The 60948-nt window shown below is 39.6% G+C and overlaps 1 protein-coding gene across 2 annotated transcripts; it reads right to left on the bottom strand.

Annotated features, from left to right (window-relative positions):
* Nucleotides 1-201: 201 nt before the first annotated feature.
* TAF1B (TATA-box binding protein associated factor, RNA polymerase I subunit B) lies at nt 202-59168 on the bottom strand. Of its 2 annotated transcripts, XM_054024437.1 has the most exons (15): nt 59068-59168; nt 56651-56749; nt 52596-52683; nt 49686-49783; nt 49259-49354; nt 47606-47744; nt 43138-43300; nt 38500-38599; nt 15741-15888; nt 12319-12496; nt 11873-11919; nt 10387-10477; nt 9835-9905; nt 8848-9073; nt 202-4200 (listed from the first exon to the last, which is right to left on the bottom strand). In XM_054024437.1, the coding sequence occupies exons 1-15, from the start codon at nt 59083-59085 to the stop codon at nt 4035-4037; spliced, it is 1728 nt and encodes a 575-aa protein (XP_053880412.1). In that variant the 5' UTR covers nt 59086-59168; the 3' UTR covers nt 202-4034. The 2 variants fall into 2 exon arrangements, with proteins under 2 accessions (XP_053880412.1, XP_053880414.1); XM_054024439.1 differs by lacking the exon at nt 49259-49354.
* Between the last annotated feature and the right edge of the window lie 1780 nt (nt 59169-60948).

Genomic DNA, 60948 nt, shown 5'->3' with positions numbered 1-60948 from the left:
GCAGTGTTGAGTGGACTCAAAGTAGTTGTGTCCCAAGAGAGCACAACTACACTTGAGTGAAGATTAAGTCACCCTGTGGTTCATCAGCTTGTTGATGAACTAAACTGGATGGTACCGACATCAAGCACATTAGAGGCACACCCTTTACTTTTAAATCTGACTCTTACCCTATGTGTCCAGGAGGCACAAACTGCTTGGTGATGAATTGCAAGCTTTATTCCTGTTTATTAAAGCACAACTTTAATTTATTCCAACATCTAAGGGCGCATTGTTACATTCGTAGATTGAGTATGCACATAGTATTTTTACCACTACAGTAGTTTTAAAAGAAAGTTGTGTCTGTAATTAAGCATATGTAGTCTTTCAAATGAAGTTAAATACAGCCTTTTGAATTACTTTAAAAACTATGACTGTATATAGTAAGGTGTCTTTTAGTAGTGAACTTGAAACAAAGGATAAATACTATAGATTTCCACTAATAAAAGGATAAGTAGTTTACAATTAAGGCAGTGTATAAAAGGAGAAGGTCTTTCAAACTTTTTTAAAAAGTGACAAGGACACTTACATTATTATTTAACAAGAATTTAACTGCTGATAAAAATAGCAACTGGGGCTGCTTATCGCATAACCACATCAGATATTTCTCCCAAAAGGCCTAAAAACTCTAGGAAGGGTCAACATAGATAACAAATCTTAAAATCTAAACAAAAAGTGGAGCACTAAAAACACATCCATGAAATTTATCTCTGAGTCAATTTACATATAAAATCATCAGGATTGGGTCTCTCTCTTCATACCTGTCTGACGTGCCCAGTACAATTTCTATTTAGATCTTAGATATGCCTAAGGCACCTAAGCACTGTACAAGCGCTATGAATCATTGAGTATGAATGAACACAAGTCACATCTCAATCTCCTCCCTCCCCCTCAACACACACTTGTTTTTGTTGTTGTTGGCATTAGATAATCTCCCTAGTATCAGAGCATGTCACAATCTCAAGCCCACTACTCTGACTCCCTGTTTGTTTTAAGACTACCCTAAGTTTCAGATTTTTGTTTCCAGGTAGCAGAATATCTCATTCACTGACCTTCTGCTCGGTTTTGAATGAATCTCCACTTGGTGTGTAAGACTTTCCAGGTGCTTTCTGTAACCTATCTCTGACTTCCTAACCATTTCTGGGCTCCTCTCCCTGTGATCTTGACAATTTGAGTGTTGCTTCTTCACTTGGTTCCAGATGGTTAGGGCAGTACATCTCCATTTCCAAAACCCATTCTCAGTCTTCAGATTTCAACTTTATAATTTTATTTAAACTATGACTGATCATAAAAACCCTTTCAGAAGGGACCTGATCATCATATCTAGAGAGGACCCACTGCACTGGCCACCTTTTGGGATTACCTCACCACTGCAACCTGGCTCCTTGCTCATGAGAGAAGTTGGAAGCTCTTTAAGATTATGTATATACAGTAACTAGATACCTGTGGCTGGCTCAGGCTGCAGGGCTGTTTCATTGCTGTGTAGACTTCTGGGCTCAGGTTGGCTCCCAGGCTGTAGGATCCTGTGGGGTGGGAGGATCCCAGAGCTCGGGGCTCCAGTCTACACAGCAATGAAAACAACACCGCAGCCCAAGCCCCACAAGCCCAAGTCAGCTGGCACAGGCCAGCTGCAGGTTTTTCTTTGCTGTGTAGACAAACCCTGAGAGCCCTCCCCCACCCCCAGATGGGACATGCTGTCCATGGTAATCATTTTAGATGTCAGCTAATTTTAATATAATTGAATTTGGTAACATTTGTGCTCCCTATTGGGGTTGGAGGTACTGGCTTTTATTAATTTTAGCTGAGAGACCAAAGAATGGTGTTAGGCAACCATTTATCTGACACAAAGATTCCAGCCTACATGGTATTTACTCCTTACTCCTGTTCAAATGTATGTAAGCCCATTAGAAGGCACAATGTGAAAACATGGGCTATGATAAGGGCCCTACCAAATTCATGACCATGAAAAACACATCACAGACTAGAAAAACTGGTCTCCCACCATGAAATCTGGTCTTGTGTGCTTTTACCCTATATCATACAGATTTCACAGAGGAGACAAGCATTTCTCAAATTGGGGGTCCTGACCCAAAAGGAAGCAGGGGGAACGCAGGGTTATTTTAGGGGGGTTACGGTATTACTACTAGCAATGTAAAAGTTTACCAGGTTAACCGATAAAATTGATGCTTATTGGTTTCTGTTAGTGATTAAACTCTGCTTGTGGTCCTGGCTGCCGGCCCCGAGTGCCCCCAGGGTCCTGGCTGCCAGCCCCCCACCCGGCATCCTGGTGTGCCCAGGGCTCTGCTGCTGCTCTGCGCAGAGCCCTGAGCATGGGGCCAGCAGTGGAAACCCACCTAAAATGTGGGGGTATTGCAGCACCCCCCGCATCTCTGTTTAAATGTTTAACTGTGTAACAGATAGAATTTTAATCAGTTACACGGTTATTGCTTTTACATCCCTAATTACCACCCTTATTTCTGCTCTGCCTTCAGAGCTGGGTGGCCAGATGCCCGGCTCTGAAGGCGGCACAAGCACAGAAGTAAGGCTGGCAGTACCATACCATGCCACCCTTACTTCTGCGCTGCTGCCTTAGGAGCTGGGAAGCTAGAATGGTGGTTGCTGACTAAGGGCCCAGCCCTGCAGACAGCAGCGAAGAAGGGTGTATATACCATATCATACCATCCTTACTTCTGCGCTGCTGCTGGCGGCAGTTCTGCCTTCAGAGTGGGGTTCCCAGCTTGCAGCCACCACTCTCCAGCTGCCCAGCTCTGAAGGCAGCGCCGCCGCCAGCAGCAGCGCAGAAGTAAAGGTAGCAGTACCGCAACACCTCCCCTTGCAACCCTCCCACAACTCCTGTTTGTGTCAGGACCCTTACAACACCATGACATTTACGATTTTTAAAATCCTATGATTGTGAAATTGACCAAAATGGACCATGAATTTGGTAGGGCCCTAGCTATGATGGTGTTGGCATCCACCTTTCTCTCCACCTTGTCTGTTCTGGCTGGTGTCGTTGAGCAACTTACTCAGTGCATGAAGAATAAAGCTAGGACTTGGACAGCTATCAGATGGCTGAGGCTTAACACATCATCAGGTGACAAGTGGAATAATTTAATTATGATCACGGTCAGTAAGCCTTGCAGAAGAAAGATGGAGAGAAACCCAGGAAAGGGAGGGAGGAGTTCCAGGTGTTAAAGGGGAAGCACAGAAGAAACCATGAGGCTGGAGTGGGAGAAGGATATAAAATAACAGCTAGGTAAGAAGCTTGGGCATAGCGAAGGGTGAGGAGGAGAATAGGAAGAGAAGAAATGTAAAGAGGCCAAGAAAGAATATTGCAAGGTTTCTTCCAATCAATCTGATGTTTCAGAATAGTGAGTTGCAACCCAAATGTAAGATCACTGCAATAAAATCCTCTGTTAAACACCTCTTTTCCCACAGTTGTTCTTTAGCAGTTTTTTTATTTCAAATGTAAAAAAATAGTTCTTTTGAGAAATAGGTAACGTTTGCTCTCATACAAGTTAAAAAACCCCAACAAGATACAGACTACTTTGAAATGCAAATCCTTCAGTAAAATGAACAATTAATATAATCTAGAGGACTACTTGCTGTACTTTGCACTCAAGACACATGCAAGTATGTATGTATGACAAAAAACTACTATAATAAACTTATAATAAACTTCCCATTACCTTTAATACAAGTGGATGTAAACTTTGGTAAGCAGTTGCTTCAGTAACTCTTCCCTCATGTAGTTCCCCATTGTTCTTTGTAATGTAGATACATTGAAACCATGAATTGGCAGTGAGCCCGGCAGTGGCAGATCCATCCATACAGCATCACGCTGAGATCAGTGGAGCTTTGTGCAGGTATAAGGGTCTGTATGTATGGATCCAATTGCAGGACTGGGGCCATAGTTCTTAACTTTTTCATTTACCATCTGGTAGTTCTGTGATCTTTAGGACTTTCCATTTTCTTGGACATGAATATTTTGTTTTGTGTTACTTTCTGTGGAGTTTTGTTTTAAACAGTTTGTGTTCTATTAAACACACCTCTTCATGGATGAGAGAGGCTGGTACCCTCAGGAGGAAGGAGAACAGGTTTAACACAAACTGGTAGCTCTGAGGAAAGTCTGATTCTTTATAGTGTGTCAGGTGCCCACATATCCTACAAAAAAAAAAAAAAAAACACAACAACACACACACACACACAAAAAATAGGTTAAGTATGTCCTGAATCACAAATTTATCTTGTTGACATTCAAACATACTCGAGTTTTCCTCTAATTTGAGTGTTTTTTATTATATCATAAGTACCATTATTGATCTATGGCTTCAATCTATGGACCCACTCAGAGTCTCAATGGAGTATTTCTTTGCAAGACTGGGGCCACAAACAGATTAGGCTAGGTCTTAGTTCTAGAGACAGGTAAGAATGGTGTGCTGTCCATGTTTCCCAAAACCAGGTACACATTGGTCTTAACTAAAACCCTATATTTTCCATGATTCCGCCCTGCAGATTGAGACAATTTGGCTGTCAAATCTAAGATGTCACTTAAGAAAATTATTCCTCTCCCTTCCCACCACCCCCGCTTAAGAGGAGCAAAACCTTTTAAATGTGAACAGAATGTATCAGGTGCGGTCATGTTTTCCAGAGTCTGCAGACTGCCTGGAACAATAGCTCCAAGGGGTGTGACTTGCTCTTATTCATCATAACTGATGTAATTCTGAGCCTACTGATGACAATTTAAATGTCAGCATTATTAACTATTTCACTACTATTCATTTTTAGCAGAAACATTCAGCTAGTGCACTTATTCCATTGGCCATAGCTGAGGTGGTTACTATAGAGGATACTGGACCAAGCTTTCTGCTGTCAAATGTTGCTGGAGTGGAGAACTGTGTTTCAGCCTCAAAAAAAGTCAAGCCATCTCTGTCCACACTGATTGGACCTTTACTGTACATTGCAGTTTACCTTTAAATAAATTTTCCTTAAAACACTTCTTCCTGGAATCAATATTTTATAATAGCTTACTACTATATGTATGGTTACTTAAAACAAATCTCCACTGATATTTTTAGCACTTCTTTTTGTTTTTAGGAAGTATTAGCCTCTTGTGTTTGAAATAGCAAGATTTTAAAATCAGGATTACATGGCATTTGAATTTTGGGAGGTTGGTACTTTATTCAAATTAATTTTACAGTGGTGCACAATTTTATTGTAATTCAGTGTTCAAGAATAAAAATATTTGAAAGGGAGAAACATACAAAGGACTAGAAAAGGTTGACAGTGATGATTAAAAAAAAATCCAAATTTGCATTTAGGAACTTGTAAGAGATCAAAACATCATGTTTATGCACATCAATGGAGCTGAAAGAAAGATACTCAGGCATTTTTTATGTGGCTAACTATTGGAAACACAATGGCCCATGAAGTAACACTTCTTTTCAAAGTGTTCTGCTCTCTCAAAATATATTTTGTCAACCAAAACTAATGATCTGATACAAACAGGTTAACGTGGCATTGCAGGGCTCCTATTTGATTTTAATGGGGGTGAGGGTTTTCATACAGACATCAAATACACAGAATTTGCATTTTCTTTCTCAAAGGCATTTTTTCTTACTATCTACTCCAAGAATAGCTTAAAGGAGCTAAGATGTCTGGACCCTGTGCTTTTTAAATTCCCAGACAAAAAATTACATTAAAATGAAGCGTACGTATAAAAGAAATTAGAGTAAAATTCATTAAAGGGATCTTATAATTATCTTTAAAACTACATGTTATAAACACAAGAAACTCACAGTTAAGGTAAGCTTTAAAAGTCCAAACATTTTAACATATGGAAATTCAAAGCAACCTTAACTATGCTCTGTAGTGAGGCCATGAAATAGCCATATGCATAAAGCACTTCAGTGGTCCCAGATAAACTGATTTTTAAAAAAACATTTTTGGGGTTTGTTTTTAGCTCTATGGCATCTCCATTGCACAAAATCTCATAGCTGAGGGAATGAATGCTCTTTTCGCATTTTCAAAAGATTAAACAAATGGTCATATTTGTAACTACATTAACTACTTGCACTATAGATGATACAATGGGAAATCTAAAGGATAAGAATTTAAACTTAATTCTTGATTTCTGATGGCTATGACTATTTGCATTTCACATTATGTTCTACTGTACTACATATGTAAATACATGCTTAAATACAAAATTTGCATGAAGAGAGATTGTTCATGCAAACATACATAAAAAACCACTTATCCAATGTGTATCAGATTTATGCATATGAGTAAAGAGGATTCTTCTCTCACCCTCTGTTAAAAAGTTTCTTGTTCAAACAAGAGAATGAACCTACAGAACAAAAGCTCTTGTGATATGATACTATGTTTACATTATTCCAACCCACTTCTGTCTTGGTGAATGCATAAAAGGCAAAGTGAAAAGGAAAAAAGGTAGATGAATAATAAGCAAGTACACTGAAAAGGCAACAAAGTGTGCACACACTTTAGACTCGGTCATTTTCAAAAACAGAATATTAAATAAATTAAACTTGAAATAATATAGCTGGTATTGTAGTGTTTGTTTTCTTAAATGTGATATTTTATAGTAAATAAAATCTTAAGGCTTGGGTATACAATATATTGGCATGAAATGCAATGAGACTGAATTCAGATATCCCAATCTTCCTTCTCACAAAAGACAGCAGAAATCCATTATTGCAGTGTGAATCCAAGATGATCTTCAATCTCAGTGTCCTTTCCTCACCCCCAACCTAATCCACTAGCTGAACAGTAGCTGGGTTTGCTTTTCATGGCATGACCCAGTGGCAGAACAGTAACAAGATTTTGGAGACTAGATAGACACACCATTTGAAATGTAAACTCCTCTTCCAGTCCCGCAAGAGGCAAATGCTATTGAACTCTTACATTCTCCCGAGTAGTCTTCTGCAGTCAGATGAAAGTTGGCCATCTTTTAATCCACTTAATGTCTGCCATGTTAATTTTATATTGTTCTAGTTTCTTAATCAAAATATTTTGTGATACTAAATCAAACGCCTTACAGAAGTCTAAGTATATTACATCAACACTATTATCTTTATCAACCATACTGTAATCCCATAAAAATATATATCATGTTAGTTTGACAGCATCTATTGCATACAACAGTATGACTTTTCCGACCCAAAACCTAAATATATATATATATGGGCTGTCAAAGTGATTAAAAAAAATTTAATCGCGATTAAATGCGCAATTACAAAAATTGTGATTAATTGCGTTGTTAAATAATAATGGAATACCATTTATTTAAATATTTTTGGATGTTTTCAACATTTTCAAATATATTGATTTCAATTACAATACAGAATACGAAGTGTATAGTGGTCACTTTATATTTATTTTTTATTACAAATATTTGCACTGTGAAAAAAATAAATAGTATTTTTCACTTCACCTCATACAAATACTGTAGTGCAATCTCTTTATCATGAAAGTTGAACTTACAAATGTAGAATTATGTACAAAAAATAACTGCACTGAAAAATAAAACAATGTAAAACTTTAGAGCCTACAAGTCCACTCTGTCTGAGCGATCGGCTGAAGTAGGACTAACAAACTTGGTTACAATTTGCAGGAGAGAATGCTGCCCATTTCATGTTTACAATGTCACCTGAAAGTGAGAACAGGCATTTGCATGGCACTGTTGTAGCCGGCGTCACAAGATATTCATGTGCCAGATGCGCTAAAGATTCATATGTCCCTTCAACTTCAACCACCATTCCAGAGGACATGTGTCCATGCTGATGATGTGTTCTGCTCGATAATGATCCAAAGCAGAACGGACCGATTCATGTTCATTTTCATCATCTGAGTCAGATGCTACCAGCAGAAGGTTGATTTTCTTTTTTGTTGGTATGGGTTCTGTAGTTTCCGCATCTGAGTGTTGCTCTTTTAAGACTTCTGAAAGCATGAGCCATACCTCGTACATCTCAGATTTTGGAAGGCACTTCTGATTCTTAAACCTTGGGTCAAGTGCTGTAGCTATTTTTAGAAATCTCACATTGGTATCTTCTTTGCGTTTTGTCTGCTACGAAGTGTTCTTAAAACAAACATGTGCTGGGTCATCATCCGAGACTGCTATAACATGAAATATATGGCAGAATGCAGGTAAAACAGAGCCAAAGACATACAGTTCTCCCCCAAGGAGTTCAGTCACAAATTTAATTAATGCATTATTTTTTAACAAGCATCATCAGCATGGAAGCATGTCTTCTGGAATGGTGACTGAAGCATGAAGGGCCATACGAATTTTTTTTGAGAGCAGTTATGTAACAAAACAACAAAAATATCTACATTTGTAAGTTGAACTTTCATGATAAAGAGATTGCACTACAGTACTTGTATGAGGTGAATTGAAAAATACTATTTCTTTTATCAATTTTACAGTGCAAATATTTGTAATAAAAATAATAATATAAAATGAGCACTATACATTTTGTATTCTGTGTTGTAATAGAAATCAATATATTTGAAAATGGAGAAAAACATCCAAAAATATTTAATAAATTTAAATTGGTTTTCTCTTAACAGTGAGATAAATTGCGATTAATTTTTTTATCACGATTAATTTTTTATATGTATTAAAAAAACAGCTTAGCATAGGTAAGTCACTAGTCAATGCACAGTCTCAGTCCAGAACTCTCACAATAAATATCTTGTTTAATAAAAATAAAATACCTTACAAAATTTAATTTTAAGGAGAAACTTTTTCATGAACATTCAACACATTTCCAACTAGAGTCAGATACTTACTTCTCATTACATAGTTTAACTGTACACAGCCAATACTTGGTGTTCATGGTTGTAAGTGAATTGCCTTTTTCTTGCAAAACTCCCTCTAGGATATGCCCATGAAAACAATTCCCATCTGTGTTTTCTTCAGCCCAGTTTAACTGGAAACTTGAAGGGCTTTGCTTTTCAGCAACTTGCATTGAACCAGACAGTGCGCCAAACTGTCTTTGTAAGTTCACTACCATTTCTGTACAAAGAGAAACAAAAACCTAAGCCACAATGTCTCATCTCATTTTCCCACAGAATTTACCTTTCTACACAGAACATTAAAATTCTGTTTTAAAAAAGTAATTTGAATTTGTTCTTTTTCCTACCTCTGCATGATATATAGAGAAAGCCTGAAATGTTTATTTTTCTTCTTCTTCTTCCTTTTTACATTTGAAATTCAAGTCAGTCTATTCTAAAAACCTCTATGGTGACTGGAACTATTATTAAAGTTATGACCCCATGTAAGTAAAGAGACTAAAAGTTATAGAGGACCTGAGAGGAGAAGTAATTTTAAATCAGATTGTTTAGAGGTCTTTTTAAAAAACATATTAAACTCCATATTCTAATGAACATTTTGAAGAAAGGATGTTTTAAGAATTCAAACACCATTACCCCACCAGTTATGCTATCAGAGCCCACAACACATGCTCAGACTCCCAAGAGGTACTCCAGCAAAAAAAGTGAAGACCAAACAGACTTTCCCAATACCTTTACAATAAAAATCCTGTAAAAAGAAAGCTTAAAAAACACAGGCTGTCTTTATACATAATAAAATAGCATAAAAAGGACAAAAGTTCAATTACTAAAAAATCCATTTCAAGTCTCTTGTAATATAAACAATGTATTCTGGTACTCTCATTCTAAATCCCTTTGATAAACAAAAACTTGAACAGGGAAAAAAGACAAGAAAATATTAGCATTGTATTGCTCACATTGTTGGCTAAATGAAATTATACTCACGTCTTTTCTTAAGAACTACAGATTTTTCCTTGGCTGAGTAGAATAGTGGTTTTTCACATTTCCACAGACACCTATCAGTGAAAGAAATACAACCTGGTGAAAAAATAAAAACCAGCACAACCATAGCCAAACAAACAAGAAAAGGCAGTCATTTCTCAGGATTGTTATTACAAGTATCCAATGTTTTAGGAATAACCTCAAGTTGGTAAGTGCCCAGTACCATTATTCCCCACCATGCATAAGAGAAGTCTCTCTTCTGTGGGGGTAGAAGAAGTGCTCTTCATCAATTTTTCACCATTTATTGTAATCAGTTTTGATAGCTTTAGTAATTCAGTCACTGGTCACAGAGAGTTTCCATTTAATGAATATGTCAGGCCAAAGTTCTAAGCGTGACGGGAGAAAGAGCATAAGGATTTATTAATTTGCTTTACTCCTCCAAGCTCATGCGACAGAAATAAGGGTGAAATCCTGGCCCCACTGAAGTCACTGAGGCCAGGATTTCACCCCAGATGTTCAACCTCAAAAAAAGTGAGGTACTGAACAATAGCATACCGGGCTCTTTCTTCATCTAATTTCTTCTGTTCCACATCCACAGACTTCTTCATAATCTTGTACCACTTTTTGAAATCAAACCACAGGCAGCCTGAAGTAAAATCCAAAATTTAGTTTTAGGAAAAGTGATAGAGCACAATAAAATACAGAATGTTCGAAAGATAGTAGCAGTTAGACCCTGAGCTTTCTTTTTAAACAGGTATATTGCATATCCTAGACTCTAGATGCCTTAAAAAATAAATCAAACAAAGCAGCAGGCAGTGAAGAAACCTATAGGATACCATCAGGGATGTGGAGGAGCCAAATAAGTGGGAGTGAATTGTATGTCTTTAGCTCAGCTCATATAAACACCTTACACTTCTTTGGTTTTCACTCTTTGGCCCTTACCCTGCTGCTAAGAATAGCAGGAGTTAATAAGGCATTTTTCTCCCTAAGCTCCATGATTCATCCTTAAAGAGGTGGTTTGATTTAGATTTAACCCTCCCTCTCTAGAGAATAAACCTTTCACCTTTGCAACATGAATTGGCCTCCATACATATGGAATGTGAACTGTTCAAAGGAATAATGAAGGTTGACAGGTCAAGAATTTTAGCTACTTTTAAAGTATTCTTTTTAATTATTTTTTTAAAGTATTCATGGGATTCTGAAAAGTTTAATCAGCTCCCAAAACCATGAAAAATAGCCTTCTCTGCTAGGCATCCTGCAAACAAAATGCCAACCCATATTCCTCCTGCCCCTCCAAAACTCCAATGTCATATCATCCTTCCATATTTATGATTAAATAGAGTAATGAAACATATAGCACTAAAAAACCCCCAAACCCCTGTCCTGTGATTTGAGAATAAGTACCTCTCAATTTATGCCTGAACTGTACCACATATGCATTTAAGCAACATACCTAGCACCTACTGTCCCATGACAAGAGGCGTAAGTATGACTTCAGTAAATAAGCATTGTACAGTAATTATAAGGATTCCAAACAGAACCAAGGTGAGGAGTATATTTCAAATAAAACATGCTTAAATAACTAATTTTTGAACTTACAAGGTATTGTTTACTCCAAAAAGCAGTGATGTGTATATTCCATGAAGAACAAAATATACATGATATAGCCAAAACTTTTGAGTTGAATTCAAAGAATGCAAGAGCAGAAATAACAGAAGCTATTAAAACTTTAAATATTTTTCAGAAAATAAAGTGGAAATGTTTTAAATTTCTATCTAGTCTTGCCCAACATTACAAATTAACAGTTCATACTGCAAATGTACATGCTAATGCAGATCCAACAACTCTGCAAATGGGCTTCTAGATTTTTAAATTTACCCCAAAGGAGTAATTGATGCACCATAAAAAAATTGATGAAAGCCAAAAAAAAAAAACCCTCCCCCAAACCCGACATTCTTAGGGTTAATAAGTCCATGCCCTACTTAGTTTAATCACAAAATTTCATTTTAAAAATTATATTAGATTCTTTCCACTGACATACCTTCTTTGTTCTTTTGATTTCTTTTTCCAGCAAAGTTTGCATTTAACCTGAAAATATATATATTTATCAGATGGATTGTTTTTTTGAATCTTACTTTCCACTTCTGAAACTTTCAAAAAAATTTATTTAAAACAAAACCACTGACACCAAAAATTCCACCCATTTTATCCTTAATCCTATCTTTAAAACAATCAGATTTGGTTATCAATGTAGTCACCTGAGATGTGAACTATTGCTTACTTTTAAACTAAAATTATTAGTTAGCTAAAGGTACAGTAGCATTAAATAACAGATCATGAGTTATAGCAAGAAACTGACATTGCCTATTATTGAATCTGCTTTCCATTCTTTGGGCCTGAGTTAGCGGTTTAAAAAAAGTTTTAGTGCAACATGTTAGAAAATTTGGGCCCTTCTGACGTGAAAGTTTGCTCATAAAACATACTTACCATTCATATTGATCATCTAGTAAAAATAGTAATTTGAGCACTACTATAATGATGGCTGCAGCAAGAACATCATATTTTACTTTCCTTGCTGATTTATTCACAGGATCAAGTGTCAGAAAGTCTGTTTCTCCAACATGGATCTTTTTTACCACTCTGCAAGTCCAATCGTGCAATTCATCTAATTAAGAAAAAAAAGTAAAGTAAAATATTGTTAAATAAGCTGTACAGACATGCTAAATATGCCGGTTAGCAATATGCCAGTTTCTAACACCTTATAAATACACAGATTTTTTAAAATACAACTTTTTACCAATATTAACTAAATTAACCCTCAGAACACTCCTATGAGGTAGGCCAGTATGATTTAAAATATATACTATGAAATAGGGAAGAAAAATTACACTGAATAAAATACTCATTGGACCCTTTGGATGGAATAATGATGTTGCTAGGCCACCCTGGTCATACCCTAGGTATGGCAGATCTTAAATACATGTTGTACAATCTTTAACTTGCAGGATCAGGGTCTAACTTTACTACTTCAAGTAGCCCTGTAGCTTTAAATAGGACTACTCCCAGTAATAAAACTAAATGTGTGTGTAAGTGATTGCAGAAATAAGGCCTGAAGTGACACAGTTTAAAGTTTATAATGCTAATCTTAACTACTCTTTGTTTAAACCGCAAAAGGAAAGAAATTCAGAGACATCAATATTATTCCAACATCAGTTGTACTGCATCTGAACAGTCCAATATTACTGTATATTTATTTTCACTGGTGCAAAATCCCCACATTTCTTACCTTTCCAGTTTAGCAAGAAACTCAGGAACTGATTACATCATCAGATTCCAAAAAGATTAGCAATATCTTGCTATATTCTGACTGCGTACATCAGTTCAGCTATACTTTCTATTCCCACAACAGCTATTGCTTGTAAGATGTTAAATTAGTACAAGACCTGATCCATAATTTTCCAATTGTCACCCTCATACACAACACTAAACACACAACAGAGAATATGCATCAAACCACTACAATCCCTGAAAATAAAATGTTACCAACAATAGCAACTTTTACACAAGAAAATTTCAATATGTTTAAATAGTGAATATTAAAAGAAAAAATGACTTCTCATAATTCCACACTGTACCAAGGGGATATTATCAATTCACTGTAGCCTACATCACATAATATATTCCCAGCCAGCCCCCTTTTTTTTTTTTTTTTTTTTTTTTTTTTTTTTAAGGTTTTTATTAAGGCAAAGTTACAATAAAACGTTAACATACTACAGCATACATTACTTATTCAGGATCAGATTAATATCCAAAGAACCTGGCTAAAGCTTCTGGATTCCAGGTTGGAAAGCCCTCCCTCCTCTGAGAAAGCTAGAAATGGTAACCACATTTTTAAATAACTATCATCTTTTTGGTGATTCTCTTGGTACAACAGCTTTTCCATTACAAGGACAATCCATATTTTACTATACCACAATTCCAAAGGAGGAAGGATCACCTATTTCCAGTAATGTGCAACACAAAGTCTAGCTGCTAACAATAAAAATATATTTTGTCATTTTGTTTAAATGTAGATCCTTTCCTGGAGCAATAAGTAAGCAGATCAGGGGATTTCTAACAAGTTAGTATTCTGTCATAGAATCAATGTCTTTAATAATTTCCTCCCAAAACAGTCTAATTCCTGGACACAATCACATGTGCAAGTATTTTCCCCTTTCCCTGCAACCCCTCTAACACAGCACTTTCCTAGTAACAAATACAGGATGGATCTTAATTGGAGTCAAATGCCAGCTACACAGTAATTTATACAAATTTTCTTTATGAGCTACACAAATTGAAGATATATATCCCTTTTCCCTTACAGAGACACAGTCATCCAGATCAATTTCTTTGTCCAAATCCCTCTCCCATCCTGTTATTCCTTTTTCAGATAGTCACAAATTTTTTATGTTAAGTTTTATTGTAGATTCCATTTGTTGTTCCTTTGTAACTATTCTTCTTTTGTAATAATTTTAAAAGGTCTGACAACTCTGAATTTCTTTGTAGTAAGTCTGAAAACTGCAGACCTACAGACCATCCTCAATTCACTTCGTTGATATTTCAAGATTTCAAAATTATGTGATGTTATATATAGTGCAAAGCTACACAGGCACAGAATGATTAAAAGATGGAATGTCCAGTCTGGAATTTTAGCCCTAAATGTGAGGTTTCTTCTTTTTACACTTTCAAATGTGACCTTAAATAAGAATTGTAAGCTCACACGGTGAGAAGAATTGTTGTATACTCATAAAATATCTGATATGTATGAAAATAATAAATGACCATTTCTAAATTATTTGGTGAAATCAGCCATCTTGACTAACTGGGACATTTGTGATACCTGCAGCATAGAAGCTCAATATATATAGCATATATACTAGTTTCTATAGTCATTTGTTAGACAATCTTGAATGTTTACTATTTAAACAAAAAAACATGAAATGTTTACATAGCACTAATACTGATGTTAACTCAGAAATCAGGCAAGTCAGAAACTGGTTTACAGTCCCTGACACCGTGACCCCAGAGAACTAGAATCACAAGGTACTTTTCATTTCAGTTTGTAAATACTGAGAAATCTCCAGCTGAGCTTCAGATAATTGTATAGAGAAAAAATGGGATTATTTCTTTCAATTTCTGTGATCAGATTTTATATATTTTAATATAACTTTAACTGAAAACTTACTGAAATTAGTTACAGCTTGCATAGAAAATAAGATTCTCAAAAGTCACTTTTAAAAATGAATACTAGCTATTCAAATGTATGTCAAAACATGTTTACATTGAGATTAAAGCAACAGAAGCAATTGCAATATGAACTCCATGATTTCCACTTTAAACTCTGTTTTTAGGAAGTGTCCCCCAACTACAGTGGCACTCAAGAACAACCTTATAAAAATTCATGTATATAATGAACATCAGCTCTCATGAAATTAAAAATGAGTACCACACATAGGGCTTGATCCTGCAAAGTGCTCTCCTCCAACCCAGCAAAGTACTTAACCACATGCTTAACTTTAAGAATATGAACAGTCCTAAGGACGATTGGCAGGACTATTTACATGCTTAAAGTAAGCACATTGTTAAGCACTTTGCTGGGTCGGGGTCAGGGTGCTCAGAGCCTTGCAGGATCAAGCCCATAATGTTTCAATGTTCAGACAACTTATTACATTATTTCTGTAGTAATTATCTTCGGGGTTCCATATCTAAATGTTAAGAAACTTAGAAGGAAGAGGGGAAGCACTGTCATAACAGTATGATAAGGCTAGTATGTGAATAGTTCATCAGTTCCTTTGTTAGAGAGCCTTAGCAGATTTATAGAATGCAAAAATCAAGATTTAATTAGACGGTAAGTTTTAGAGAGTATTTACCAGGTAAGTTGGCTTCCATCAGATATTTAATGCACAAGATGTTTGGATGAAGAAAGCAGCTATCAGTTATAGCTGGAAAACAAGGCAAATCTAAAAACGCTGCAAGTTCAGACATCTTGTTATGCACATCTTCATATACAGGCCAAGACTGAAAGACAAAATAGGTTTAAAGTTTCTTCTGTTTTGCTTTTTTTTTTACTCCAGCATCTTTAGCTAACCTTTCTTAATTCAAATTCCACATTATTGTTATATAGAAACGTTCATGCCCTTCCCCGAGCACTTCTACAAGCATTGGTATTATGCAGGATGCTCTTTGGAGCTGGAACTTTGTTCATGACATGTGTTTGTGAGGCAGCAAGCATATTTTTGGGTTCTCAAAAAAACCCTAAAGCACTGCAAATGGAGCATGACATCTCAAAGGTAGACAAATAACCAAATCTGTAGCTCTGTAACATAACTTCATACAAAAATCCCTTTCAAATTTCCATACCTATTCATAGAAATAATCTTGCAACTGTCTCCTTTCAAATCTATTAACCACATGAAGAAAAATCTCCAAGCTTCCACTGTAACATTAATTCTAGATAAAAACATTCCTTATGGTGAGACTCTGTTATTTAGTCAAAATGAGCTCAACAGGATTACCTGAGGAATAAAGAACATAAAGGGCAGCAGAATTTGACCTCATTTCTCAAGAGTAACAAGGTGGGTGAGGTAATATCTTTTATTGGACCAACTTTTGTTGGTGAGAGACACACGTTTTTGAGCTTACATAGAGCTCTTCTTCAGGTCTGGAAAACTTACTCAAAGTGTCACAGCTAAACGCAAGGTAGAACAGATTGCTTAGTATAAGTAGTTCACATATATTTCAAGGGACCATTCAAGGTAAAGTGTCCTATTACCATCCCTCCAGTCACAAGGAGACAAGGACGGTTGTTAGTGAATGATAGATTTTTGTAATAAGCCATAAATCCAGTGTGTCTATTCAGTGTATGATTTTTAGCATCTAGCAAACTTATGAATTTAAGCTCCCAGGCTCATCTTTTGAAAGTGTGCAGGTTTCCTTGGGGGATGAGGACTGATAGGTCAGATATTGAATGATCACGTTGCGAAAAGTGGTCACCCACAGATGGGGTATTTTTGTCTTTCATCATTTTGCTGTGTGAGTTTATTCAAGAGTGTGGCAATTATGGGTGTAACCACATATAGTTACTATTTGAGCATTTAGTGCACTGGATGAGATACACCACGTTGTGATAGGCATGTCTTGAAAGGTGTGTTCATCATTGTAATAGTGGAGCTATGTCTGCAAGTTTTGCATCTATTTTTCTGGCATGGTCTGGTGCCGCTTTGAGTTGACATGTCCTGGTCTATGGGGACTTTGCTTCTGATGATGAGTATGGAGAGGTTGGTGGGGTGTTTGAAGGCCAGAAGAGGCGGTTCAGGAAAGATTTATTTCAGGATGGTGGTCTTCATTGAGTATGGATTGTACTTGTTTGATAATACCCCATATGGGTGCCAGTGTGGGGTGACAGGTGACAACTGGAGGTGGGCGATTGGAGAGGGCTTTATTTCTGTGTTGAAGCAGGTTCTCTTGGGTATTTGGGTGACCCATTTCATGATGTGATCTACTTCTCTGATGGAGCATCCTTGTTCGGTGAAGGTGGTTTTGATTGTGTTACGATGTATATCCTGGACTTCCTCCTCAGAGCATATTCTCTGGATCTGAGTGTCTTGCTGTAGATAACAGATTTCTTTGTAGGTTTCGGATGGTTACTGGATGTATGAAGGTAGGGATGGTGATCAATGGGTTTCTTGCATATATTTGTTTCTAGGGTTCCATTGTTGAAGCTGCTCATGGTGTCCAGGAAGTTAATGCTGGTGTGGGACTGTTTCAGAGAGAGTTTAATGGACAGGTGGTGGTTAATAAAGTTTTGGTGAAAATCTAAGAAGGAGCTGAAGTCATCTGTCCAGTGGATGAAAATATCTTCGATGCATCGCTGGTGCACCATTGGTTTCATGGTGCATTTGCCCAGCAATTCTTCAAGGTAGCCCATAAAGAGGTTGGCATTTTGGAGCGCTATCCTAGTACCCAGGGTTGTTCCCAAGATTTGGGTAAAATGTGTTTTGTTGAATGTAAAATTGTTATGGGTGAGAATGAAATGGATGAATTTGGCGATGTGTCTGGGGTGGATATCTGAGAGTTGTCCATTGTCTTGTAAATATTAGAGCAGGCAGCTAAGCCATCATTGGAGGGATGATCGTGTACAGGGAGGTGACCTCCTGGTAGTAAAGATGGTGTTCTGAGGAAGGTTGTGAATATTGTGAAGTTTGTGGAGGAAGTTAGTTGGAAGAAGCTAATCCTTTGTGTGATGAGTGGTTTGAGGATGGTTTCTATGAGTCCCAATATTCCTTCAGTAGGAGTGCCGTGGCCAGATATTATCGGTTCCCTTGTTTGTGTATCTTGGGAAGCATACAGACGTTCGTGGAGGATGAGTATGTAGAATCTCTTGGAGTTGTTTGAGGAGGGGGGATTTGATGAGATTCTTAAATTCCTGTGTAAATTGTTGTGTGGGGTCTTCTTTGAGTTCTTTATAGTAGGTGGTCTGAATAGTGACAGTGGATTTATGGCTTATTGCAACAATCTATAATCCACTAAAAACCCCTCCCCTCCCTGCAGCTGCTTCTCCTCCCCCTTTCTTTCCTCTGCTATTTAATGTTTCTGGCCCCAATTCAGCAAAGTAGTAAAGCATGTGCTTATGTCTATTCATATTTAGCAAAATATTTAAGCACATACATCACTATAGTGTCAATTTTAAGCACACGCTTAATTCAGTGCAGGCTTTACTGCTCTGCTGACTAAGAATGAACTGCTAAACTGGGACCTCTATTTTTGAAATCTTATAACCCAGGTTAAAAAAAAAGCCGAATAATTATGCTACCAACAACAACTGAAATTCAATAGTCTCTTTTTGTTCCATTATGTGATGTTTAACTCTTTTAATATAGGCAATTCAACTGCCATTCACACTTAACAGTTTTGAATGATTGCTAACAGTATTTCCATTTTTAAAAAGTGCCCCAAGCCGGCAATTAATTAAGAATGTGATTAACTTTAAGCATGTGAATAGTTCTATTGAAGTCACTTAAAGTTACAGGAGTAACTTTTATAACTGTTTTCTAAACAAACAGTGATGAAATGTAATCTACTCACCTGTTAGACTTATCTTGAGAAAGAAGAAATACATGTGTTACCAGAATACTACAAAAATCAAGGTTTACAGTCCCCTCCAATCATTCTAAGAAACAATTCATCAGCTTTACAACAGAATAATCGTTGAACAAAATTTAAATAGTCAGGATTTCAAGTTTGAAATTATATACATTCTTTGATATCCCACTGATTTTGAAATGTATGCATCATTTTCCTAGTGTTCTGAAAGAGCACACTGGAAAATCAACAAATAATGCAAATAGATACAGTGCAAAAATAATATACTTAATTAGATATAGTGGAGACAGAACTTTCCCATGAGACTAAGAAATGCAAATACTGATCTGCCCAAATATCAATCAGGCCCCGTGTTAAAGATGAAAAGTGAGGTACATAAGGAATTCATAGCAGCTTAAATGCATCCTTTTTAAGTCACTAAACAAACATCACCACTAGGGTTACCATATTTTGTGCCTCCTAATGGAGGACACTCCCGGGGGGGGCGGCCCCGCCCCCAGCCCCGCCCACGCCCCCGCCCCAACTCCGCCCCCTCCCAAAGTCTCCGCCCCCTCCCCTGCTTGAAGCCTGAAGCAGGTAAGGGAAGGGGGGGGGAAGGGAGAAGGAGGCGCGGCCCAGGCTGGCCCCCGGCGGCTCCAGCCTGGGTCGGCTCGGGCCCTGGCCGACCACCCCCGGCGCACCCCCCGGCTCCCAGCCCCGCGGCCCGGCTCCCGGCTCCCCGACCCCGGCCCGGCTCCCCGACCCCGGCCCGGCTCCCGGCTCCCCGACCCCGGCCCGGCTCCCAGCCCCGCGGCCCGGCTCCCGGCTCCCCGACCCCGGCCCGGCTCCCAGCCCCGCGGGCCCGGCTCGGCTCCCAGCCCCGCGGGCCCGGCTCGGCTCCCAGCCCCGCGGGCCCGGCTCGGCTCCCAGCCCCGCGGGCCCGGCCCGGCTCCCAGCCCCGCGGGCCCGGCCCCGCGGGCCCGGACCGGCCCGGCACTGCGACCCTGGCCCGGCCGGGCACCATGCCCCCGGCCCCGCACAAAGAGGCCCCGGCCGAGCCTCCCGATTTTCCCGGACATGCCCGGCTTTGGGGGATTTCCCCCCGGACGGGGATTTGAGCCCCCAAAAGCCGGACATGTCCGGGAAAATCCGGACGTATGGTAACCCTAATCACCACTGTTATTTAAGCATTCACGGTACTTCACAAAAGATTATAATTAGCTTTTGTTCAATTTTTTCAAACCAAATTCAAGGTTTAATTTTATGATAAGATGGTAAAGATCAGCTTTTTAAGTGATGTAAAATACTACTCCCTAAATAATAGTATTTTGTTTGCAGTGAAAAACACCACCACAAATAGTTCAAAAGGATACCAACAACCTAAATACTACAGTGTGGCCTCTTTTTAAGGATGTTTTTGAGTATAAATAGACAGGAGTGCTCTCCCCTGGGTATGTGTTCACAATGGATTTAGTAGAATTGGGACATACAATACACTGGGAGGGGCACACTAATTCATGACAAGGCCTCCCCAACCAAACCCTTCTCTTGATTCCTCCTTCCTCCTGTGGTTTAAACCCCAACAGCCTGTTTACATTTACTGTAACACTCAAGTATTTTTCCTATTACAAAGGGATAGATAATTACAATGCTAGATTGAGTGACTTATGCATTGCCAAAAGGACATAGTAGTGATTCTGTTTTCTTCATGTCTGTAAATAGCAAAGTTAAAGTTAAACAACACACACGATAATTTTCTATCAGGAACCTAGTTAGTTGAGGATGACAATGGCTGTAGAGAGCTCTATCATTCAGAAAGCACTGAAACATCTTAATCACAACAAACATTTTACACAGTTTAATGTCAAAAGAGCTATTAGCTTTTGCAGTGAAGTCCCCATGTGAAAATTTTCACTCCTACTTCTGCAGAGTCTACCACACAAATAATGTATTCATGTTACAGTAAAGGGGGGTTTATAAAATACGTTCCCATATCTGGATACACATACATTCACTGTAGACAAACTTATAGCAAACGTCAAACTGCCCTGCCTCAAAACTCATCACCTTCCACCCATCTACTTGTGTGTCCCTCCCCAGAAAAAGCCTGATAGAACAAGTCATCATGAAAGTCAACCAAGACAGGCTTCGATTAACCAACAAGGGAAGCAAGTTTTGGAGTCACGGCCCTCTCAACTGAGAATGCCCTGCCTCCAGCACCTCATGATTAAATTCAGGGAAGGTGTGGTTGGAGATGTTAGATCATATGCCTCAGATTACCAAAGTATAATTTTTTTTTGTTACCTAATCCCAAAGTTTCTCTTCACATTACATATTTTCAGCTGTGTTTGTGCTAAATATTTACAAGGGTTCCCCTATCCATCTCATTCTGGAATTACTGTGCTTTTGTTTACTGTTCCCAGTCCTTGGGAGTCCCCCAAACAGTTTGTAACTCTCAGCTACAAGTTCATGACGGCATTTTAAAATTCCAAGGATCAAAGACAGAAGAACCATTATAATACGTATGACAACCAGCTAGTAGTCTTCTCATACTTTTGGCAAACTGGAGTTTTTTTGAAGACTGATGTGGGAGATTCAGTGACTTGTCTGTATGTGGATGCAACTGCTCTTGGGCAACTTTTTGGTCTTTGAAAGGTCCTTTATCTCTTGTCCCCACATATTATAAAACAAGATACTTTGAATCTAGAAGGTAATAAGGGAATTTGATACTACATGAGAATATCTACTATACTTTTATCCCTCACTGTTTAATTTAACTCACAAGGCAGACTATTCTGTAGGAAAATTAGCACCTAGAATATGGTATCCAGAGTGCTACTTGTTGGATTGTTTCAGTTAGCTAATTCTTTTATCATTCAGAGCTCTCTGGGAGAATTTTTTTCCTGTAATAGAAGAGGAGGACAAACTAGTTCCCACAAAGTAGATGATCCAAATTGCTACTATGAATAATCAGGGCATAGAAACAGGTAATTGTTTTGGGTGAGCCCAGATTGCATCCTCTCATGCTTGTTATGACAGTATCAGAATGTTGCTGATCAACATGTAAAAAACTGAGAACCTATTGGCTAACTTTTCAGATGCATTTTCTTCCTGCTTCTCTTAGACTGAGGGTTCGCAAACTTTTTATTACCATGGATCACATCTCAATAGAGAAAGCCAATGGACCATTTCTCCTCTCATTTGTGATCACATAACATCCCTGTAGCAATTGTTTTGCATGTATGGGAAGAAGAAATCCTGATATCTAGACTGCATGTCCAGGAACGAAGGGACCAAGTGGTGATCCCACTTTAATGTGATAAGGATCTATCCTTCTTGAATTTGCTATGCAGTCGTCTTTGCTGTTGATTTAATTTTCTCTTCTTCTGTTTTATTCCTCTCTCCCTGTACATTTTTGAACTGATTATTCCTTTTCCTTTTGACCATGCTTTGCTTCCACTTGGTCCCTTCGTTCCTGGATATGCAGTCTAGATATCAGGATTTCTTCTTCCCATGCTCCTCTGGGCATATTGACTAGTTGTCTTGTTCTCTACACCTCTGAACATTCCCCTACTGATAGTGGTCAGCAGCTGCAGTCGCTGAAAGGGTCTCCTTTTTCCATCTCCTCTTTAGCAGTGAACCTGGTAGAGGCCAATCCTGCCTCCTATTTTCCAGCAACACCTCTACCCTATATAACGCAACCGATATAACACAAATTCAGATACAACGCGGTAAAGCAGCGCCTCTGGGGGGGCGGGACTGCGCACTCCGGCGGATCAAAGCAAGTTCAATATAAAGCGGTTTCACCTATAACGCAGTAAGATTTTTTGGCTCTCGAGGACAGCGTTATATCGGGGGTGGAGGTGTACTTTTACATGTGTCCAGATGCCTCTTTGAAATGAAGAGGCTTAATACTTGTGGGACTATCTGAAAAGATTCTCACCTATCTGAAGCAGCCTATGACCAGCCACCTCTCCCCAGACTAGTTTGGAAAAATGTGCTAGGGTGACAAGGCCCACTGACTAGGATATTGATTATTCCAATATGAAGGCTTAGGCGAAGATCAAGCTATGATTTGGGGGGGTAGGGGGATTTTAAAAAATTATAACTACACCCAAAAGTTGGTGCAACACATATATTCTTTATAAAGGCAAATATAAACACAAAACACAGTAAGCTATTTATTGTAAAAGAGCTAGTAAATCAAGTTTGTAAACTAGAATAACCTGCATGTGTCTAATAATCTGAAATGTGGTGCAGTAAGGAGCCATAGCTTCTGGGTGATGCAGAAGTGTTAATATAACCACTAGCTGATTTCATAACAGAGCTGACACTAGTTCCAATAACTGTGCCAGGTGTGAAATTTACAACCAAACTGATTGTGACGGGTTGGATCACAGAACCCCCCTTGGGGGCTGCCACCCGATGTGCCAAGACTACCTCTGCTCCTGCTTTCCCTGCCAGCTCGGGACCCCAGCACCCTATCTTGCTGAGCCAGACATGCCCATCTGCACCACAAAGACCCAGGGTCTGAATTACTTGCCCCAAAGCTGCAGGTTTACCTGAAAGCAGCTAACAGAAGTGTTCCTGTCTTTAACACTCAGATGTCCAACTCCCAATGGGGTCTAAACCCAAATAAATCCGTTTTACCCTGTATAAAGCTTATACAGGGTAAACTCATAAATTGTTCACCCTCTATAACACTGATAGAGAGATAGGCACAGTTGTTTGTTCCCCCAGGTATTAATAAGTAAAAAGTGATTTTATTAAATACAGAAAGTAGGATTTAAGTGGTTCCAAGTAGTAACAGACAGAACAAAGTAAGTCACCAAGCAAAATAAAATAAAACGCGCAAATCTATGTCTAATCAAACTGAATACAGATAATCTCACCCTCAGAGATGCTTCAGTACGATTTCTCCTCAGACTGGACACCTTCCAGGCCTGGGCACAATTCTTTCCCCTGGTACAGCTCTTGTTTCAGCTCAGGTGGTAGCTAGGGGATTCTTCATGATGGCTCCCCTCCCTTTGTTCTGTTCCACACCTTTATATATCTTTTGCATAAGGCAGGAATCCTTTGTCCCTCTCTGGGTTCCCACCCCTCCTTCTCAATGGAAAGACACCAGGTTAAAGATGGATTCCAGTTCAGGTGACATGATCACATGTCACTGCAAGACTTCATTGCCCACTTGCAAGCACACATGTACACAGGAAGACTTACAAGTAAAACACAGCCATCTGCAGTCAGCTGTCCTGGTTAATGGGAGTCATCAAGATTCCAAACCACCATTAATGGCCCACACTTTGCATAATTACAATAGGCCCTCAGAGTTATATTTCATATTTCTAGTTTCAGATACAAGAGTGGTACATTTATACAAATAGGATGATCACACTTAGTAGATTATAAGCTTTGTAATGATACCTTACAAGAGACCCTTTGCATGAAGCATATTCCGGATACATTATATTCACTCATTAGCATATTTTTATAAAATCATATAGACTGCAACGTCACACTGATATTTGAAACGGAATGAGAATGAGCTGGTGACTCAGTACTTTGTATTAGATAGATGTCCTTGGCGAGACTGTCAGCTTAAAAATTCCTACATTAAAATGGAATTTCCTTATTTGCCTTGTGTTGCTCTCAGATCAGTCACTCTCACCTTTCTCTACCCATTTGTCAGCCTCTCAATCATCTGAACATTCTTCTATGCAACCTCCACTGTGGTTCTAACTCCTTGAGATCATCCACCACAAGACCCTTACTTTCCCCATTTTAAGTACATATTAAAAACCCTCTTCTGCCAATGCTATCTATAGTGAGTTTTGATGATTTGTATAGGACATTTTTCCTGTTCCCCTAAACTCTATCCACCTGCCAAACTGCAAGCTCATTGGGATCATCCCCCAAGGTTGACAAACACATGTTCAGATCAAACAGATGAAATGTCTCTTCAAAGACATGTAGCAAAGTCAGGTACCCATATGGAAAAGGAATTCACCAAAATGCATTGACCGGAAGAACTTTTACAATATTTCCAGGTACTAAGGGCTCTAAAATTGTTCTGGAATGTCATCAAAGCAATTACCATATAATGTATTCCTAACACCTTAGATTATTAAAAGTGAAAGATTTTAAAAATCAAGTTTACTTTCCACCAAGAATACTTTTTATTTTTTTTGCACCACATTCAACTTGGGCAGTGAAAATAGCATAGTTACTTCTGTTTTATAGTTCATTTCTAATATGGCGTGCTTACATTTTCCACAGCAAAAGACTTTACTAAAAAAAAAATATTGGATCTGTAAGGAATGTTTAAGAAATATAGAGCAGTGATATAAGGGATGGACTAGATGACTGCACACATCTCTTCCAATCCTAATATCTATGAATCACATGTTGCTGCTGATGTAATAATGGAGGGGCGTGCCTGAGATTACTAAAGGTGAACAAATGGCAGGAAAAAATAAAGGGTGAAATTCTTACAACTCCATTTAGATAACTGTTCAATATTCCAAAGAAGAGAAAAAAATTGTGAGTACTCCTCCACTAAAAAAGAAAAGAAATACACAGATCAATGTCACATTTAAAAATAAGTTTTACAAGATTCCACAGGAACGAAGCACTAGGATAATAGTAGCAGTAGACTTGTCCACCTTGTAGAGCCTGGCATGCATGTTGTTGAGATGGTTTCCTAAACTCTCTAGGATATTAAAAATGCAGCCAAGATCATCCTTATCAAATCATATGAAAAGCAACATTGGCTCACTGTCCATCTCCTAGAATAACCACACCTTTTAAACTCTCAGTTAAAGCTACCAGTGTTGTTTCAGAAGCCAAAACTTACTCCAGAGGGCTGTGCTGGGCATCAGAGGAATGTTTTTTATTCAGGAAAAGCTTTCATTTAAAAAGGTTCAACATATAGAGAATGATCAATGCACTTCTGTGAGCAAATCCTTGGGATGCTATGGAGAATGACTACCTAAGGTGCAATCATATCACATATCTATTTGAAGAATGCAGGACTGGTTGCTGTCTTGTCCACAGAAGGGGAAAAAAACAAACAAACAAAACAAAACAAACAAACAGGGATCAGAGGATGAATACTGAATACAGAAAAAGCCTGCTTTGCTAGATAGCCAAATAAATTCCATTTCTCCATTCTATCTGGAAGACTTTTCAATACAATACTTCTTGGGGATGCATAACACTACTTTGGTTATTGGGTAATTTTGGATAAAAAAAGTTCTGGTTGAATGAGTTCTAATATATTATTAAACTGGCAAAGACACATGGTTGAGTGTTGCTTTGCACATGCTCACAAGGCAAATCTGAGTGATAATGATGACTTATATTACAACACTTAAGCTTAATAAGTTTTAAAATGCTACCTAGTGTTATGCTGAATTGTCTAACAAGTATTAAAATTTAAAGCTTGCGAACAAGTTTTATAGAATTTCACAAATATTTTATTAGGTTTGTTTTCCTTCATTAAGCAATGCTTTAAGACAGGTAGAGACAAGCTAGAGTTTCTGTTACACAACAGCAGGCTCCCATGATAAACCTGATTACAATAACCCTGTCAGAAGTGAACTTCCTCCTCAGCGCTTTTAAAAAAGCCTCACCCTTGCTTATTATCATTCTGAAGTCGTTTCAGAAGAGAAAGAAGGGCTATTGGCACCTGTTAATTGCATATCTGCAATACATTTAAAAAAAAAGGGGGGGGGGGAATCCCACCAAATAGAAGGGTTAAAATGTACTCCAAAAACAGTAGCAGGACTGCGGAGGGAACTGGTGTTTATGATTTGGAATGAAAAAAATGAAGGCAGCAGAGTTGGTTTGCACAACTTATATGCTTCTATTTATATTTTTTACTAAGTTCTAAAAACTCAACAGAGCCTTAACTGGCTTCTGTGTCAAATCTAACATCTCTGGGAAAGGGGAATAGAGATAAGAATTTTATGAAATGACACTCAGAGGATTCCCACTGGCAAAAATCCGACCTCAGTAGCCAGAAAAAAAAAGAGGCGGCCCACTTGCTATCATTCTTAGAAACTACCACCAAGTAACCATCTCTGTTCTGTGTTTACTTTTTATGGTGTAAACCAATTTATTTGGTTCTAAAAATTGTACCTCCAAAAATAATCTAAGTCTCTTAGCCACTGCCCAATCAAGTTTGCTTCTTGTAAAACATAAGTGCTTTAAAAGATGTAATATGTGCTTTAACCATGATGTAATCTTAATTGTGGCCACAATACACGACACACTACCCTTCAAAGAAAAACAATGCATTCTTCAATAAAACATAATTTTACCATAATATTACCTTAAAAAGGTGTGTATAGCATTTTAAATTTGGGCAAACTTGCCAAGCAAAGAAGAGGATTCCTGCTCCATCAAGTTTACAAACTAAAACCCTGATCCTGATTTCAACAGAACTCTCCTTGGAGGCAAGAATCTGCCTGCACTGTGTGGATCCAACTATGCAATAGGGCCTAAAGACTCACAAAGGGACTGATACATAGAAGTAGAGAATGATGTACAGTTGTCACTGGAGTGGGGAAAGTTTTGTGGAAATGAACAAACATTTCAACTTAATTCCCAACAGATCAGTCTTAAAGAGTTGGTTAACAGATTTACCTACAGTCAGGAAGCTGCCTACAGTAAAAATGCAAATGTACAATCCAACAAACCTGGGAGACTGGAATATTTTAAATGCTGGCAGTTTCCTATAAGGGATGTTGACAACTTGAATTATTTGAGATTGTCTAATTTCAATAGCGTGCCCTTAAATTGTATGTCTTTAAATGATTTTTTCAAATTCATTTAAAAAAAAAAAAAGGGGGAGGGGGGAGATTTTCAAAAAGCCAAAGAAATTTAGGAGTACAAGTCCCAATGGGAGGAGGTGGTCATCCTCAGTTCCAATCCTGCCTCTGCAAGATTCACTGTGTATCCTTGGACAAGTCACTATCTGTCGCAGTTTACCCACCGTACAATGATCATAATAATACTCTCTTTTCACAGGAAAGGTGTAAAGATAAATTCACTAATGACTGAGGCATGCTGATATTACAGTGATGAATGCCAAAGAGGAGATCATGAGGAACTGAAGCATTCTGTAGTCAGTGCAGGGGTTGGATGGCATGCAGTAAATAAGGCATGGAGCCACACATTGGAATTATGAGGATAAAAATAAATAGTAAACAGCTGCTTCATTTTCCAAGCATCATCCATGCTATGCACTAAAAATGGGTCCGATATTAAAAACAGTATGTGATCATGTAATTAAAGTATGCATCATAATGCATACACACAAGGGGACCAAATTAAGCTTATAAGGAAACCTCAATTCTGGCATTTCCTAACTTTTAAGTGCTTACCTCTGCAAACAAAAGAACTTCTAAATGTAGTTTTTTTTGTATGTAAGTTATATCAGTTTAACTTATCCATGAATCAAAGCCCTGAATTTCTGTAAGAGCTGAACAAGACAATGCTCAGAAATCTGATTCAAACGGTCAGGAAATACACAGATAAATAATCTGTTTAATGTGAAAGTAGAATTGAAATATTAGAGAGAAATAAATTGAATAATTCATAAAACGTTGTTTGTCATGTCTTCTATTCCAGAGTGGCTACCACATGCTCTATCAATTTAATCTAACATTATTAAGCTTCTGCTTTTACTGCATTTTTTCCCATCATATTTTTTGTGATTTTTCCTTCCCTTCACTGGTGCTGGGATGACAACATTATTCACCAATGTGAAAGAGACTTGGCAATCAAGATGAAAAGGTGAGCCATGCTGAAAAGATGAACATTCACTAGCAAGCTGTCCTAACAACTCCTCCAAAACAAAAACGGAGACATATTTAAGCAAAGATTTCACATACATCTATTTTTAATGGGGCCACTTTTAGCCTATGGTAAAGAAACCTAGGCTTCCCCACCGCCCACCCACCCACCCACTTTTTAAAACTATACATCTGAAGAGAAGAAACGTTAAATCATAACATCCACTTGAAATCCTAGAAGGATGACATTAACCTATATCTAATTTATACAACCTGCATACCTTTTGGGGGAAAAAGATTAATGTAACCATTTTGTGGTTGTGAGAGTTTTAGATTTAAGTGTTCTCACTGTTCAATCTTTTAACACTGAGAGCAAACAAATTCTGAGTCATCTTTAGTAAAACGGGGCTGCAAACAGCTATGCTAAATAACATTATGGAGGAGCAGCAGCAGCACCTATCATAGGTAAGGCCGAGCAGAGCTCTTTGTTTAAGATTGATATGTTATCATGTGTTCTCGTACAATGCTGTCTTCCAAAGGACAGCACAAGTTTTAGCTAGAGGCTTGAGAACAATGCTTAAATACACTTTAAATTTGAATTACACAAATGAAATATATAAATGAATAATTCAAGAGTCTCTGAATACTCCTCCTCTGCCTTTCAGAGCATAAAACACCCAATTGAGGTACTATATTTTCAGAGGAGTCCTCAGTTCTACATTCTCAAGCAAAGATACTCAGCATAAAAGGAGTAGACTAAAGAGCATGATTATTCTAATATATTGTTTACTACAGTACATTTTTAACTGGACAAATCAAACATTAGTGATACGAAGCCAGCCACTGATTTTACAATGACACTGTAATGCCTAGGATCATTCAGTAAAGTACCTGCTTACCAAATACAATTGGTTAAAAGCTAGAAGAGCAGCAGGCAAGTAGAGCTGGTCAGGAAATTTCCACTATCATTATTTTCCAAACAGCAAATGCCTGTTTCACAAAATTAAAGTTTTCCATAGGAAAATTTCAATGTTGCTGAAAAATTGATTTTCTGACAGAAAATCTGAAGTGATGGCTCCCAGGTTGCCCACCTGGACAGTTTTTTGTCAATTTTACTTTCACCCAGAAGCTGAAAATTTTACTTTGGTTCTCCCAAAACAGAAGTTTTCTGGAAATCTTTTCCCACTAAATCTTTGGTCAGAAGGAATCTCCATTTTCTGGGCAACTTTACAGATATGACAACAGGGCATGCCAACAGAATAAAATTGAGTAACTAAAAACCAAGGAACATGTAAGCAAACATCATTCAATAGTTTGTGCCTGTTCACCTATCAACATATGCACTTCTGGAGTGCACTGCGGCACAAAACTAGCAGAAAAAACCACACCCCTTCCCGTGTTAGAACAATTAGTTGTTTGTCAATGAATCTTCATAAAATGATTTGTTAAAAAAGAAACCAAATGAAAACCTTCTAGTGTAATAGTAATTGCCAAAAAATATTCCATATAGAAGACATAACATTGTTTGTATCTGAATTCCTGTTTAAACCCTCTTTCCCCATTCCACTCCAATTCTCCTTTCTTCCTACTCTTCCTTCTAACCCTGAAGCTGTATCAGCAAGAGCAATCTGAGTAGATGTTCAAGACAACTACAAATCTACTGTTTGGCAGGATCAGAGTTTGAAAGGGAAGCTGCTGCTGCCCTGTTCCACCCTTCTTAGGTTACTTGCAGAGCTTGGTAAGCCAAGCAGTTTAATGTGAATACAGTGGAGCAAGGAGTTTTGCAAGGGAACTGGGTGATGGGCTTCTCTTTCAAGATCCATTCCTGCTGATTGGGGCCCAGTAATTGAGCATTTACATCTGCAAAGGAAAGAAGAATGAAAAGAACAAAAGAAGAGAAGGGAGAGAGAAGAATAAGGAAAATAATTTAATTTTAATCTGCCCCTTAATCATGAGCTGGAAGAAATGATGGGTTACAGGTGCCATATTTTTAAATTACTGTTTTACCTGCAAAAGCGACGCCGTATTTAGACCTGATTTTATGTATATATACCTTTACATCTGTTTATGCTATTTACAAATGCATATTTTTTCTGCTTTTACTTTTGATTACTTGTGCAGAGTCACCACAGCTCAGAGAATTTTAATTCTATTCCTTTTTGTGCAGCAGGCTTGTGTACTAAATTTGATCAATTACACATGTGGAAAGCCATTCAAAGCAAGGGAATTTACAGGTGTCACTTAATGCCTGTAGAACCTTTATTAGTGAAGATGATGCAAGTACAGTAAAAAACTCAGCTTGACTCTCAGATCTCAAAATAAGTCTGCACAGCTGTCAGTCTAAAAACAAACCAAAAAAATTTAAACTTGCAAACGGAATACTTTAGAAATGGAATAACAGATGTACAGGTTTCAGAGTAGCAGCCGTGTTAGTCTGTATCCGCAAAAAGAACAGGAGTACTTGTGGCACCTTAGAGACTAACAAATTTATTAGAGCATACGCATCCGAAGAAGTGGGCTGTAGTCCACGAAAGCTTATGCTCTAATAAATTTGTTAGTCTCTAAGGTGCCACAAGTACTCCTGTTCTTTTTGAGATGTACAGGTTACCATGACCATAACATTTTTTGCAGTGCCACTTCTCAGAGCAGAACCACACTTTAAAGGACTTGTTTTCTTACTTCTGACCTGACAAACCAGGAAATGGAGGAAACTAAATATCATGAATACTTAAATATTTTTATGGAAATTGGATATAACAAAGATCTGGTTGATGATGAAGCTTTATGGTCTCAACATGTGCATATCTAACAGTCACCATCTTGGCCATCACTTAAGGTTTGAACTGGGGACTTCCATAGCTGAAATGCTTGAGTCTTTACAGCACAAGCTAACAAACTCACACCCCATCTGGGAACAGGAGGGGATGGACAGACATGGACGCACATGCTCTCTGACCAATGGGTTACAATTTTACTCAGAAAAATGGGAAATTCAGATCTTCAACCCAAGCTATTTTATGAAGTAAAGTAATAGCAAATGACATATGCAAGCACTAGTAAAATACTCATTGGGTTTACAAGTCAAAATTAAAAATAGGGGAACTTCTTACATATTAAAAACTCCAAAGATATGAGGAAATGGTTTAGCATGTTTGTGTGTTCATTTTAGGGACATATTTCAAAACCTAGACTACATCTGTGTCACTTAGCTAAATTATTTCAATCAAACTGAAGGTAAGAATTTCAACAGAGTAGCCTGATGCAAGATACAGAACACCAGAAATAAAAAGGAATTTTACTCTTCTTTAAGTAGGCGGAACGAGGTAGGTAAGTACAGTTCTAAAACTGAGTGATTCATTTCATCAGCCCCTCCTAGAAAAGTACTATAATTAGGAAGAATAAATCCACACCTATAACTAAAGAAATACTGTCTAGTTTATAAACTTTCACAGCTTACCCAAACAGTGAATGTTAAGCAGCTTCTAATTTTTCTGCTATTGAAGTTGAGGAAATAATACATTTATATAGAATCTTTGATTTCAAAAGATCCCAAATAAACTACATATACAGAAATCACAGTCAATTACTGAAATGCACTCATTTTTTAGGTGAAACATGGTAGTTGCTTAACAGCATGCAGGTGCAAGCATACTGCAAAGACACAGCCAAGTTACTATGGCCTCACTGATGCTGCACTCACCCAAGTGCATCAATAGGCTTTCTGGGGGCATATCCCATGGTTCTGTGTGCTGCACTAAGCTAAGCTGCTCTAGGATACTTTCCTCCAGTGAATTGTAGGATAATTTGTCTGTCCTTCTGGGAACAGGTGGAATTTTGGGAAGGCATAGGAGGAATATCAACATTCCTGCAAGGTACATTGGTTACCAGCCCGAGTGAAAGTAGCACCCAAGTTCTAGCCTATACTCACAGAGAAGCCAACCAGCCTGAGTTTAAAGTACCACCAAACTTGGGTGAGATGGCTTTATATGTGGACAGTACAGGGGAGAGGAGAAGAGAGGGGCTAGGGGCAACAGCCAAGCAAGAGCCCAAAATAACTCTGCAGAGAGATATACCCCAAAAGACACAAACTCTAACAAATCAGTGCCAACTGACGCCTTGCTAGGGCATTGATTCAGTATTGACTCAGAGGGGGAAAAGTGACACCTTACTGAGTCACCAAGAGGAGAGGCAGTGTTCTAGTGGACTGAAGGAAGTAGGAGCTAGGAAATTTAGTCCTCTAATCCACAGAACAGGATTAGCAAACTGCCTCATAGTGCTGTCCCTGTGCCTCAAACCTGACTTAAAGGGATCATCTCAGAGCTCTATTTAATAACAGGCTTTAAGGGACTGAGGCCTGGTCTACACTACAGAGTTAGGTCAACGTAATGCAGCTTATGTTGACATAACTCTAAGTGTCTACATTACAACATTGCTCCCACCAATGTAAGTTACCCACTACACTGACCTAATAACTCAACGTCTGCAAAAGGCGTAACGCTTAGGTCAATGTAGTTAGGTTGAGGCAGTGTCAGTATAGACACTGCATTGACTGTTCCAGCTGTCAGCCCCTGGTGGCTGACAGCCTGGAGCTCCGGCCTGTCACTGCCTCACAATGACAGTTAAATCGGGGGAAGTGCTCCTACTGAGGAAACGCACTGCTGACAGGACTGTAGTGTGCACACAAAAAAACCTGACGTAATTACTGTGGTAGCTGTACGTCGACATAACTTAAGTAGACTTAATTTTGTAGTGTAGACTTCCTCTGATACTACAAAGACTTATGCACATTAGTATCGCTAGCCACATGAACGGTTCTAATTTGTTTCAAGGACACTACTTGCATACATATCTTTGTGGGATTGGACCTCAAAACAGTAGTTCAATATTGTTTTATAGAACCATATAAACATAGGGCTGAAAGGGACCTCACAAGGTCATTAAGTCCAGCCCCCTGAACTGAAGCAGAACCTAGTAAACCTAGACCATCCCTGACAGGTGTTTGTCCAACCTATTCTTAAAAACCTCCAATGACAGGGATTCCACAACCTCCTTTTGAAGCCTATGCCAGAGCTTAACCACACTTATAGTTAAATATTTTGTCATCTTAAAAAACCTTAAGTCATCCTTACTAATGTATTAAAGAAATTTTTCGAATTTTTTTTTTTTTTTTTTTTTTTCAAAAAATTGGAAACATCAGTGATCATTTTCTTTTATTAGGACACAGTAATCCATTTATCTTAAATACAGACTAATCTTTGTAAGGCTAGCTAAGGAATGTGTGCTAAAGAAGTGAAAGAAAAACAATAACAATGGATGATTTTTAGAAACCCAAAATGCTTTTGCATTCAAACATTTTTTAAAATCTATTTATAATAAATGCTTATTGTAAGCATTGCGTGCACACACACAAAAAATCCTTAAAAAAAAAATCTAAAGAAAAACCAACCAGTTTAAATACAAGACCAGAATACACTAAAAAAAGGTTCATTTTTCATTATTAGCCATATTAATGTAGTTTTCCATAAAGTAGATTCAGTGCTGTGAATGTACTGAACTATTTTTTGAAGGAGTGTGTAGCAGAGCTATTACTTCTCTTTGGATTAATTAGGTAATGTAAACCTAATCCTAAAAGGAGATTTACTGACAATCATCTAACAAATTTTATAATGAACCAGCGCAGATTATTTGAAATCCATAAGGATTTGATATAAAGTACTAATTTCTAAAACTGAGCCCTTAAGGTTAACATATAAGCCCACAAGTCCAATCCTTGTTTCTGTCACGCATGGCAGGAAGTTATCAAAACTGTTGTGTAAGTCTCGCTTCATAATCCATGGGAAATTCTGATTTTATATTTTCCTTCAGGCTAACTAGCAATTATTCTGCATCCAACACTCACAGGGAAAATAAAAGACTCCTACTGCTTTAACAACTAAAACTTGACAGATTTATAAAACAAAACGGCTTTTACCTTTTTAGCTTTGTTTGAACAATGCTGAATTGATTCTGCTGCATATTTGTGGCATCTGTTTAACTCAAGCCATTTTTATTAAGCAATCAAGATATTAGGTGGTCACAAGTAAAGAAAGAAAAATATTCACAGATCATAATCACCACAGCCATCTTTCAACTGTACTTTTGACTATAAACAGTGAATTAGAGAGATGCAAAATCCAAGGGCAGACCTCTGAACACTCAACACTTTGGAAAACTCGGTGATATTTTGCAGCTCAGCCCTATTTTGAATATGAATGAGACGAGGTAGATGAGATAATATTTTGTATTGGACCAATTTCTGTTAGTGAAAGAAACAAGCTTTCGAGCTTACACAGAGCTCTTCTTCAGGCCTGGAAAAGATACTATGAGTATGTTTACATTGCAATTAGACACCCAAGGCTGGCCCATGCAAGCTGACTCTGGCCCTTGGGCTAAAGGGCTGCTCAACTGTGATGCAGACATTCAAGGACGTCTCCGGGACCCTCCCATCTCACAGGGTCCTAGAGCAAAGGCTGCAGCCTGAGCCCAAATGTCTACACCACAATTAAACAGCCCCGTAGCCTGAGCCAGCTGGCATAAGCCAGCCACATGTGTCTAATTGCAGAGCAGACATATCCTCAGAGTGTCACAACTAAATACAAGGTAGAACAGAACATTCAAGGTGAAGTAGGCAGTTAACACATCTACAGTCATACAACAAAGGAGGGTTAGTGGGTTACAGATTGCTGAAATGAGCCATAAATCCAGTGTTTTTATTAAGTCCATGATTTTTAGTGTCTAGCAGAGAGATGAATTTAAGTTCCCAGACTTGTCTTTTGAAGATGCTGTGCAGATTTCCTAAATGGATGAGGATTGAGAGGTCAGATATGGAGTTATCACGTTGTGAAACCTGTTCGTCCACAGGTGACATAGTGTTTTTGACTTTTATCATTTTTTTGTGAGAGTTCATTTGAGAGAATAAAGATATTTTGTTTTCACCCACACAGTTATTGGGACATTTAGTGCACTGGATGAGATATACCACATGTTGTGATATGCATGTGTAGGACCCATGAATCTTGAAAGGTTTGTTGTGGGGGTATTGATCATCGTAGCTGTGGAGATATGTTTGCAGGTTTTGCATCTGTTGTTCTGGCAGGGTCTGGTGCTGCTTTGAGTTGATGTGTCCTGGTCTGTAGGGAGACCTTGCTTCTCATGATGAGCTTGGCAAAGTTGGAGGGTGTTGCTTGAAAGCCAGAAGCGGGGGTTGGGAAAGCTTTCTTTCAGCATGTGGTCCCCATCGTGTATGGGCTGTTAATGTTTAATGATACCCCATGGGAGTTCTCGTGTGGGGTGGTAGGTGACTTAAGAGTAAAAGTATTCCACTTAGGAAGGAGCAATCAGTTGCACACATACAAAATGGGAAATTACTGCCTAGGAAGGTATACTGTGCAACAGGATCTGGAGGTCAGAATGGATCACAAGTTAAATATGAGTCAACTGTGTAACAGTGTTGTTAAAAAAAAAAAAAAAGCAAACACCATTCTGGGATGTATTAGCAGGAGTGTTGTAAGCAAGACACAATAAGTAATTCTTCCACTCTACTCTACGCTGATTAGGCCTCAACTGGAGTATTGTGTTCAGTTCTGGGCACTACATTTCAGGAAAGATGTGGACAAATTGGAGAAATTCCAGAGAAGAACAACAAAAACAATTAAAGGTCTAGAAAACATGATCTATTAGAGAAGATTGAAAAAATGGGTTTGTTTAATCTGGAGAAGACTGACGGGGGGACAAAATAACAGTTTTCAAGTACTGTACATAAAAGGTTGTTACAAGGAGGAGAGAGAAGCATTGTTCTCTTGAACCTCTGAGGATAGGACAAGAAGCAATGGGCTTAAATTACAGCAAGGGCCGTTTAGATTAGACATTAGGAAAAACTTCCTGTCAGGGTAATTAAGCACTAGAATAAATTGCCTGGGAAGGTTATGGAATCTCCGTCATTGGAGATTTTAAAGAGCAGGTTAGACACACACCTGTCAGGGATAGTCTAGATCAGAGGTTCTCAAACTGGAGGGGGGTGGGAGGGGCATGAAGCTTTACCCACAAGCAATGAATAACTAGCAAAGCTTATTCCTCCAGATATATCAGGTCCCCCAATGTCGCTGTGCATTTTGACAAATTTCTGTTAAGCTTGCATATCATTACACAAAGTTGTTGCCATCCATACATTAAATTGTTTGCTACGACGCAGTGTGCACATTTAATTGTGAGCATGGACCACAATCGCAGTTTTGCTTTTGCTCTTATTACAATGAATCGTCGGCTCATCCTGCCTTGAGTGCAGGGGACTGGCCTAGAAAACCTCTTGAGGTCCCTACCAGTCCTACGAGTCTATGGACTAGGAGTGTGTGATCAAAGGGCTTTTTCCTGAGAGAACCTGCTTCAATACAGGGTATTTGGGTGGCCTGTTCAATGATGCAGTCTACTTCTCTGGTGAAGTGTTCTTGTTTGGTGACCGTGGTTTTAAGTGTGTTAAAATGTGCACCCCAGACTTTTTCCTCAGAGCATAATCTGTGCAATCTGACTGCCTGGCTAACATATTTCTTGAATCAGGCAGAGCAGGGGCTTGAACCTGGGTCTTCCATGTTCCACACAAGTGCCTTAGCCAACAGGTTATTGGACATTCTGGGGTATTCTGGTCTCTCTCCTTCCCTCCCTCGTTTTTTGGGGAAAGTCAAAAGATCGGTTTTCTTTCTAGGTGGAATGAAAATTCTGAATCCTCAAAATTTTTCATGAAACATAATTCTTGTTTCCAGTCAGCTCTTGTAATGCCTTCCTTGGTAGGGCATCAATGGTCAGGTACAGGATGTTGTCAAGTTCTCCTTCCCGGGGGAAAGGGAGGAGGAAATGAAACCACACACACAGAAGCCACTAATTTCTCTAATTCTCATCAGGCAGAAGAGGATCTGACTGTGCAGTGCCCTCAAAGACAGAATCCCATAGTTAGAAGGGGTACGAGGCAGTAAGTGCTTTAGATGTTCTACAAAGTGGGCCAAAGGGAAAGGCAGCTAAGTACGAGCAGCAGGGAGACTATTTTCATATGGACAGAACATATTAACGTGATCTCTTTAGCAAAATTTACATTGTTACACGAAACACTAAAAAAGAAAAAAAATCCAATAAATATAGCAAGAACACATCATACTATAAACTGATAGAACTTGCTTCCAAAAAGAGGGAGATTTCAACTGAGTATTCAAAGGATATTATGCCTTTATGGGAAAAAGAGCCTAAATTCTATTTATGTTTCTGTATTTCCCAAGAGATAAGCAAACATAATACAAACAAACACTTGACGGTAATTAATCATTGGGACAATTTACCAAGGGTCGTGGTGGACTTTCCATCACTGACAGTTTTTAAATCAAGATCAGACATTTTTCTAAAAGATATATTCTAGGAATTATTTTGGGAGAAGTTCTATAGCCTATGTTCTATGAGGGCAGACTAGATGATCACAATGGTCCTTCCTGGCCCTGGAATCTATGAGAAAAACCTGTTCAGTACTTATCAAGTTATCAACCTAATTATTCTAATTTAAATATGAAAGTAATCAGAATAATTTGCTCACTGGCTCCTGCATGACTACCAGGAAGCAAAATAATATCACAACAAAGGTAGATTCACTCAAATTGTCAGTACCATAACCCAGGAGTACAATATACCATAAGATATGTAGCTTATTAAATAAAAATAAAAGGATAAAAGTCACCTCTACACGAAAGATCTTGAGATCAACTCCATACAATTTCATCTCCTCTGGAAAATACTGAAAAGCATTCAAGTAAGGAATGTGACCATCTATAACAAACCTAAATAAAAAAAGAGTTTAAGTCAAATCAACATTTAGTTTAAAGCATCATGTACTTTTTTTTTAAATGGCACTTAAAGCTGCCTGTTCTTTAACGTGAGAGCTAGAATATTAAAATTCAAGCTCAGATGTGACTCTCAGATAAAGTTAGGGCACTGAGTTTACTACAGACATGTTTATATCCAGCTTTCCCTGCACATTCTTTATACAGTCAATTCTTACGAATAGGTAGAATAATTTAATTAAAATATTTTCAATATTGGGCTATGCTCTTAAGAAGACAGTAAGTACACTTTTATGATAACACTGTTATAGGGCTATAGCATTTTGCTCCCCAAATCCATTACATACTTAACTAAACATGCAAGAAGAGTTTAATATTTCCACAGCAAGTATGCAGAGCTCGTGCAATCAAGGTCACAGAACTGTTAGCTTATATGTAACTAAATCAGAAAACCATACAATTATGTATTTTATCAATATATAAAATGCATTTATTTTAGATAAATGTCTAAACACACTTCGGATTTTTAATTTTTCAAAAAATATGGTGGGGGGGGGAAATGAGGGGAGGAGAGAGTGGTAATAACATGGGCTTTTTCACATAGAGATCACAGGTTCAAATCCAGCCCATCTCAATAGTGTCATCTGCTGGCTATTCAATAGCTCACATGAAATGAGTTGTGGTCTAGCTCTTAGTAGGCAGCTGTTTAAATCACAAAAAACACCATAACACTTACCAATATCTGGCACCCAGCTGGACATTATCAGCAAACAAACCAAGTTTTGAATTGAGAGGGAGACTGAATTAACCTCACTATAAGAGGTGGCCGCTCCAGGTCGGAATTAAGGCACATTAGTGGAAACTTTATACTACCCATGATGAGGCTAAACAGCAGGCCTCAGCCTAGAAAGTTATCAAACCAACAGGTTTCATGAACGCTAAATTCACTACACTTTTTTTAAAATCCCAGGATTTTTAAAATAGGATTCCTGGTAGGAAGTGATACTCTGGTTGGTATGAATGTTGCAAAATGTGTTTATTACAAAGAGAAAAACAAGAAAATTAAATTTCCTGCAGGAGGTTTAAGACATACTCAGATACAGCATAGGTTTTGACTGTAGAGTTAGGGAAGATTTTTTGGTTTATTTTTAAAATACACCAGTACCAAGTACTAAGTCACAAGGATGACACGCTTAGGCTATTTCTACACTAGAGACCTTACAGCAACACAGCTGTACCGCTGCGCCACTGCAAGACCTCTCATGTAGCTGATCTATGCCGACAGGAGAGAGCTCTCCCGTCTACATAATTAAACCTCCCCCAACAAGCAGCGGTAGCTATGTCGGCAGGAGAGCGTCTCCCGCCAACATAGCACTGTCCACACCAGCGCTTCTGTCAATGTAACTTATGCTGGTCAGGTGGGGAGGGGGGGAGAGAGGCTTATACCTAGATATCTGGGCAGTTACCTTAATTCAATGAGCAAGAACAAAAACAGTAAAGAGCAGTGGTTTAAAAAAAAGAAAAATGAAAGAAGTCACTGTTGTAACAGAAAATGCAATGTTGATTTTAGAAAAGGACACCAGGAACTTGGATGGCCCAATACTGAGATGACATATTCCTAAAAAGTCAGTGCCTGTTTGCAAAATTTCACTGAACAAACATGCAGTACTTCTCTTTGTTTAGGCCCTGGCAGACAGTGTCAAGGAAGTAAAAGAAACACCACATACTAGAGGGCAGAGACAGAATATCCCTTCCTTCAACTCACTTTTATAAGTAAAAACAAAGTTAGAGAAATTACTAAACAGGCATTCCTTAAGAAGATTTAAGTCATAGAAAAGAAGCTACTTGTTGTATATTACTTGCTATTTATCAACATTCCATTTAAGAAGAACTACTGTAAGTGAATGTCAATCACTCCCTATGACTGCACTCTATGACCATTTCTTTGAGATCTGGAATTTAAATTCATAGTATAGTTAGAACTACAGTATAAATTTATGCTGAATTATTCTAGAAATACTAGATTCAAAGTTATTTTAAAATGAAGATACATTAAATAAATAATAGAATGATTGCAACATTTGTAACAGTTTTAATGTGATTTTAGAAAGTTATCTTGCCTAGTACTTTTTATTCTGAAATTCTGTGCACTCTTCCATCAATTTGACATCACTGATTCACAAATAAGGAATTAAATATATAACTGAAATGTCCAGTCTACACTGGGATCGGAATGATGCAGTTTTCCAAACCAATATGGACAGTAAAATCCCCTCTCCTCCCCGACCCCTGGAGAACTGTGTTAGACAACTGCACTACAGGACCAGTCTATATTTGCCTGGGGCAAGATGTATTTTGATACACTTTAAACACAGTACTCACTAAACATGGTTCTACCTGTTACAACTGTTTTTAAAGAACCCTCATAGCCCTAGTATAAAGGACCCATTAATAAGTTGGACACTTATCAACTAAGGCTATGATTTAGTCACAGGTATTTTTGGTAAAAGTCATGGACAGGTCACGGGCAATAAATAAAAATTCATGGCCCACGACATGTCCATGACTTTTACCAAAAATATCCCTGACTAAATCTCTACTTCTGGGGCCCCTGCTCCAGCCACCCTGGGACCACTGCTGCTTGGGCAGTACCCAGGGCACACCCAGGACCGCTGCTTGGGCACTCCCCGAGCCAGCCACACCAGCCGCTGTTCCAGTGGTCCCTGGAGCCAGCTGCTCGGGGACCGCTGCACGGGTGTTCCCCGGGATCTCCCCCAGGACTGCTGCTCAGGCAGTCCCTGGAGCCAGCTGGCCCCAGGCTTCCCGAGCAGCAGCCAGTGTGGCTGGCCCCAGGTACCCCCGGAGCAGCTGGCCCCAGGTCGCTCCAGCAGCAGCCAGTGCAGCTGGCTGTGGAGCACCTGAGCAGCTGGCCCCAGGTCACTCCAGCAGCAGCCAGTGCAGCTGGCTGTGGAGCATCTGAGCAGCTGGCCCTGAAGTCAGCCACACCAGCCACTGCAGAAGTCACAGAGGTCATGAAAAGTCACAGAATCCATGACTTCTGCAACCAAGCAGCCTTAGTTATCACTCACAGCAGTTAATCTAAGTGACATGTTCTCCATTCTAAATATAGAGAATATCACAAATACTACAATGAAGGTAAACATTGTGTGGGAAAACATCCAATTTTCGTATGACACCTACCCAAAGAGCCCATGTTCGAGAATATTTTTTAAAAGCAGTTCTAACATCTTTTGGCACGTCCACACTCATTTTATGAAGTGTTGTTTAGAATTTAGAATAAACTATGTTTAAACAAGGTTTCAAACACTTTTCTATTGCAAAAACATAGATGGGGCTTATAGTCTCTGTCCTTTTAAATATGGTAATCCAAGTGTGGGTAAGCCCTAGGTCTTGTGTATAATATGAAAAAAACAATATGCCAAGGCCACAAAACAGAAGTACAACAAACTGGTTACAATTTTGGTCTTGCCAACATAGCTAGATTTAGCCAAGTTTGGATTGCATTACAGTATTATTCTACAGCCAGGTGAAGTCTACAATGTTAAAACTGTAGTCTTACTTGTTGAGATGAATAAAAAAAATAAACAGCACATTGAATGTTAGTTTTCAAATATTGCTATTTGAAACATATGTAGGAACATTTTAAAAATGTTATTTTTAACCACAGTGTCCCTTTAAGATGAGTTAATTGCAAGGTTATGTACTGAATGCACCAAATAGCAATAAGAATATTTTTGGTGCTGTAATATAAATCCCTTAGAAACTGTCTGGTTGCCTGATGTGGTGCCCAAGCACGAATCACAGGGGAGGAGCAGTAGTCAGCTGACTACCACTTTACGGGAAAACCACACACACACACACACACACACACACAAAAAGGTGGAGCATTTAGCACGACTATTATTCTATTGTTTTAAATATTCATGAACTACCTACAAAGAACTAAAATGGCAAGCCTGAATATTCGCACAATTTCTGGGCATATTTTTTTTCCTCAATTTGGTCTGTCATTGAGTCTATGCCTATACTTTATTGCATACAAAAATGTGTTAAAAAGACAATTATTTAGGTCAAGAAAATGAAAGCTAGAAAATGCCAGATTTATGGTTTGTATTGCTGCTGATGTTCTGGCAGTAGCACAAACCTGGATCTTTAGAGTATTCGTTCAGTTATTAGGCAGGCTATCAACATTCTCCTCAGGAATACAAATGAGAGAAGTGAAACTGCAATATATATCTATTTACAACTCAACTAAATCTGAAAATAATTTCATGGGACAAAGAAAAGGCACTTCTCTAACACTAGGACTTTCTCCCTGACAAATTTCAAACACTTGCTGCAAACAATCTCAAAAAATGGTTGCAAGAATCTTCTATCATGGAAAGTGTGAGGCAAACAAAATATCGGATCACTATCAGCTCTACCTATAATTCAACTAGTTAACAAGAAAGCAACCCAAATTAAAAAAACATTACTTACAACAGCAGCAAATATTTCACAGAGACTATTCATACCTTAAGAGATCTGATAATGTCACTGGTTCTCTCAGCCAGAGTAATGCAATATAGCAGAATGAAAGTGTCATTGGCATAGACATCCTCAAGTTCCCTTTTTTCCTCTTAAGTAAATATGAGCCACCATCTACCGATCCGGAGCAGATAGATGTGGTTTCTCTTGCTGATAAGAAAAAAAAATTACATATAAAATAACTTTATAGACAAAATATGCTACACTGAACATGTAAATATGCAGAGAACAAGAGAAATCGATCATCCAACAAGCTGTGTTTAGCCATTACGGTTTCAAATCAAAGCTTTGGCGTTAGTGTTCTAAATGGCTTAACTCTCAAAGTACCTCTTACTGCAACACAAGAAGACAAGCTGGCTGAGAACCAGTGCCAATGTAGCTCCACAGACTCGCTAATAAGAGATCAGGGTAAGTAACAAATATTTGAGGACCTGGGAATGGGTTATGGAATGGATCACTTGATGATTACCTGTTCTGTTCATTCCCTTTGAAGCACCTGACATTGGCCACTGTCAGAAGACAGAATACTGGGCTAGATTGACCTTTGGTCTGACCCAGTATGGCCATTCTCTAGGGGAAATTCCCACTGGCACACCAGAAAAACTGTGTGCGTCACCTCAGTCTATACAAAAATGTTAAACCTGAAAGCACCATTCTAGTGATAACCATGTTTAAACTTGGCTCTCTAGAAAGGTGCTAATACTTAATTCCTATACAGCACATTACCAACACTGACTAATCCCTCACAACATCCCATGAGGTAGGTACAAGTATTATCCTAATTTTACACATGGGATATCAAGGAAGAAAGGATAAGTGATTTGCCAAAGCTGAATGTGTCAGAGTTGGGGATTTGAACTCAGCAATTCTTGGCTCTCAGAAGTGCCCTCATAAAGAGAATTACATTTTTATCTCAGGCATTAAAGATGCCGCAAAGACATTTAAAATAGAGTTATCAAGGAACTGACTCCCCAGTGCATGTCTGGTAAAAATGGCGAAGTCAACACAAAAGCTATCCTAGAACATCTATTGTGTGCATGCGAGTTACAGAACAAAAGCATGAATGTCAGGTAATCCTTTCAATCATCAATTTCACCTTTTATATGTATAAGCTGTGTCTAAAGGAGGCCTCGTGGTTGAAACTTCATTGCTAACTTTATATATGGCTTAATTAAAAATAATCCTCTTGTTCTATTTGTAGCTGTCTTGGTGACATAGCAGCTTTCCTTTCATTTGTTCCAGGTTATAAAGGGCACATTGCTCAGTCAGCACTAAACCTGACACAACATACAATTAAACATCATAACAACAACTTAAGAATTTAATAGGCTTCTCAAACAACGACTAGACTACACCAAATGGAATGTTAGCCTATCAGCTTGCTGAATAATGAGCTATTATCCCCAGATAAACATAACAAAGATAAAATGTTTATTAATTAGAAAAGCATTTTAAAAGGGTACCAAATCCCCCTCAGCAAACCATCAATAATTCAATGAAACAGCACAGAAAAAATGTAATTATACACAATTTATGAGTAGCCAATGCATAGAAAAAAATGCAATACTGCTCATTTGGACCAACTTTCATTATACAAATGACAGCTACTCTGTACATATGATCTCTTAGACACAGCTAACCAAACCGCACCAGTAATTTTATGTTGCTGAATTCAACAGTATTGACTTTTAAAGTACTTTTACGAAAACAGGTGCGATCACTTAAAAAAATCTGGACTCCATTTTTGTAATCCACAGTGTGAAACAATGATAAGCTAGGAATACTCCTGAGGGCATTCGGCACCAAAAAAATAAAAATTCTGCAAATTTTATTTGTCAAATAAATGTGGAGGCTCCAGCATGGCATTGGGGAGCACAGGCCACTAGCTGCACAGAGGTGGGAGATCACTGTGCAGCTTCTCCCCGGTATACAGACTCAGTGGTGAGGCTGCACCCAACCCTGACGCAGCGCAAGGACCGGGCCTGCCCCTCTGTGCCAGGTGCACCAGGTGTAGCAGGCAGGCTCAGCAAGGCAGGATCCAAGTGTGGAGAGATCCAGGTGCGGGTTGAGATGGTTCTGTGTGGGGCAATCTGGGTGCAGGCGGCTCAGTGTGGGATCTGTGTGTGTGAGGTGGGAGGGGGTCTGGATGCACAGGGGCTTGTTGGGGGGTTCCAGGTGCAATGGTAATGGGACTCTGCAGGGGGGTCCCAGATGCTGGGGGAGTGGGGATCCAGATGCAGCTGGTTGAAGCTCAGTGGAGTGGGGATCCGGGTGGCTCGATGGCATGGTCCAGCTGCAGGGGGAGTGAAGCTCATCGGGGGGAGGGGGAGTGTCCTGAGTCGATGGGAGTGAGGTTTGGCGGGAGCATCTGGGTATGAGGGGGGTCTGGATGCACGGGAAAAATCTGGGGATGAGTCTGACAGCCCCTGATGCCGTGCAGGGGAAGAGGAAGTCCCGCCCTCCCAAGCCCAGCCAGGACGAGCAGCTGAGCCTGCACAGGGTAGGAGCCATCAGTTGGGTCTTCACCAGTCCTGCCCCCTACCCCACAATGATTTACCTCTCTGCCAGCTGCCCTGGGTATCCGAAACATACTGCTGGGGAGGGTCGCATGACCACTCTTGTGGCTTCCCTTTGCTTCCCCACCAGAAAGTCAATTTTCTGCAGGGAACACAAATTCTGCACATGCACAGTGGTGCAGAATTCCCCCAGGAGTATAGGAAGGATCTGGTAATTACTTGCCTTCCTCAAAATTATATCTGTTACTCTACAACTGCTATAAAAGATAAATATTACTGCAGAAAGGAACCGTCCTAAATGGAAGAAAGAACTAAGGAAGGAAGAAGCTTTACAGACAATGTGAATTGTAAAGCAACCTGTGTTGGAACATTTATAACAGTAAATGTTCACTAAAAAGTTTTGCCCTACCTATTATTTGTATAGTGCCAGTGTGCTATGTGAATATAGAAGACGACAAAAATCCCTGCTCTGAAGACCCTGCTACTTAAGTAGAAAATGTAAAGACATAGGATGGGAAATGGGATAAAACACGTGTTGTTAATGAATGGGAAAGCTAAGCGTGTGTTTTACTGTTTCCATTATTTTTGTTTGGATTTTTTTCTTTTATAATTTTGTTATTCTTGTTGTTCTTCACTGAAGGGAAAACTAGAGTTTATAGGTTTCAGAAGAGCTGCATTTTAATAGAAGACCAAATGGAAGAGCACAGGAAAGAATGATGAGATTCCAGGCATATGAGGCTGCGTAAAGGGAGAAAAAATGCGAACAAGAGCAAGACAAACATGGCAGCAGCATCTGACATAGGGCAAAATAGAGGTGGCACCGGGGAAGCAAAAGGAGATGCAAGCAAAGAGATTTGTGAAAATAGGTTATGGACAAGATTGAAGTTGACGTAAAAGTTCAAATCTACTTAGATGCTTTTATGTCCAACAGATATTGTGGTATTCCTGGCTTCTATCCAGACAGTGCTCCTGCCCCTCCAATTTTGTATTGGGTTTTAGTTAGAAGGGTTAGTACAATGGCTAGTAAGCGTCTAGTAAAATTTCCAAGTCTTTGAGTGGACAGGAGAGATTGATGGGAAGTTAAAAAACTGAATTATGGTAGAGAGGAGTTATGGGGGGAGAAAAACATACAGACCGAAAATATAGAAGAGAAACCAGAAAGCATAACATAGGGAAAAAAATGGGAGAGATAAAAAAAAAAAAAAAAAAAAAAATACAACCACTGAAGACAACACATTCTTTGCCTATAGGAAAGAAAAAGTTAACTACAGCCAGAAATTGAAAGAAGATAACACAGAAGTCTTGCATCTGAAGAAGTGAGGTTCTTACCCAGGAAAGCTTATGCTCCCAATACTTCTGTTAGTCTTAAAGGTGCCACAGGACCCTCTGTTTCTTTTTATAGATTCAGACTAGCACGGCTACCCCTCTGATACTTAACAGAGAAGTAAGACACACAATAAACTATATTTTTGAAAACTTAATAGAGATATGAGTGACAAAATTGTCACTAACTACACATATGTTACTGCCTTAAAATTGCAGTGCTTTTGAAGGCATGGTCCTGAGGGGCATGCTGGCTTATTATTTTTCTACCCTGAGTAGCAGTCATCAGGTAAAGTTTAACCCTGTCCACAACCACCACCATCACCCCCCTAAACAAAACCAAACAACTCCCCCCGCCCACCCCCCAAGAAAAAATAGAACTTTTTTCAGCGACCCTCATGTTTCACGTGCCTGTCTAGCCTTTAACTCCTTGGAGAGGGACCGTGACTATTTATATGACTAGTACACTGTTGATAAATAAGAAGGAAATCCTCCATCTACATTTTCTACCTCTATATGAGCAACAAATCCTTCTGATTAGTACTAAACAAACAGTCATTTTTAAAACGCATCCTAACAATATAGAACAGTGACTTCAAATTATATCTGCTCCTACCTGAGGCATTGCCAATGGAAGAAACATGTCCAAAGCTGCTTTCGGTCTGTAAATCTCCATCACTTTCAGAGAAAGATGACAAGCCATGAATACTTATTCTCTCTGGTTCGCTATCCACATCTGTACTGATGTCAGATATCTGTTTTTTTAAATAAGTTACAGTTTTATCCCATGTTAGTTCTAACGCAATAGTTTGACCTGTAAAAGCTCAATAATGTCTCAGTTAGCAAACATGTGATTGACAGTCTAGGTGTAAGCTAAAGCAAGTCATACCGAGAATGTTTTTGCTTTTAATCATGTAAATTCATAGCATTAGAAACCACTCTTTCAAAAAACTCTTCCTCATTTTAACAGTGTGTTTGTCAGAATAAAATAATTCCAATGATTAGGTAGCCATCCCAACCTGCCATACTACCCAGGAGGTATCCAATACACAGAATCATAAATATTCATGAAATATGCAATTTGAGAAGGGGGAAGACTGTTAGATTTGGAGCCGATTGGAAAATTCTAGAACTAAATAATTTTTTGACTAGCTCTATAACCTGTGTGAGATCAGATAACTCCACAGGAGTGGCTCTTCCAAAGAGAGGTTCAAAGATTGGTTCTTTTTGGACCTTTCTCCACACAAAATACTTGCATGACCACCAGGATTCACATCTGCAAATAGTCTCGCCTATGGATCACAAGCCAAGATAGCCCTTTAGGGTATGTCTACACCACAGTGTAAGCCCAGGGGTCAAACTCAGGCTCAAGCCTAACCCCCTTCCATCAACACACAAATTGTGTCAACCCAGAGCTTGGACCCATGGTCTCAAGACCCTACAGGGGTGGAGGGTCTGAGCCTGAGTCAAGCCCAGACCCAGGGTTCAAGCCCTATTGCTCTGCAGTGTAGACGCAGCACCACTGGACTCGTGCTCTGTGAGTCTGCCAAAATCACCCCACAGGATAACTTTCTTTGTCCTCTGGATAGTCAAGTGTGGTGGACAGTCAAGTTTTCCCACACTGCACCAGGAACAAAGGGTTATAGCAGGCATTTTGACAGGGCACTAGAAAGTCTGGGATATGGGTAGTTGGACTCAGACCTGCACAATGCAGTGTAGACACTGGAGGTCACAGGTGGTGACCCAGGATTCAACAATTCCAAACCTGGGGTTACAAATGAGAGTAGATGTTTAAGCCATATGTTAACAAATCCAGGGTCTGCTAACTCCCATGAGAGGGGAAGGTGCCAGAGCCTGTGTTCCACCCCGAGTCTGAATATCTACATCTCAATTAAGCAGCCCTGTAGCCCGAGCCCAAGTCAGCTGACATGGGCCAGCCTCAGGTGTTGTATTGAAGCGTAACATACCCATAACATATTTGTTTCTATGCCATCATTTGTGGATTATGTCAGCGTCAACACAGCTCTAGAAATATAGTGCATTGTAATTTGTGCTCCATCTGCTGGCTGGCTACACAATAGCAAAGCAAGATATTAAAAATGAACAATTTTCCATCAGCACAACAGATATTTTCTTAAAATGGCAAAATATATTTAGAAAATGGGCTTCATTAAAATGAGCAAGTTGTATGCATGGCTTGAATAACAAAAACAACATTTTAAAAGATAAATGCAAAATAATTTGCTTATCAGCTATGAACTTCACTTACAGATAATGCTTTGCTAGTATAACTAGCTGGTGTGGTGCAATATGCCTGTTTGCTCTTCTGAAGGTAACGTCTCCAGAAATTGCATAGAATTTCATCCTGATAAGCATAATAATGAATGATTAGTCTATATCTTATAAAATCATGTGTGTGAAAAAACAAATTGTGACTTTACAATTCAAGAATCTTGAAAAATGTTCTGAGTCTGCTTTCACGAAAACCTTGTTTATAAAATTATAAATTACTTTTACTGTTCCTGGTAAATTTTATTTTCAGAGGTTCTCTTTCTCGGCCCCTCATCTATTGGCCCATTTCCTGTCAGTTTTTAAGAGCAAATTATTCTGTCTACCTTAAAATAATTATATTCTTTAAGTAAAAATCATAAAGACTGTATGTACGAATACAAAACCTTATGTTCAGATCAACATACCTTCATCTGTGGACACACTCCTAAAGTTTGCAGAGCTTCAGCTTGCTTCTTGAGTATGTACTGAAAACCTTCACAAACATACCATTCCCAGCCTTTATCTAAAGAGCAACAAATAAAAAATTGTTGGGATTGTTCTGGTTTTACATATCTACACTTTAATATTTAATATATTAATCTCTTGGTGCAGGGACTAGGTACCTCTTTTAAATAAGAAAATCCCAAATGCTGGAGCAAAGGGCCAAAAACATACTAAGTGATTAAAGTACCTCAATAAGTAAGTGAAGTTTAGAATCTTAAATTAAGAAAAACCAAAACCAGCCAAACTATAACAGTTTCCCCAAACATTTCTCAAGAACCAAAACAGTTGTAGCAAAGTGAGAGTTATCAATATGGTGTTTGTAATGTATGTTATGACTGTTAGGTGACCTGAATCTTAAAATAAAACACAAGATACTAGTCATGAAGAAAGAATAGGTGTGCTTATTCCTCTCCCTTTCTCAGCACAAAAAACTGGAACCCACTGCAGTAGTGAATGGGGGAGAAAAAAGTATTCGTTCTTTATATGTTCTGTATGATTGTCTCCTATGTTATCCCCCTTTGTATGTTTCTCCACAGTTTCTCCCTTTATTGTCTCCTGAATTCAAGTCTTACATATTTTAATTGTGCCTTTACTTTTGTGTGCACTCATTCCTCCTACACTGGGTTTTAGTCTTGTGAATTTTCTCTGTGTTTATCCACTCTCTCATTTCCCCTATGCCGTTCACCATATGTGTTATGTAAATGTCCTTCTTTCCCCTATATGTCAAGTGTCTGCCTCAGTTTCCTCTTCCCTCTTCATGATCTACTTCATCTACAAATGCTTCTCCCTTCCAACAGCTTCCCTTCTCCTCGACCCACACTTAGGGCTTGTCTAAACATAATTTTTATCCTGCTTTAACTATGCCAGTTTTATACCAGGATTGTACCACTATCTATCGTGGTTTCAATGTGCTTATAGTGGTATGGCTAACTCCTGTACATTTAGGAGAATAAACTGTATCAGCATAAGGCACCTTTATAATGGTATATAACTGCATCCACATTGGGGCTATAACAATCTAACTTTATTTTTTCCATATCCCTAACAAATACTTGAAAATCGGTACAAAAATTGTGTCTCGATCAGGTCATAGGAGCCAGAAAAGGCTGAAGGGAGCAGAGCCACAAGGGTTGTTCCCTTTCCTAAACTTCAGCACTTCATTCTGAACACAGCGTTCTACCACCACTTTCACTGTGGCACAGCAGTTTGTATAGCAGCACTAAGATTCTTTATAAAGTCAGATACTTTTTTAGGTGTTTCAATGTAAGTGGCCAAGACAACAGAACAAATGACTGCCACAACCTTCACAGGACGTTTATCCAGTTTCAGCAATAGCTTTACAATAGGTATAACAGCATATGATCATAGGACTGGTAGAGACCTTGAGAGCACAATTTAAAGACACACAATTACTATTTTAGAGGATTGGACCAAAAGAAATCTGATGAGGTTCAACAAGGACAAGTGCAGAGTCCTGCACTTAGGACGGAAGAATCTCATGCACAGCTACAGACTAGGGACTGAGTGGCTAGGCAGCAGTTCTGCAGAAAAGGACCTTGGGGTTACAGTGGACGAGAAGCTGGATATAAATCAACAGTGTTGCCAAGAAGGCTAACGGCATTTTGGGCTGTGTAAGTAGGAACATTGCCAGCAGATTGAGGAACGTGATCATTCCCCTCTATTCGGCATTGGTGAGGCCTCATCTGGAGTATTGTATCCAGTTTTGGGCCCCATACTACAAGAAGGATGTGAAAAAATTGGAAAGAGTCCAATTGGAAAAAAAATTGGAAAGAGGCTGAAAATAAGGCATACATTTTTAACAGAGACAGTAATTAACCATTGAAACAATTTACCATGGGTTGTGGTGGATTCTCCATCACTGACTGTTTTTAAATCTAGGTTGGATATTGGAGTCCAATTGGAGGGCAACAAAAATGATTAGGGGGCTGGAGCACATGACTTATGAGGAGAGGTTGAGGGAACTGGGATTATTTAATCTGCAGAAGAGAAGAATGAGGGGAGATTTGCTGGCTACTTTCAACTACCTGAAAGGGGGTTCCAAAGAGGATGGATCTAGACTGTTCTCAGTGGTAGCAGATGACAGAACAAAGAGTAATGGTCTCAAGTTGCAGTGGGGGAGGTTTAGGTTGGATATTAGGAAAAACTTTTTCACTAGGAGGGTGGTGAAGCACTGGAATGGGTTACCTAGGGAGGTGGTGGAATCTCCTTCCTTAGAGGTTTTTAAGGTCAGGCTTGACAAAGCCCTGGATGGGATGATTTAGTTGGGGATTAGTCGTGCTTTGAGCAGGGGGTTGGACTAGATGACTTCCTGAGGTCCCTTCCAACCCTGATATTCTATGATTTCTACATCTCCTGTTGAAAGCACTTTTCAGCAAGAGAACAGAGACTTAACACACAAAAGTTGCACCAGTTTAACTAAGTCAGTTTTTAAGGTCAGGCAACTTTATGCATGGAAACTCTTTTACACTGGCTTAAACCTGGTTTACATTAGTGCATCACTGTTAAATTACAGAGTCAAGCAAATATAATGTAAACCAAATTTTAACCCATATAAGAATGTATAAACAAAAAATTGGACCTGTTTAATATCACACCTTTAATTAAACCAATGCAGCTTGTGTCTAGAGCAGGCCCAGCAAGAACAAAAGGGTCATTTTCAGCTCAATTCAGTTTGTATGGTCCTGTAGAAAAACCCATTTGCTCACACTAACCAAGTTGGTAAGTACTACCAGAAAATTAGTAATTATACACAACTAGAAAGATATGTTACACAAAATGTAGAAGTAAAATATAGACAAAAGTAAACATACCAATTTTTTTTCTCTTTCTAAATCCTCTGGAGATGGACTGGATCTTTGTGTTAGGAACAACATCAGAAGTTAAAACCTCTTTAGTCCTCTGCAAGATAATTGATAAAAGTGTAATGTTAGCAAGAAAAGAGCAATCCCTACTTGCATGGCCTGCCTCTGCTGTATACCTTAATTGGAGAATTACTTCTAATCATTACATCTAACGGAGAAAAGACTAAGTCTCAAAAAATCGTGAATCTTAAATTTAAGAATGATAAGCAAACAGGAACATATGGATGATGCAGTGGAAAATTAAACAGGCTTCACTGTTAGAAAATATTGGAAATCGAAGTGTCAACGTTATTGTAAGATAAATACTTAAATTTAACTGTACATTGAAAAAAAATTAGAGACAAAAGATCCATGCACTAAATCAAGATACTGAAATAACTATGAGTATGCTTGAAAATGTTTTTAAAAAGTGTTTATATACTGAAATTATCTACATACAACTAGACATCACACATGTAATCAGATATGCAGTAAATATTTAACTAAGCTTCAAAAAAACACTGACATTTTTCATTACCTTTTTTAGATCACCAAAATGTAAATGCATTAAAGTTAAAAGTAGACACTTTTAACCAAAGTTTAGGATTGTGAATAAAATATAAATAAAAGTTTATGTTTGACAAACCATAGCAGTATCATTGAACAAAGACACTTATGTTTGGATTTAAACTTGGCAACTTTGCTCTCACATGAGAAGAGAGCAAAACTGACAAGTCTGTTTTCATTCTCCAAAATAAGTGAAATGCAAGAAGAAAACAAGCATAAATGAAGAAAAGAAATAATTCTTTAAATTCATTCAGTTAAAAAAAACCCTAAAGAATATTTATCAGCACAGTTAAGGAAAGAAGGATTTTCTTTAAATTTAAAACCACTACCCTGTTTAAGTAAGCTTTTCACATAGCGAGATTTGAATAATGCAGGTTGCACTGCACTTTCTATAACCACCTGATCAACGGTGTGGCTCGTGGGTGAATGTGGCATGCGTCTGATGAAGTGGATATTCACCCACGAAAGCTTATGCTCCAATACATCTGTTAGTCTTAAAGGTGCCACAGGACTCTGTTGCTTTTTACAGATCCAGACTAACACGGCTACCCCTCTGATACTTGACTCCATGCAAGGCATTGCATTTAGCTGTATGGAATGGAAATCTATCAACCTCATGAAGAAACTTGCACAAGTACAGACAGAAGATATCTTCCTTTCCAAATACAAACGGATGGACATCATACCAAATGGACGGAAGGTGAAAAATCCATTGCTATCTACATACTGCACAGACCACAGTGAGAGATTATGCCATACACTATCAAAGAAACTGAGGAACGACCTGATCAGCATCCTATACAGCAAACAGGAAAACATCAAAAAAATGCTCTCCAACCTGGAGACTTTCATAAGTAACCAACCCTCCACACAAATGGATTTTACTAAAATAAGACAGGAGATCTACATTACACACTTCACCTCTCTACAAAGGAAAATGGACCGTAAGCTGTCTAAAATTCTACCTGCCACATGGGGCCACAACAGTGGTACCCCTAACTCACCCAGCAATATCGTCAATTTATCCAGCTACACACTCAACCCAGCAGAAGAGTCTGTCCTATCTCGGGGATTCTCTTTTTGCCCCAGCACCCCCACGAACATGATACAGTTCTGCGGTGATCTGGAAGCCTACTTTGGCCACCTCCGACTCAAAGAATACTTTCAAGATAACACTGAACAGTGCACTGATACACAGATACCCTCCCACCAACAACACAGGAAGACGAACTCCACATGGACTCTTCCTGAGGGTCGAAATGACATTCTGGACCTATACATAGAATGCTTCCTCCGATGTGCACAGGCAGAAATTGTGGAAAAACAATATTGCTTGCCTCATAACCTAAGACGTGCGGAACGCAATGCCATCCACAGCCTCAGAAATAATCCTGACATTATCATCAAAGAGGCTGATAAAGGAGGTGCTATTGTCATCATGAACAGGTCTGATTACCAGAAAGAGGCTGCCAGACAACTCTCCAATACCAAATTCTACAGGCCACTTTCCTCAGAACCCACTGAGGAATATACTAAGAAACTGCACCATCTACTCAGGACACTCCCTACACTAACACAGGAACAAATCAACATATCCTTAGAGCTCCGACCGGGGTTATTCTATCTACTACCCAAAATCCACAAACCTGAAAATCCTGGACACCCTATCGTCTCTGGAATTGGCACACTCACTGAAGGACTATCCAGATATGTGGACTCTTTGCTCAGACCCTATGCCACCAGTACTCCCAGCTATCTCCGTGACACCACTGATTTCCTGAGAAAACTACAATGCATTGGTGATCTCCCAGAAAACACCATCCTAGCCACCATGGATGTGGAGGCTCTCTGCACAAACATCCCACACACAGATGGAATACAAGCTGTCAGGAACAGTATCCCTAATGATGACACAGCACAACTTGTTGCTGAGCTCTGTGACTTTATCCTCACGCACAATTATTTCAAATTTGGTGACAATATATCCCTCCAGACCAGTGCTACCGCCATGGGCACCCGCATGGCCCCACAATATGCCAACATTTTTATGGCTGACCTGGAACAACGCTTCCTCAGCTCTCGTCCACTCACGCCCCTTCTCTACCTACGCTACATTGATGATATCATCATCATCTGGACCCATGGGAAGGAGACTCTGGAAGAATTCCACCACGATTTCAACAGCTTCCATCCCACCATCAACCTCAGCCTGAACCAATCTACACGGGAGGTCCACTTCCTAGACACCACAGTACAAATAACTGATGGTCATGTTAACACCACCCTATACCGAAAACCCACCGAATGCTATGTCTACCTTCATGCCTCCAGCTTCCACCCCGGACACACCACACAATCCATCGTCTACAGCCAAGCACTGAGGTACAACCGCATCTGCTCCAACCCCTCAGACAGAGACCAACACCTACAAGATCTTCACCAAGCATTCTCAAAACTACGATATCCGCTCAAGGAAATAAGGAGCCAGACGTATACCCAGAAGCCTCCTGCTACAAGACAAGCCCAAGAAAGAAACCAACAGAACTCCACTGGACGTCACCTACAGTCCTCAGCTTAAACCTCTCCAACGCATCATCAGTGATCTACAACCCATCCTGGACAATGATCCCTCGCTTTCACAGACCTTGGGAGGCAGGCCAGTCCTCGCCCACAGACAACCTGCCAACCTTAAGCATATTCTCACCAGCAACCACGCACCGCACCATAACAACTCTAACTCAGGAACCAATCCATGCAACAAACCTCGATGCCAACTCTGCCCACATATCTACACCAACACCACCATCACAGGACCTAACCAGATCAGCTACAACATCACCGGTTCGTTCACCTGCACGTCCACCAATGTTATATATGCCATCATGTGCCAGCAATGCCCCTCTGCTATGTACATTGGCCAAACTGGACAGTCACTATGTAAAAGGATAAATGGACACAAGTCAGATATCAGGAATGGCAATATACAAAAACCTGTAGGAGAACACTTCAACCTCCCTGGCCACACAATAGCAGATGTAAACGTAGCCATCTTACAGCAAAAAAACCTTCAGGACCAGACTCCAAAGAGAAACTGCTGCGCTTCAGTTCATTTGCAAATTTGACACCATCAGATCAGGATTAAACAAAGACTGTGAATGGCTAGCCAACTACAAAAACAGTTTCTCCTCCCTTGGTGTTCACACCTCAACTGCTAACAGAGGACCTCACCCTCCCTGACTGAACTAACCTCGTTATCTCCAGACTGATTTTTGCCTGCATATTTATACCTGCCTCTGGAAATTTCCATTACGTGCATCTGACAAAGTGGGTATTCACCCACGAATGCTTATACTCCAATACATCTGTTAACCTTAAAGGTGCCACAGGACTTTCTGTTGCTTTTTTACAGATCCAGACTAACACAGCTACCCCTCTGATACTTAAAAATACGTACTTACCTCTATGACGTTGTGACAAGACTTGCAATAAAATCTGCCTTCATCCGTAAGACCCCAGTTTACAACAGAACACTGTACACAAGGTTCACTGTAATCTCTCTAAGGGGAAAAAAAGTAAAGGTTGTTTTAGTATTACACTTACAATAAATGAGACCAAATGAATTTTTCTTACCAGGCATACTATTGGGATTGAAATATTTACAAAACAAAATGTGGTTAACAAAACATTTTAGTATATGGCAGAGCGATCATACCACTTACAGGATCAACAGTTACATAAGATTTAGGACGACTCAATCCCTTCTTCAGTTCATCAATTATAAAGTCAGAAAGGACCACTATAATAATCTAGTCTTATATCCTGTATGACACAGGCCATGGGCCTCCCCGAATTAATTTTTGTTTGAACTAGGGCACATCTTTTAGAAAAACTTCCAGCCTAGATTTAAAAGTTTCCAGTGATGAAGAATCCACCAAAACCTCTGGAAAATTGTTCCAATGGTTAGCTACACTCACAGATAAAAAATTGTACCTCATTTCCAGCCTGACTTTGTCTAGCTTCAACTTCCAGATATGGGATCTTTTTCTATAACTTTGTCTGCTAGACTGAGGAGCCCATTAGCACATTTTTTGTCCCCCCCATAGGCGCTTATAAACTGTGATCAAGTCACCCCTTAACTTTCTCTTTGTTAAACTAAATAGAGTTAAGATTCTTGGTCTAGCACTGTAATGTATGTTTTCTAATTCTTTACCTGACCTGTGTTAACTTTTGTACAGGGCAATACTATCACAGGGGAAAACCCATGTATCCTATGCCTAGGATACATGACACCACAGGCCATTAATGAAAACATTAGGAAGGGAAGAGAATAGTAGAGGACAGTCATAAAAGGAAGCAAAGGGAAACTTTGGTAAGCTTTTTGAATACTGGAAAAAGTTAGAGAACACAAGGAATGGAAGAAAGCCTGCAAGAATAAAAGGCAACCAGAGAGACCCAAGAAAAGAGGAGATTATTAAAAAAATTAAGGTCTCATTAAGGAAGGTCTGAGGAGATGGGAGAGAATCAATGGAGGAAATAGTTTTTGAAAAACATCCTAAAATTCTGTTTGAAAAATGTTAGTTTACTCAAGAGTCATCTGCATGATTTGCAGGGTTTAACAAGAGATTAAATCAGGTTGTCTAATCCAGCTAGCAGAAGAAAGACAAGCTAACCCATGATTTACCAGTCAGTGCAGGATCATAGATCCTCTCACCCCAGAAGTCACTTGCGCTGATTTGCCCACAGTGGCTCCTAAATCTATGCCAGTGTCCTTTCATCATGCAAAATGCAACGTTATTTCAATGAACCATGTGAAGCATTACATTTTCTTAAATCAGAGATCTTCCGCCAATCCTTAGAAACAGCCCTCTTAACTATTTCATTCTCCACTTTATGTTTCCAAAACTCTAGCTAAACTGGGACTGAAACTACACCTCTACCCCGATATAACACGAATTCGGATATAACACGGTAAAGCAGCGCTCCGGGCGGGCGGGGCTGCACGCTCTGGCGGATCAAAGCAAGTTCGATATAACGCGGTTTCACCTATAACGCGGTAAGATTTTTTGGCTCCTGAGGACAGTGTTATATCGGGCTGGAGGTGTAGTTAATGATCAGTAGATTCCAGTATTTCTGAATTTCAGTCATGCTCAGGATTATTTTGCACTGGATCTAATAAAAAGATACAAACCTGCTACATACAAATAAACACTGCTACCTACTGAAAAACCACCATCCCCTTAAACCAAGCCTCCCAGTCTCTAAGCCCCCAGCACCAACCCGGAGACCAACAGGCCCTGAAAAAGACCACAGACCATGCCCATTTCCTGCACTCCTCCCGCAAGCTTCCCTTCCTCACCCACCCCAACCCATGACCTCAAAAACAGCTCATACCAAACCACCCCATTTCCTGCAAGCCCCACCCCACTTCTCCACATCCTCACCCCCCCCCACAACTCACACCCTCAAAAATGTGTTACCCCACAACCACCACCCATTACCTACAGCCACACCTCACCCCAACCAGCTCCATCCTCACCTCCCAACCTATGCCTTCAAAAACTCCTCACCCTAAAACTGCCTCCACTACCTACACCCCACCACCTCAACCCCACCCAATCTACCCCCGCCCACAACCACCCCATTGCCTACCTCTAGCCCCACCTCAATCCTCACTCCCCACACACACAGCCCACGTCCTCGCACTCCTCCCACCACAGCTACCCCATTACCTTCCCCCAACCTACCTCCCTGGCCTCCCCCACACCCAAACCCCTCCTTCTCCACCACCCCATTACCTCCCCGCTCCCGGTCCTCCTCCCTCCGCCTCCCCGAGGGGTGTAAACCCAGCACGGGGCGGCTCCGGACCATCACTCACCGTGTCCTCTTCCTCCATGCCTGGGACCCGCACGCCTCACTCCCCGCGCTGCCTCGGGCCCCGAGCCATAGCAACGGCCCGCGGAGCGCTGGGGAAGGCAACCGGCCGGGAACCGGGGCCGCGCGCTTGGGTTCCGGTAGCAATGGATGGTGCCGCCTGACGCGCGGCACGTGCTGCTACTGGGGCTTGCGCCCTGCGGCCGCTTCTGTGTTGGCCTCCCAGCTCCGCTGGGACTGCCCGCCAGCGGGCCGGGGCGCAGCGCTGGCTAGCCCGGCCCCGACCCGACCACCTCTTTCCATCCCCCCCCCCCGACTCCCCGAGGCAATGCTTCTATGCCGTGAGACCAACTTTTCCCAACTTAGTGGTAAAAATTTCCCAAATCTGGTGAAAAATTCCCAGATAACGTTTTTTACAGTGCTTCTCTATCCTGGGAAATTTCCCCAAACCTGGGAATTTGTGAGGAAAATGTTTCAATCTGGGAAACTGGGAATTTTCATTCAAAACATTTTACTCAAAAATTCTCAGATTTTGTAAAATTTCCCAGGCAGGGGCGGCTCTATGTTTGTTGCCGCCCCAAGCACGGCAGTCTCGCGGAATCGGCGGCGTGTCTGTGGGTGATCTGCCAGTCCCGCGCCTTCGGCGTACCTGTCACCAAATTACCACCGAAGCCGCAGGACCGGCGGACCTCCCGCAGGCATGCCGCTGAAGGTTGCCTGACTGCCACGCTCACAGCGACCGGCAGGCCGCCCCCTGTGGCTTGCCGCCCCAGGCACGCACTTGCTGCGCTGGTGCCTGGAGCCACCCCTGTTCCCAGGATATAGAAGCACTGCCCTTAGGCCCTGGGGAAGTGGAGCCAATTTTCATTCCCTGTGCACAGCCTGGGTGGGAAGGGAATCTGCCCTACAGAATTGAGTATCAGCCACACGCTAAAGGGGCCCGAGGAAGAAGTTACATTCAATATTTTAACCCTCATTTAGCCGATTAATGACTGAGCCCGAGATTTGTAGTGCAAAAAGCAGGTGGCCCTTGCTGCTTGAGCTAAAGGAGGATCACCTAGCAGCTGTAAACCCAAGTTTACAGGACGCACTAGTGGAACTCAGATCCATTCTTTCCTAATGTGGGTTGCACTTCATTTTTTTATAATAAACCATTATTGCAATGATATTTCAAACAAATCAATATTTTAAATGTAAAGAGTTAAGATTGTACCAAACTGGAGAAATGGTCTGAAGTAAATAGGACGAAATTCAATAAGGACTGGGGGGGTCATAGTGGATCACAAGCTAAATATGGCTTTATTTACACTACGCAGCTTTTAGCTGCACGGCTGTGCTGTTGCAGCCATGCCGCTAAAAGATGCACAGTGTAGCCAGTGTTTGTCGGCAGGAAAGAGTTCTCCCGAGGACAAAAAACTTCCGCCCCCAACGAGCAGCGGGAGGGCACTCTTGCCAACAAAGCGCTGTTCACACTGTCGCTTTTCCTCAACAAAACTTTTGTCTTTTGGGATGTGTGTGTGTTTTTTTAGCACCTCTGAACAACAAAAGTTTTGTCGTTCACTTGCCAGTGTAGATTATGAGTCAACAGTGTAACGCTGTTGCAAAAAAAGCGAACATCATTCTGGGATGTATTAGCAGGAGTGTTGTAAGCAAGACACGAGAAGTAATTCTTCCGCTCTACTACACTCTGATTAGGCCTCAGTTGGAGTATTGTCCAAAGAGCAACAAAATGATTAAGGGTCTAGAAAACAAGACCTATGAGAGAAGATTGAAAAAAATGGGTTTGTTTAGCCTAGAAAAGAGAAGACTGAGAGGGGACAGGATAACAGTTTTCAAGTACATAAAAGGTTGTTACAAGGAGGAGGGAGAAAAATTGTTCTTCCTA

The sequence above is a fragment of the Malaclemys terrapin genome, chromosome 3, assembly GCF_027887155.1.
Source record: "Malaclemys terrapin pileata isolate rMalTer1 chromosome 3, rMalTer1.hap1, whole genome shotgun sequence".
NCBI lineage: Eukaryota > Metazoa > Chordata > Testudines > Emydidae > Malaclemys > Malaclemys terrapin.
This window is presented reverse-complemented; position numbering and strand designations above follow the sequence as displayed.

What these genes read in the sequence shown, in the direction of transcription:
- TAF1B (XM_054024437.1), bottom strand. An exon ending in GATGGAAGCCAACTTACCTG is followed by an intron (nt 12,497 to 15,740) that starts GTAAATACTCTC and finishes TTTCTTAATTAG; the next exon opens with ATGAATTGCACGATTGGACT. An exon ending in CTAGATGATCAATATGAATG is followed by an intron (nt 11,920 to 12,318) that starts GTAAGTATGTTT and finishes ATATATTTTCAG; the next exon opens with GTTAAATGCAAACTTTGCTG.